This window comes from Rosa rugosa, chromosome 4 (assembly GCF_958449725.1).
Source record: "Rosa rugosa chromosome 4, drRosRugo1.1, whole genome shotgun sequence".
Classification (NCBI taxonomy): Eukaryota; Viridiplantae; Streptophyta; class Magnoliopsida; order Rosales; family Rosaceae; genus Rosa; species Rosa rugosa.
In genome coordinates, this window is record NC_084823.1 from 18,334,034 (window position 1) to 18,404,279 (window position 70,246).

General features: G+C 41.1%; 5 protein-coding genes and 3 long non-coding RNA genes across 9 annotated transcripts; 6 read left to right on the forward strand and 2 right to left on the reverse strand.

Annotated features, from left to right (window-relative positions):
• Window positions 1-1,903: 1,903 nt before the first annotated feature.
• On the reverse strand, window positions 1,904-3,437 carry LOC133746212 (uncharacterized). Its single transcript, XM_062174388.1, has 2 exons — window positions 3,199-3,437; window positions 1,904-2,598 (listed from the first exon to the last, which is right to left on the reverse strand). The coding sequence occupies exons 1-2, from the start codon at window positions 3,343-3,345 to the stop codon at window positions 2,164-2,166; spliced, it is 582 nt and encodes a 193-aa protein (XP_062030372.1). The 5' UTR covers window positions 3,346-3,437; the 3' UTR covers window positions 1,904-2,163.
• A 19,489-nt stretch (window positions 3,438-22,926) lies between these two features.
• On the forward strand, window positions 22,927-27,725 carry LOC133745352 (2-(3-amino-3-carboxypropyl)histidine synthase subunit 1). Of its 2 annotated transcripts, XR_009863554.1 has the most exons (3): window positions 22,927-24,354; window positions 25,079-25,196; window positions 27,146-27,725. XR_009863554.1 is itself a non-coding variant. In XM_062173410.1 (2 exons), exon 1 carries the CDS (start codon window positions 23,014-23,016, stop codon window positions 24,352-24,354), a length of 1,341 nt encoding a protein of 446 aa, XP_062029394.1. In that variant the 5' UTR covers window positions 22,928-23,013; the 3' UTR covers window positions 27,146-27,725. The 2 variants fall into 2 exon arrangements, 1 of the variants encoding a protein (XP_062029394.1); XM_062173410.1 differs by lacking the exon at window positions 25,079-25,196 and having other exon boundaries at window positions 22,928-24,354.
• Window positions 27,726-28,349: 624 nt separating this feature from the next.
• LOC133741968 (uncharacterized) lies at window positions 28,350-29,657 on the forward strand. The gene has a single exon (XM_062169669.1). It carries the CDS (start codon window positions 28,662-28,664, stop codon window positions 29,211-29,213), a length of 552 nt encoding a protein of 183 aa, XP_062025653.1. The 5' UTR covers window positions 28,350-28,661; the 3' UTR covers window positions 29,214-29,657.
• A 1,188-nt stretch (window positions 29,658-30,845) lies between these two features.
• LOC133707217 (uncharacterized) lies at window positions 30,846-32,837 on the forward strand. Its single transcript, XR_009845013.1, has 4 exons — window positions 30,846-31,118; window positions 31,207-31,259; window positions 31,725-31,785; window positions 32,672-32,837. It is a non-coding gene; the product is annotated as an uncharacterized LOC133707217 (long non-coding RNA).
• A 1,662-nt stretch (window positions 32,838-34,499) lies between these two features.
• LOC133707529 (uncharacterized) lies at window positions 34,500-36,492 on the forward strand. Its single transcript, XR_009845158.1, has 4 exons — window positions 34,500-34,773; window positions 34,862-34,914; window positions 35,380-35,440; window positions 36,327-36,492. It is a non-coding gene; the product is annotated as an uncharacterized LOC133707529 (long non-coding RNA).
• Window positions 36,493-36,720: 228 nt separating this feature from the next.
• On the forward strand, window positions 36,721-43,802 carry LOC133746324 (uncharacterized). The gene is made up of 7 exons (XR_009864065.1): window positions 36,721-38,428; window positions 38,517-38,569; window positions 39,035-39,095; window positions 39,982-42,083; window positions 42,172-42,224; window positions 42,690-42,750; window positions 43,637-43,802. It is a non-coding gene; the product is annotated as an uncharacterized LOC133746324 (long non-coding RNA).
• A 12,553-nt stretch (window positions 43,803-56,355) lies between these two features.
• Window positions 56,356-58,430, reverse strand: LOC133742355 (putative B3 domain-containing protein Os03g0621600). The gene is made up of 4 exons (XM_062170021.1): window positions 58,295-58,430; window positions 57,309-57,714; window positions 57,087-57,217; window positions 56,356-56,743 (listed from the first exon to the last, which is right to left on the reverse strand). The coding sequence occupies exons 1-4, from the start codon at window positions 58,376-58,378 to the stop codon at window positions 56,420-56,422; spliced, it is 945 nt and encodes a 314-aa protein (XP_062026005.1). The 5' UTR covers window positions 58,379-58,430; the 3' UTR covers window positions 56,356-56,419.
• Window positions 58,431-62,572: 4,142 nt separating this feature from the next.
• Window positions 62,573-66,863, forward strand: LOC133746518 (Golgi apparatus membrane protein-like protein ECHIDNA). The gene is made up of 6 exons (XM_062174689.1): window positions 62,573-62,794; window positions 63,433-63,489; window positions 63,613-63,816; window positions 63,944-64,003; window positions 66,047-66,173; window positions 66,573-66,863. Exons 1-6 carry the CDS (start codon window positions 62,780-62,782, stop codon window positions 66,659-66,661), a joined length of 552 nt encoding a protein of 183 aa, XP_062030673.1. The 5' UTR covers window positions 62,573-62,779; the 3' UTR covers window positions 66,662-66,863.
• Window positions 66,864-70,246: the final 3,383 nt, after the last annotated feature.

A 70,246-nucleotide genomic window follows, 5' to 3' on the forward strand; every position in this document is an offset into this window, starting at 1 on the left:
AACTTTCGTGAAGGAAGTTCTCATAGAATCTAAACGTATAAAAAGTCAACCTTCGTAACCCCCCTAAATCGTGTACTTCGAATAATTAGTCGTCCGAAAATAATTCCACTCCACCCTCGAGCCACGAAATCGTACAAACGAACACCTTATTAATCCCAGGAAACATTTAGGAATTAATAACAAATTTTCGAGGTCTTACACGATTTCTTTAACATCTAATGCCACCTCTCTGACTTTTCCTTATTTCTTTTATATTTTTAGTAGAGATGGCACAAGATGTTATAGGTCTTGATTTTTAGTTTAGGGGGGTGTATTGTATTTGGATTTGTGCAGACTTTTTTTAAATGACAGACTTTTTGAAAAGTCCACAGACTCTTTAAAAAGTCCACAGACTCTTTAAAAAGTCCACAGACTCTTTAAAAAGTTGTAGACTGTTATAGATTTTTTAAAACCATTGATTTTAGCAACAGACTTTTATTGATTCATGAAAATCTATATACTTTATTATGAATGACTTCTACAGATTTCCTAGCAAGTACAAAATATAAAAACAAAAAACAAAAAAACAAAACAAATGCAGCCCAAACACAAAACAAATGCAGCCCAAACACAAAACAAGATAATAACTCATTGTCTCTTCAATGCTCAAGTATCTTCTAATAGAAATGGACTCAAATGAATGATCGTTAGTCTATCTAGCGAGTTTGTTCTCATTCCTAATCTCCCAACAACATAAATATGCAATATAGATCACTTGATAATTAATTCTCATCAATTTTGTTTTCGCTGATTAACATGTATTGTAGCAAATATTGGTCAATGTCTTGATCTAAAATCAATCAATTGAAATTCAATTGTTCAACCTTTCTTTGAACCATAATATAAATTCAAATTAATGAGAATAATTAATTAATAAGATAAAATTTAGTATGTCATAGCAACACTATTCAAGGTCTTAGGGGTAGACCACAATATTTGGGTTTTAGGGTTTCATAAATCATTTTTATTGCTATTAGGTTTCGAAGTATCACAATTGAAAAAAAAAAAAAAATCACATTCAAGAACTACAATTAACATGTTGGGTATAAAAAAAACGTTGATATCATAAAAGATTAGAGAAAAAACAAAAAATTAAGAAAGAGAGATGATGAAGGACCAACTTCTTCGTGCATAGAGAGAAGAACTTTGATAGACCTTTTTTTTTTTTTTAAGAGGAAACTTTGATAGACTTTTTCAAATATTTGGTCTGGAGGCTGGAAAATTATTGGAGTTTGGTATGTATAGTTAACACTAGAAAGTCCATGATTATCCATGATTTTCTAATTTCGTAAGTATGAATGATATTTTGAATATATCTCTGTACTTTTATTCATTTTTAAAAGTCCTAATTGAATACCCCTAGATTTTGGTGGAATTCATGAAGTCTTTAAAAATCCTAATTGAATACCTCAAGACTTTCATGGACTGTTAAAAGTCTATATTGAATACACCCAGACTTTTAAATTCCATAGATTTCTTTAAAAGTTCCACTAATTCCATATACAATACACCCCCCTTAATCTATTCCATCATCTATACCTTTTGTTTTGCCTCATGCCATCACAATTGAATGGGTCAAATTACTTAGGTAGAGGTTCTTTCTGATATATGCCACTATAGATGAGTTGCCCTCATATATATTTTCACTTCAAACGCCTTCAGCTAATAAAAACTAAAACTAACAAAATTCAAATGAGGAATGAAATTCATACTCTCCATTTTACAGTTCACACTCCATTTTCCTTTTTTAGTAACTTAAAATTTTTGTCTTTAGTAACTTAGTTTTCCCTTTTTTAAGAATTTCAATTAAAAAAAAAAGAATGAGTGTGGATTTGATATCACTCCCCAGGCCAACCCAAATATATAGATTTCACAACCAACACATGCATTAATTTTCCCTTCAAAAAAAAAAAAAAATCACAAACACTTATATATGTTCTGGTAGAATTCAATTACAAACCAACAGGGACATCCTTAATTATTTTAATTATCAGGCTTTTCATATATTTGCTCATTCTTTCCTGGTTTTTCGATCTCTATACCACTTTCTTTGGGTTTCTTTATCTCATTGATCTCTTCAGGTTTCTTTATCTCGTTGATCTCTTCAGTTTTCTTGATCTCGTATTACTGTTCGAGTTTCTTAATCTCATTTATCTCTTCTGCTGGTTTCTTGATATCGTGAATCTTTTCTGCTGGTTTCTTAATATCGTCAATCTCTTCTGCTGGTTTCTTGATATCGTCGATCACTTCTGCCGGTTTCTTGATATCGACGCTTTCTTTTGCTGGTTTCTTGATCTCGTTGATATCTTCTATTAGTTTCTTCTCCTCATCAAATTTCTTATCTTCTTGGGTAACTGTATCTGCTAGTACCGATACTATTTCTGCTTCAGGTGCTTTCACTTGCTCGGCATCTATTTCCTCTTTCTTCTCGGTCGTAGTTTTAGGCTTTTCTTCTTCTTTTTCTTCTTTCTGCTCAGCCACTACCTTCGTCTCTTTTGGCTCAACTACCACCTCTGTTTCTTTTGGCTTTGAAAGAACTGGGGTTGCCTTTTCTTCTTCCTGTTATTACAATGCATGGATTGTCATTTAAGCACACAAAATTAGTTGTGGTAGTGAAAACACATATGCGTGTGTATAATATATAATTCGAAATAAAGTATCTTCTTAGATTCGAAGAAATATATTCAATAACTAAAGAGATACACATATACAATGAAGATTAATGTGACTCTAACTAATTACTAGTATCCTCAACTTTCTATATAATGGAATCAATATAATGCAAAACAAATCTAAATCGGAAATAAATGTTTGTTACAAAACAAGTAAAATCGCACAAGAAGTTTGACCAAACTGGTTGAGTAAAACCCTAAAGTTAGATTCATGATGTTAATTGTTCATATAATCTTATAAATTAACTTGGTCACTTTTTTTTTTTTTTAAATGAAAAATGCTCTTTGTTGGATTAGGTAGGCTCCTAAGACTATCTTGCTTGTTCTCTTTGATGATGTTCATTCAATTTTTCTTCATTGTATTCTCATGTTTCTAAGAAAATTACGTACTTAATGACCTAGACTTTATTTGACCAAAAACAAAAATGACCTAGACTTTCTTTCGGAAAAATGGAAAGGAAATTGATTAAAATCATTATATTCATACCTCCATAAGCAAGGCCCCAAGAGAAGGTTGCTTATCTTCATTACCCAACCCCGTGTTCACTAGTTCATCACGTTCTTCCTCCTTCTTGAGCACGGGTGCTGGTGATGCAAAATCATCGGTCTTTGGTTCACTCGCGCAATTACCCATATTGTGCTAGCTAGAATGTGTACGTTTCAAAAAACGGTCTTCTTTCTTTCTCTACTTTTTTAGTGAGAGAAAGGTTGAAGAAGACCAACAAGATTTTGAGAGATCACCTTATTTAGTGTGTAGATTTATAGTAAAGGGCAGACATTCTTCTTGTGGTGTAGAATATTTTTAGGAAATCCAGTGGTTGACGATGATAATACAAAGTTGTAGGAAATCCAGTGATTGGTCATTTGAATACAAAGTATATTTAGCATGCAAATATGCATCAAGCTTAGCTAGCATTCAACAGCTCTAAATTCATTCACCAATCATTTACTTTGAGCAGTCTCTCTTAGTTTAGTATTCACAGATGTGTGCCTATGTATAGACATTGCAGCAAGGACGAGAAAAAAAAAACGGTAGAGAAGCTTGTTTGTCCCAGATGTTGGCATTAGTGGTGCTAGACCAGCAGTCCCTAGCCCTAAGAACTAGACAAATGCTTGAACTAATGGAAACTTGCGAGGACCAAAACTTGGGATCAAACTCTAACAATGTTGTTCAGTTATAAAGTGTCTTAGTTGGAACTGCCAGGGGAGTTCCTGGCCCGGCTTTCTAGCCCAAGTCCAGTACTATATTACTGGTTTGGGTCTAGATCTTTTGTTTCTTTTGGATACTAGGGTCTCTGACCCTAGTCAATTAAATAAAACCGTTTCTCGTTTTGCCTTTTATTTTGATAAAGCTGATTATATGCTTTCTTCTGGACGGATCCGGCTCTTCTAAAGTGAGGAGAGTGTGAATTTACTTCAATTTCATAAAATTTGGGCTCTCTATCTAATCTAAGGGTCCTGAAAATTGACACATCACTCTTCCACCAATTTTTTTTATTTTTTGTCTAAAACTCCAGTTAACTTCCCGTTAACTTGAAAAAAAAAAAAAAAAAAAAGGCTAGGGATTTCAGACGAATCCTCAAGTTGCTTCTTTGTGCTTCCTTTTCTATTTCTCTTTGCTTCCATGGCCGCACAATAACCATAGAATGACTTCTTGCACTTTTGTGTGTTAGTAAGTTCATCAAGAAAATTAATCCAATGCTTTTCGTTCTATCTTTATAGTACAAATCGGATGCTATTCTATCTGGTGACTGCTCAGGTAAAACTGGGGCAAAATATGCAGTTCTGTATGTTTCAGACCCCATGCCATTAAATCAATGATTCAGACTAATTTGTCAAGTTTTGGGAATGTGGGCTCCTAATAATCCTCTTCATCATAACAAACAATATGAAGCAATCCACTTGGATTATGCTTCATGTGGACTAAAATTAAATTAATTTAGATTATGGATTTTTAGGTTTAAGAAACAGGTAGCGTTAAGAGATGCCCTTCTGAATATAAGGAGATTTATAATCAGTTCCAGGCCTAGGGCTCTTGTAGTGGCTTTCAAGTCTGTATATTCAGCTAATGTGGATTAGAGTCTTCCGTATACAGCAACATCTTCTGCAAGTTCTAATGACCTTACTGGGCTCTACCATTAGGGTTTCTCTCTGTGAGAATGAAGTTATGCATCAGCTAATTCGACAGCCTGTGATGAAGTTTGTCAGATCAAATCATCACTTAGAGAGACTTTTAGTTCTAATTCTGTCATTTGTTTTTCCTCTTTTGATTATTCTGTGAGTGAGTTTCCAAGGAAGAGCAAAGAAATAGCAAGCAGCAAGTGAATTTGGGGTTGAGATTACGCATAGGAGAGAGATAATACCTGATGTGGTTTAACTCTTTTTTTTTTTTGCTGTTGTTGGAGTTAGCGATAGTTAACGGCAAGTTAAGTGAAATTAGATAAAAAAAAATAAAAAATTGGTGGAAGAGTGATGTGTCAATAGTAAGGACCTTTAGATTAGATAGAGAGTTCAGATTTTATGAAATTGAAATAAATTCACACCATCCTCACTTCAGAGGAGCCTAATCCCTTCTGGACAATCTGGTGGTTTATTATGTTTATAGAATTTTAATACTGTAAAGTTAGATGTCATTGATAGACACAGTAGATTTTTACATTGCAAAATATTTGATCCAAGTAGAAATACTTGCTGTTACTTAACCTGCTTATTTGTTTAGATCATCCTGATTTTTTAAAACTTACTAATATTGTCTGGTCCTGTAATGTAGACCCTAACCCCATTAAAATTTTTGTGGCAATTACAGGTGCTTTCTCTCACCGTGTCTCCTATTGGAGCAAGGAAATCTATGGAAATCTGTTCAGGAACCTGGCCAATCTGCAAAATGACCTTAGCTCCGGGACCGGTTACAATAAATGAGATTCAGGGTGCTATCAACTCTATTGGGGGCCTTAAAGCTCCGGGACCTGATGGCATCCATGCCGTCTTCTACCAAAAGTATTGGGAAGTGGTCAAGGACAATATAAGTATTGTTGTTTCTGACTTTTTTACAAATACTGCCTCCTTAAAGCTTTTAAACCATACAAACATTTCTCTGATCCCAAAAGTAGATAATCCTGAGATTGTTAGCCATTTCCGGCCCATTAGTCTATGCAACGTTTCGTACAAAATTATCTCTAAAATTCTTGTTGCTAGACTTAAACCGTTGTTGGCAAAATGCATTTCTGGAAACCAGGGAGCCTTTGCTCCTGGGAAGTCTATTATTGACAACATTTTAATAGCTTCTGAAGTTTTTCTCTACTTTCAACTGGAAAAAAGCTAACTCTAGGTCAATGGCTATCAAGCTTGACCTAGAGAAAGCCTATGATTACTTAGACTGGAACTGTATTAGAATCTGTTTGACTAGGTTTGAGTTCTTTGATAATTGGATCTCTCTGGTACGTTATGATTAATTACTTTCCACATTTCTTCGATCACTTTTTCAATACTGATTAATGGTAAGGAGGAATGCTCTTTTGCCTTGACAAGAGGCATTAATCAAGGAGATCCTTTATCTCCTTATATTTTCATTATGTGCATGGAACCTTTCATCAGGAATCTGAATGCTTTAGCTGATAAGTCAATGCAAGAATCATATTAGTCTATTATCATCCCTTAAAGGATATAGAATATCTAATCTTGTGTTTGCTGATGATTGTTTGATTTTTGCTGGGGCTTCCAACAAAGCTGTAGGTAATCTAAGTCGATTTCTTTGCAAGTTTGCTGAGGCCTCTGGTCAGAAGATTAATTTATATAAGTCCTCTGTCTTCTTCTCAAATGGAATTTCAAATTTGTGCAAAACAGATATTACAAATAGACTTGGTATTCAACATAGAAATACAATAGGCAAGTATCTTGGTATTCACAATATTGTCTTTTGGAAAGACCCCCTAAATGCTAAGGAGCTGCTGTTGAAGATTTCAAATAAGTTAAATGGCTGGAAGAGGAATACTCTTTATAGAGCTGGCAAGATGACTCTTATAAAATCTAGTCTTTCTGGTTTACCGAACCATACTTTGTCCTGTTTTAAGTGCCATAGTAGGATTACTAATCTCATAGGGCATAGATATAGTCTCGGGATTTCTTTTGGGGTAAAGATTGCCATAACCCCCCACCCGGTTGCCTAGAAACAGGTTTGTTTACCTAAATCAGTTGGTGCTTTGGGTATACGGCTTGCAGCTCATTTCAATCGAGCTGCTTTGGCTAAGTTTGGTTGGAAGATCATTACTGATCAAGATAATTGGTGGGTGGACATTGTCCAAAGAAAGTATCTTAGAAAACATTCTTCCTTCGATACTAAGGCTCATAGTCATCATTCTATGGCCTGGAAAGGGATCCTCCAAAGTAGGGATATCCTGCTTCAAGGCATGAGATGGATTGTAGGTGATGGGAAACACATCAAATTCTGGACGTTTAACTGGGCCTTTCAGTTTCCGATCTGAAAGCTTATTTCCATGAGCAGAACAAGTGATAGTTATTGACGAAAATGTGTGTGATTATTTGATAAATGGTTGCTAGAACTAGGATAAACTTTCTCAAAAACTAGAATATGATATTGTGAAGGTAATTTTAAGCATCCCTATTCCTACTTTTCATACTGCTGATGAATTTATTTGGGGTCCTTCCCCCAATGGTATTTTTTTCGTTAAATCTGCTACTTGGATTCATACCGACTCTTTTCAACCCCATGTCAGGAGTAATATCCTGAATGAAATTTGGAAGTTAAGCATCCCACCTAAGGCCAAGATCTTTGCTTGGTTATTAACTAGAGGAAGATTAAAAACCAAGATAAGAATTGCCAGATTTTGTTCAAATAATGATACTCTTTGTCAACTTTGTGGTCAAGGGGATGAAGACTTAAACCATCTCTTCTTCTCTTGTCCCTTTGCCACCAGAGTCTGGAATGCTGCAAGTGTCAACCTGTATCACTTTGATACTTTTGATAATTGGTTTCTTTCCTAGTTCAGGAAGGGCTATGTTAAGCCGAAAACAGAAAACCTTGTCATGCTTTGCTGGAAGATTTGGGAAGCTCGGAATAACTTTATTTTTCGACAGACAACATGATACGTCCCGTATCTCGATTTACCGGTTTATTAGTCATTTGGACGGTACGTAAACGACAGTTAGTTGGGTAAAGCTATGGTATGTTAACATTTCTCATACATCAACTATTTTTACCACTTTAAGGACTCATGTTACCACTTTGAGGACTAATATTACTATTTTGAGGACTCATATGGTAAACTAAGAAAATTTACCACTTTAAGGACTCATGTTACCACTTTGAGGACTCATGTTACCACTTTGAGGACTAATATTACTATTTTGAGGACTCATGTGGTAACTAAGAAAATTTACCACTTTAAGGACTCATGTTACCACTTTGAGGACTAATATTACTATTTTAAGGACTCATTTTACCACTTTTAAGGCAATTGTATGCATGTCATACGTTAACACATTGTAGAATTTTCCCAGTTACTTTAACTTCATTTTGAAACTTTTAGGGGCACTAAAAACTTGTCTTTTTGTTTTGTTCATTATTTGAGAAAATTTCCTTTATCAAAGTTTTAGAGGACGTTAAACCGAGTCCATGGACACGTGGCACACTTAAATTGGAGTTCGTATGTGAAAGTTATGATCAGAAAACTAAAGTTACTGTTTATGATAATTTTTCTATAAAAGGAGGAGTTACTGTGGTAAGTTTCCATTTTCGGAAACTTACCCCCACTGATTCTCTCTCTCTCTCTCTCTCTCTCTCTCTCTCTCTCTCTCTCTCTCTCTCTCTCTCTCTCTCTCTCTCTCTCTCTCTCTCTCTCTCTCTCTCTCTCTCTCTCTCTCTCTCTCTCTCTCTCTCTCTCTCCCCCTCTCCCTCTCCCTCTCCCCCCCCACCCCCGTTATCTTCTTCTGGTGATTTCTCTTCCATTCAGAGACGGATTTTGACGCCACATGTACCGTTGGAAAGCTCTCGCCGTCCTCTTGAATTCTAGGTGGCTTGGTGGCTAGTTTGAATCGTGGAAGGTGTAGTAAGGAGAAGAAGAACACAACATCGTCGTTTTTCGGGTTTTGTTCGGAACTTGAGTTTCCAACCACCTCCGGCAGAATTTCTTGTTGGGTCTTGGAGCTCTTGGAATGTACATCAATCTATCAAAGTCTCTTGGTCCAATTTGAAGTGTGCAGCATGAATCGAAAGATTGAAGATCTAGGGTTTCAAATTTCCTATTTGGTTTCGTGGTAAATTCCGGACTTTCGGCTTCAAATTGGACTTTGTTGAAGTTATGAAAGTTGTTGGGCTTGATGAGAGGAAGATTTTGGCATAGGTGTTGATACCTGGTTCGCGGGTTAGCCGCTGACGCGCTGCCACTGTTGGTGGCGCCTGGTGGCACGTAGGGACCGATTATGGCCTCCTAAATTTGCTGGTTGCATTCCTTGTAACTTGTGGAGGTTTGCTATTGATTGTGATTTTCCGAAGTGTGGAGTTTGGGTTGTCGATTTATGGGGATCCGACCGTTGGATCGACCCCATGTTTCGATCGGTTGTTATAATGAAGTTTGAGCCATTCTGACATGATTTCGAGCTTCTGATGAATTATAGATTTTAGGGTTTCGATTTTGTTATCGTCAATTTAATTTTGATTATTGAGAAACAGTTACTTATAATATCATGTATAGATCGAGTTCGAGGAAGAAATCATTGGACGGCGTTGTAGTCGCAAATCTATGCGTGGACATTTTCTTTTAAATTAATTGTGCATGCAGTATTTATTTTATTTTATTATTTTTCAATTAATATTATGAGTTTATTATATCCGAGATCATATGATATATATGATTTATCGGCAATGAATATATTTTGAGTTGTGGAGGATTTACAGAGTTTTGCTAATATATGGTTTTATTGGTTTATTGTTGATTTCTATCGAGATTTTGAATACGGAGTCATTGAGAAGAAAAATGGAGATCTAAATAGTATGAGTATGATCGATTTCTTGAGATTTCACGAATTATGCTTTCGACGATTTACTAATGAGTTTGAGTTCAGAGTATTTAATTGAGGAGGTAAATATGATAGCGCATGCATGCATTACCTGGTCGGCAATCCCCTCTAGGTAATAGTCTGGTCAGCAGTACCCTCCAGAATATTTTGGTCGGCAGTCCCCTCCAGATGGCATGAGATAGTTAGTCGGCAGTACCCTCTAACTATCTATGGTTAATTGGCAATACCCTCTAACCATAAACTCCTCGTACGGTCAGCAGTACCCTCCAGGTGGCTTGAAATGACTAGTCAACAGTTCCCTCTAGCCATCGCATATTTTGAGACATGAGTAAATTTTAATGAGATTTCTGAGACTTATAAAGTGATTTGAGATATTTCTTTATAAGAGGTTTCGAAAGGATCTTGAGATGAGATTTACATAATGATTTTGAGGTACATATGATATGATATTTATAAGAAATTTCGAGATGGTTTACGAGATATTTTACAATACGTGATTGAGAACGCCTCCGCCAGTACTTTCAGGCCCACACAATTCTTGTCTTAACAAACCAACCGCTGAGGCAGGTAATGCAGAACCCTGAGCACTCTGGGTGCCTCAGCAAGTGGGCCATCGAGCTCAGCGAGTTCCACATCGACTACAAACCAAGAACTGCCATGAAGGGCCAGGCGGTGGCGGACTTCATCGCTGAGCTCACCGAGCGTCAGGTGGAACCCAACATAGGGGCAGAGCCTAGCACGGAAGTGATAACTGCTGAAGAACCAGCACCCCAGCAATCAGAATGGAACCTACACGTGGACGGCTCCGCTTGTGCCAAGGCTACCGGCGCCGAAGTCATCTTGACAGGGCCAGGGGGACTGAACGTGGAATACGCTTTAAAGTTCAATTTCAAAGCCTCAAACAATATGGCGGAGTATGAAGCGCTCATTGCCGGCTTACTCCTCGCCATCGACTCAGGAGCTGACAGTGTCAACATATTCAGGGACTCCCAGCTTGTCGTTAACCAGGTCAATGACAGTTTTCAGGCCAAGGACCAGCAGTTGGCGGCATACTTGGGGTACGTCAAGGCGCTCCTAAAAAAAATTCAAGTTTCACACCATCACTCAGATCCCCAGGGAAAAGAACGCCAAGGCTGATTCACTAGCAAGGCTAGCAACAACCCAGACACACCAAAGCCCAGCGGACACAAGGGTGGAGTGTCTTGACAAGCCAAGCATCACAAAAACCCTAGCGGAGATCTTCAACATTGAGGTTAACCCTAGTTGGATGGACGAAATCATCGAATACAAGCGCAATGGGACACTGCCAGAGGACAAAGTCGAAGCGCGATAGCTCAAGCGGAGAGTAACCCGCTACAACATCCATAATGGCAAGCTTTACCGCCAGGGATTCACCCACCCCAACCTTCGGTGTCTAACCCCAGAGGAGGGAAAAGTCGTTCTGGCAATGATACACGGCGGGGAATGTGGAAACCACTCGGGCGCCAGATCCTTGGCCAATCGCACAATGCGGCAAGGCTACTTTTGGCCTACGCTCGGTGACGATGCCAGGAGGGTATCCAAAAATGTCAACAATATGCTGATCTCCCTCACGCTCCGGCGGAACCACTGTCGATCATCATTGGCCATGGATTCACTCAACTTGGGGCCTGGACCTGATGGGAAAATTCCAAACCACCAAAAGCCAGTTCAAGTACATCATTGTTGCCATCGACTACAACAGCAAATGGATAGAGGCGGAGCCACTGACGGCAATAACTACCGCCAAGGGAAGTCACTTCCTATGGAAGAACATTTATTGCCGCTATGGTGTTCCCCACACAATCATCACGAACAACGGCACACAGTTCAACAATAAGGAACTCATATCCTTCACCGCTAACCTGGGCACCAAGATGAGTTTTGCATCTGTCGGTCACCCCCAAACCAACGGCCAAGTCGAAGCAGCAAACAAGATAATCAAGAAGCTGCTAAAAAAGAAGCTGCTAAAAAAGAAGCTCGACGACCCCAAGGGTTTATAGGCGGAGAAGCTTCCGGAACTTCTTTGGGCCATCAGGACTACCCCAACTTCCGCCACTGGTGAAACACCATTTTACATGATGTTCGGAACTGAAGCCGTCCTACCCATTGAGGTAACTCAACCTACCGCTAGGGTGGAAGGCTACTGCCCTGAGACCAACGGCGAGGGCGTCAACCTCGACAGGGACCTCCTAGAGGAGAAACGACACAATGCCCATTTGCACAATTTGCAAAACAAGCAACGGGTATCACGTTTCTACAACGCCAGGGTCAAGGCCCGGAACCTCCAACTGGGGGACTGGGTAATGAAGGAAGTCATTCCACCGCCAACGACACTCCACCCAACTTGGGAAGGTCCATACAAAATTGTGGAAGTCGTTAGCCCCGGCACCTTCTACTTAATGGACAAGGATGGCGTCATAACGACCCACCCTTGGAATACTGAGCACCTTCGGTATTACTACAAATAGCCATACCGCTACCCTAGAGCATCTTGGCTTAGCTAAATTTTTGACTCAATATTTAGCTAAGGGAAGCTACCCAACGGGTACAACCCCGCTTTTTGTAAACGCTGACATATCAACTATCAATGAAACGAGGAATTATTCAAACCATTGTCGCCAAGTCCAAGCACAAGAATCAACTGGCAACGCCAATAATATTTGGCGGATTACGTCCGCTACATCGTGCACTTGGAACAATTTTAATCCCTTTAATGTTTCATTGAGTCACAAAACAGCAGTCAAAACTCTAGCGGTTCATAAATATTCAAACAATGCAATCAGCAAACGCATCCACACTTGGAAAAATTTCACAAACAAAATACCAATTATATTATATTGGGGGTTGGGAATCCCCGCCCAAGGATCGTCACAGTACAAAAAGCCCTAGCGGCACTAACAAAAAAAAAATGGCGTCAACGGCACTACATAAGGCCATGAAGATCTTCACGGATTCTGAGCAGCGGCGACATCCTCGCCCTTCGGTGGCTGTTGCTCGGCCAGGCGGCTCGTCTGATCGGACCCACGAGCGGTAGGGCTTGGCGTTATAATTGTACCATCCGCTCGAGTGTGGGCGGCAAGGAAGTCAGCACGAGAAGCCTCAGACTGAGTAGGAGGTGGGGTCCGCTGAGAGTCATCCGCTGGACGCACACCGCTCTCTCCTCTACCTGAGTGGGCGCCCTCAGCCTGAACGGGAACCGCACCCTTCGCGGGCGGTGCGTTCTGACCTGATGGCCCGGCGGGCTGGGACGCCTTCACCCAATCGATAGCGCCCTTTTGGTTCAGCGGTTCCACGTAGGCAACGGCACCGGCCTTCGCCGCCTCTGTCAGCGCTTTCTTATACTCCGCCGACTGCTTGAACGCCTCCACGGAGGCGGCGGCCGCACGATCTCCCTCAGCTCCCAGACGAGCAACCTCGCCCTCCAACCTCTTCACCTCAGTGGACCTGGCAGTAAACTCCCGCTGAAGGATCTCAACTTTCTTATCCTTAGCCACCACTCGATCCTGCAGTAAGGATATGTCCTGCTCTAGCTTGGAGACGTGGTTATTCCGCTCCAGGTCCCACTCAATGGCGACGGCCAGCTTGCCGCGGGCATCGGCAGCATCACAATCTGCCTTGGTCAGGCGCCGCTCCACATCCGCCAACCTGTCTTTGGCCTCCCCCAGCTCCCTCTGGAGACCCTTGATCTCCTCCCTAAGCTGCCGCTCAACCCGGGGTTGTTTCGACGCCGCCATGAACATCTCGTGCAGCCCAACAGAAAGATGCCCAAAGGCTGAGCTGAAGGGCGATTGGTCAACGGAGGCTGAGCGCACAATCCCCTCTAGGCTGCCAAACCCGAGCCTCTCACAGAGGTGGTAAAGAAATTCCCGCTCATGTTCAGTCAGGAACTCTGCGTACGCGGCAAACGAGTCCAGGTCGCTCGCTGGCACCTCCTTGTCGGCAACCACGGGCACCTTGGGCGGAGCCTGTCTTGCCCTCTTCTATTGGCGGGCCCCGATGGTCTCCACGTCATCCGCTTCCTCCTCTCCATCGGAGTCATTTTGGTGACACCTCCTTTGAAGCACCACCCGGGTGGATCCGGCGGGTGCAGCCCTCGATCCCTTCAGCGGCTCCAGCCCCGCAATAGTAATTGTTTCCGCCGGCGACACAGTTTTCTCCTTCTGCACCCCACGCCGGTTAGCGGATTGTCTATCTTTTTGCCGCATAGTGGCAGCAGAGGCCTTACTCCTGCCGACAGCCCCAGAACCCACGCCAGTTCCAGCCTGAACGACGGGCGACCCATCGGCGCCAAGGTTAGAGTGGTGTGGCATCGGTAGCACCACGGCAGCCTCAGACTGACTTAGCGCCAGTGTCTCGGGATCAAAGACGGTCTTCTGGGCCGCCAGCCCAGAGGCATACATGCTCTCTAGGAAGTTGTTGATCTCGGCGCGGTCCATGGCTTTCTCAAACGCCTCGCGGCTCGCTCTGTTTCCCGGCGGAAACTCTACAAAAAAAAATGAGTTAGCCTGACAAAAAAACAAACTAAGACACATCAGCGGAAGGTACTTACCAAGGGCTCGTGTCAACTGTTGATCGACCAACAGCTCCCACCCTGTCAGTAGGCGAAGATCTAGAAGGTTACGGTTCTGCCAACAGCCATAAATCCTTGCCACGCGGCACTCTTCTTCACGCGTTAAGTTATAGCGCAGCCCGCTACACAAAAAAAAAAAAGAGCCATTACAACAGAAGGAAATTATTATACAACAAAAAACCATGAGTAGCGGGGGCCAGCGACAACCTCGGATAGGTTGGAACTTCGACTTAATCCTAAATGTCGGCTCCCCCTCATTCGACCCCGCCTGATACTCCCATCCGGCGGTGGCAACACAGAAGGTCCCCCGCCAGGGTGACATGGAGTCCTTCAAATTCTCAATTAGCTTGGGCGCCCCCTGGCGGCGAGTCAGATTCCCTTGCCCACTGCATCCTTGGCGCTTCACGTAGACCAACTCGTAGAAGTGCAGCACCTCCTCCACGGTTGGACCCTCACAACCGGACAGGCGCCATAGCGAGTTGAGCGCCAACAGCAACCGCCACATGTTAGGACAAATTTGCCCAAAGGCGAGGCCAAACTCACAAACCAAAATCTGGAGGTTTGGCAGCAGCGGGAATGTCACTCCCTGGCAGAAGATCGCCTCGTGCACGGAGGCATGCCCCGCTGGCCGGAATGACGCTCTCTCATCTTTCAGCGGCGGTCGCAGCTTCACCACACCCGGCAAGCGGAACACCCGCTTCACACGGTTGACCGTAGCCACCGCCATCGGTCCCCCCGCCTCGTCAACCGCCATGCCATCGCCAAGAACCCACGCTGACTCAACCTCTTCCCCGCCAACCGCTCTCACCCTATCAGCGGAGCCGCTAGCGGCGCTATTACTTACCAGCCTCTCCTCCCGCCTTTTGCGAGCAGCGGCATCCTCTCTAGCCCTAGAGCTCTCAGGACGACCAGCACGACCCATGGCAACTTCCCAAGGTATGGTCTGTAGCGGCACGATGTCTAGCGGTTCGGACAGTGAGGTTCCTGCAAGGGCAGACGGACGCAACGAGTCAATAAACACCCTATCCGCCACGTCGAGCGACACGTCAGACCCGGAATCCTCACTGCTCGAGATCTCTACGACGCTAGCCATCCCAAACCCTAAAACCCAAACCAGTCAGTTCAGACAGGATCTAAACTATCCCTATGCCAGTTGCATCCAAGAACATCAAGAACAATTGCCCAGAAAATGCCAAAACAAGAACAAAACGCACCCATACACTCAACCCAGATTCGACCATCTAGCAAATCCCTAAGCCCCAACTCGCTATCAAACACCAAAACCCACCCCCAAAACTCAATTTACACCCTCAGAACATGCCGGAGAAGAACAGAGCACCCCAAATCAAAAACCCAGAAACTGACAGAAGCAAACACGCAGAAATCCAATAAAATAGGGATGAGATTCAGAATACCAACCTCAAAGATGAAAGCCTTGATACGATCGAGGGCGCTTGCCTTCACGGCAGGAGATCTTCGTGCTTCAAAGACCGATAACTTCACGGAATCGTAGCAATCTTCTTCTCGGAACGCAAGGAGAAGCTTGAAGACGACGATACTAGGTAAAAAGTACAAACTGTCAAACCCCCAGATTTCCCTCTCTTTTATGTCAACATCAAACTAATATAGGCCGTCCGCTGAGAAACGACATCACACCACAACAATACACGTGCCCCACAAACACACTTACTCTCCGGATTAACCGAGGCGACACCTCGGTTACAAAATCAATAATTACTCGCATTAATGGCGAGGTGACGGGCGTGCTGAAGAGACGTTATCACACACGCTAATCCAATACATGTTGGCCACGTGTCAAACACCGTCACACGAAGCGTCTGTGCAATGTAACCGTCGAAAAGGAAAATAGGCAATCATCGGGACGCTCAGCTAGACAGTCTCCGCTATGCGAAACTTCGCTAGCGGAACTTCTCCATTTCCATCTTGCAAGCAAGATAGTCTCCGCTAAGCGCAACTCCGCTAGCGGAACTTCTCCATTCCCATCTTGCAAGCGAGATAGTCTCCGCTACGTGCAACTCCGCTAGAGGAACTTCTCCCTTTCCATCTTGCAAGCGAGATACTCTCCGCTACGCGCAACTCCGCTAGCGGAATTTCTCCCTTTCCATCTTGCAAGCGAGATAGTCTCCGCAAAGCGCAACTCCGCTAGCGGAACTTCTCCCCTTCCATCTTGCAAGCGAGACAGTTGCCGCTACGTGCAACTCCGCTAGCAGAACTTCTCCCTTTCCATCTTGCAAGCAGATAGTCTCCGCTAAGCACAACTCCACTAGCGGAACTTCTCCCTTCCCATCTTGCAAGCTAGATAGTCTCCGCTACGCACAACTCCGCTAGCAGAACTTCTCCCTTTCCATCTTGCAAGCGAGATAGTCTTCGCAAAGCGCAACTCCGCTAGCGGAACTTCTCCCATTCTATCTTGCAAGCGAGATAGTCTCCGCTAAGCGAAACTCCACTGGCGGAAATTCTCCCTATAACTCGCAGATAAGGCCACCACCGCTAACCGTAACGCCATCCACCAGGCTACCGCCAACGGCGGGTCCTCACAACATTGCAAGTCACTTATCATCAGTGGAGGGACTTCCGCCAACGGCGATTCCCGAGGCAACGCCTCACTTTGACAACGACCGCAACGCGGCGTTGCAGTCAAAACATGGTCCTCCGGGACAGGTAGGGGGACGCATCAACAGAGTCTTCAACGGCCTTGATCAGGCATGTTGACCCCCGCCACTTGGGTATCAAAGATTGGGTTCGCTACCCAACACCCTCTGCTCAGCGCAGCTCCCCGCAACAAACAATACACCGGCCAAACGGAGGCCTATCTTAGCCGGGGAGTGGGGGACTCCCTGGGGGGCCTAGCAGGGGCCCACCCGAAAGGGTACAAAGCGTTCGTTCAGTAAGTCCATGGTTGACAACGCACTGACGCTAATTATGCTTTGCCAAGACTGGCGGAAGGAACGCTTCGAACCGCTAGGCAACTCCCCAACCAAGATTGCCCTCCTTGACTGGGGACTTGGGGGACTTGTACTTACATAGGCATTTGCAAGCATAATTAGCTATAATGAGCCACACTCATGCTACCTCCAGCGGTACCAACTCCCGCCAAAGGAGTGACCTACGGGTACACAGCCAAGCAGGCTACCGCCTGAGCCCCGGCTTACCCTCAGATCACCGCTGACGCGCCGCTCCAAGACAGCATCAGAAGCTCCAGAAGCTGGGGACTTAAGCATATCAGTCCCACATCGAAAACATGAAGAAGATCAGCTCCTTCTTCACCTATAAAAGGTTCTCTCTTCTCTCCTCATTAATTACGCATTCAATACTCACCTACTGTTACTTTGTCAACATAAATACATTGACTAACTTAGGCATTGGAGAAGAGAAGACCGCCCAACGCGGTCTCCCTCTGACACCCTCTGTATTTTACTTGACAGGTAGCGGAAGCCTTGAGAACACCACAAGTATCGGTCCGCCCATCGGACCAGCGTTAGCAAAGGTTTAGCTACCGCTGAACTTTAAACATTAACAACTGCATACTTGGTTTTTAAGAGAATAAATTGGGGAAGCATTAAGTTTTATTTATTTCTTTTGAATTACTTATTTCTTGTCCACTCACTCTAACGGTTTTCAATGCTTTTCCCTGGGCCCTTCGGTTTCAAATGCCTAGTTTGCACGCTAGATTAGTTGAGGTCGTGCGTACTTAGAGTTGAGGCATAACTGTCACTGCTTCCGTATTGTAGTATTTATCGATCCTTTACCTTTCTATTTTATTTTCTTATATACCTTGTATATTAGATTGCTCTGATAACCTAGTGGCTAAATGTTCTTAAGTTGAGACTTGTGTTTTGGTGGAGTTTGTTGTGAATCGGGAAGCAGGGTGGCTCAAGGAGAATAAGAATGGATTATTTAGAAGTGCAATTGTCTTTCTACAGGTTTTGGGTAGTCCATTTTTAGGGGAAGTTTCACCAAATTTTTTGTAGAATTTCTTCTAAGGTGGACCCCGCAAGGCCACTTCGGACGGGTCTTGTGTTAGTATAGAGTTGGCATTCTTTCTTTAACGAAACTCTACTCATTAAGAAGACCAAGTTTGAAGAAGCCCAAGTCATGAGTTTATTAAGCCCAAGTGTGATGAAGCCAAATCCCAAGACAAGATGAAGCCAAATCCCAAGACCATAATCACTTGTGGTTGTCTTGTTGTCGAAGACCAAGACCATGTTTGAAGATTAGTTTAATTGCAACTTGCTACCTCATCGTACCTTGCTGTCTTACTTCCCCATCTGAGCTTGCTGTCATGTCGAAACACCATACTTGAAGATAGAAGAAGTCTAAGCTCATGCATTGCATCCCCTTCACAAAGTCATGGGTTTTTCATGGGTTCCCTTCTTATGTCAGCCTTGATTAAGGAATTTAGGAGTTGGCTTCTAAATTTGGTTTTCCAAATTGAAATTTGGGGAATGGGTTTACATGTGCAATATGAAATTAAGGGTATGGCTTTACCTACTCCAATTGAGCTTAAGGGTTTGTTGTGTGAACTGATTTTCTTCCTCCTATATATATTTGGATACTCTGTTCATTCTCGGGTATTGAAAATACTTTTGGTTTTCAGTCCCTTTGTTTATCAAGAGTTTATCTCTTTGGTTTTCTACTTTTCAAAGTGTCTTGTTCCATGTTGAAAACAATTAGAGAAAACACAAAATGATTCACGCATTCACTTTCATCTCTTGCATCCCATGAGGTCATTTGGGTAGTGCAAGCTTCAAAGGTGAAATCTCCAAGAAGAACTTGCTGCGTTCATAGCTGAAATTTCTGAGTTGTTCACTTGTGTAAACAATTAGCAAGAAGTGATTACAACAGTCTAGTGGTTAGTCTAGAAGGGTTGCCGCAGTCAGTGCAATTTAAGTGTTGTAAACTTGTAATTTGTTTTTTCATAGTGATTTGGTTTTGGTTTTGGTCTTTCAAGAGTTAAAGGCCACACGGATGTTTTCCCTCGATAGGGTGTTTACTGCATTAACAAAAACTTGTGTTCTTTAATGATTTAGTTGGTTTGGTTGTTGTTACTTTCATTCTGTTCAATACCAGTATCAAGATTGAAACTCTATTTGCAATCCCTGAGAAATTAAACCTTGAACGGAAAAATTAGTTGTGAGCCTATTCACCCCTCCCTCTAGGCTCCTTCTAGGATCTTCATCTTGTCACAACAACTTCCCCAAAAATGGTTGTTCATGCTGCTGCCACTTTGGAAATTGAGTACAGATCCCACAATCCTGCAAATTGTCATAAAGCCCCAGTTCAGTATGGAACGATCAGATGGAGCCCCCCGCCACTAGGGATTGTCAAAATAAATTTCGATGGCTCAGTTCTGGACAACAAAAAGGCTACCGCTGGTTTTGTATTTAGAGATCACAACACAAATCCCATTTTTGCTGGCTCCAGATCGATTGGTCTCTCTTCTGTCCTCAATTCCAAGAAAATCATTGTTGAAGGGGACTCAAAGTTGATCGTGGATGCTATCAACAACAAATGCACCACTCCTTGGCGTCTCAGGAAGGACATCAGATTCCTAGCCAACCAATTTGAAGAAGTCTCTTTCATTCACATCCCCCGTGAAGGCAACTTTGTCGCAGATGCAATTGCTAATTATAGCCATTCCACATCAAACCCGACGACTTGGAAGAAGAAGCTCCCGCTTTTAGCTCTCGCAGCGTTTAATTTTGATTATTTTAGGTCTAATTGTATTAGAGGTTTCGTTTTGTAATTTTCTTTTTGCTCCTGAAAAAAAAAAAAATTAATCTTGCACTATGGCACTTTTCCTTAAGTTAATTATTACCATAGCAAGAGATTAAAGTTCCAATCATTTTGGGTTTGATAACTCATTATCTTAAATCCATGTACTACAACTTGACTGTGGCACTTAGGATGTCCCTTATGAGAAATATAGTATCGATAGAATTATAGTGTGATGCTGTCATTTATCAACTTGTCCCTTAAAGTTGTCCCTTATATACGTGAGCAACAAGACTGTATATTCTGTTTGATTTGTACCGAACAATAGCAAAGTAGTGAATGTACAGTCTTGCTCAAGTAACGGTCGACAACTTTAAGTGACTGTAAGGAACTAATGCATCTCAACTGCATGTATTGAATTTAAAAGTTGAAATTGTAACAAGTCAAAACTGTGCATTTGTTTTCAACCGTTAGATTCACTTGTTCCTCACAGTCTCTTAAACACTTTCCCTTAAGTGAGCATGTCTCGCTGAATATAGTTAATATTGTGATTTAAGAAGAATTACATTGATAATAGATTTATTTTTTGTTATAGGACTAATTTTATATGATATTAATAATTTCATAGTAACAAAAACTTTTTTCTTTCAAAATATAACGTGTAGCTAATAATGCAAAAATAAACAAAAAGGTAGTAAAGGGTAAAATTCAACCACGGTCAACCTTAGTGATGCTTGCAGCAGTTGGAGGAGTGAGAGTTGGCTTTATACTGAGGTGAATTGGATCTTGGACTTGAAGAAACTAAATTTGGATAGTGTTGTGTCTAAAGAAGGAGTATGCTTGAGATTGAGAGAGGCTTGAGCTCCATGTCGACAAGTTAGGGCTTGAGAGAACCTCAAGAATATGATGAAGTGGTTCTCGGAGTTGGAAAATAATTGCCTCGAGCAATTTGCAGAGAAGCAATAGCAAGCCAACAAAGAAACAGAATACTCAAATTCAAATTGAATTAAAAAGTTCAAAAACTATAAGCTACTCAATTCAATCAATCGTTTTAAACATAAATCATATACATCAACAATCATAAAAAAAAAAAGCGGAACAATTGGATTACATGTCGAAAACAACTTTAAGAGATGAAATCAAACCTCGATGATGAAATTCAAATTTCAAACTCAGAGAAACGAACTTCAACAATCTAGAAAATCATCGATGGAAGAAATAAAATTGGGAAGCTAGCTAAGTTAGGGTAAAATAGAGAGAGAGAGAGAGAGAGAGAGAGAGAGAGAGAGAGAGAGAGAGAGAGAGAGAGAGAGAGAGAGAGAGAGAGAGAGAGAGAGAGAGAGAGAGAGAGAGAGAGAGAGAGAGAGAGAGAGAGAGAGAGAGAGAGAGAGCGCGGCCATCAAATTTGAATATAAAGCAGTATCAACTTCACTTCACTAAAAAGAGCAAAATTGTCACCTCTGAGAAAATGAATATCAGAATCGAACGAGTTTTGAGTCTAAAATGGCCTTACGAGCACAAAAAAATAACGCGGTTTAATGAATAATTAAAACCTTAGAATAACACTTGCGCATAATTTTCTATAAATAATACTTCAGCAATTTTGCTGTTAGACAGTAAATAGTAATTCTCTTATTAATATATTTATTTAAAAATAGGAGGCCTCCGAATTTCTTGGAGAGACCTCGGTTTACGAAACCTAGGTTTCGTGTTGCTGGCGGTGGTGAAGCTTCGCTTCCCAGACCAGGCAAGGCTGCGGCGCGCTCTCGGGTGCGACGACGGTGTGGCAGAGGTGCAGAGTTTTGGTCTGGATCTTGTCTGGTTCAGCGGCGGCGGCTTGGTTCCTGGCTTGCTCCAATCGGGTCTCTGGGTTGGTGTAGATCCGGATCTGAGCAGTCGATCGTGGTGTCTTCCGGTATAGGGCTCGTCGGATTCTGGGCATAACACAACGGCGGAGCTTTGTCTTTGCAGGCTCTATTGTATCTAGCAGCTGTGTTGCTTGGACGGGTTCGGGTCCTGCAAGAACAGTGGTTTTGACGTTGATTCTCGTCGGTGGATCCGGATCGTGAGCCGATCGTTCTGCAAGTCGAGCAGTCCTGGTTTTCCGGCTTGGGTTTGAAGCTTGAGGTCACCATGACCAGGCTCCGTCGCGGTCGACCGCCGGAGGGTTGGACGGCGGTAGGGGTGGGTTGGCTACTGGGGCTAGGGCTGCTGTCTTGGCTGCTCGGGTTTGGGCTTGGGCCATTGGGCCTGGGCTCAAACTTGGGTTGCTGGGCTATACCTAGGCCAACATTATGGGCTTAGGGTTTTTTTTTAAATGCCAGTCCTAATTCAGATCATGGTTCTTCGGAATTGGTAATTATCTTGCATTTGGACTGGAGGAAGCGGCTTATGGATGAGGAACTGACTCCTATTTGTTTGCTGGGAAGTGGCTCTCTGTTGGTACCGCAATTGCGCGCCTGGCTAATGGGGATGCTAGTCAATGATTTTGCCCTCGAAGACACGGAGTTGTTCTTTGTTTATGGGTCCGCTTCCAAAGCGGGCTCAAAATCGACTTGTAATGCGTTTACATTGCTTAGATAGGAGCGTGGTAGTTACCCCGCCATTTTTCTGTCTTTAAGTGTATGTTAGACTCTGGCTTTTTAGCTGGTCATCTAATGAAATGAACGTTTGTTTCAAAAAAAAAAAAAGTAATTCTCTTATTAGATTGTTTCTTTTGAAAAACAAAAGAATTGGCCTCATTTGTAATAAAAAAGTAATTCTCTTATTAGATTGTTTCTTTTGAAAAACAAAAGAATTGGCCTCATTTGTAATTTTCCTCCTTCGTTTGGTCTATTATGAAACTGAAGCAGCTTCAAATGTATATATGATGTTTGGACCCTGCCGCTGCTCTGAAGTTTAACCAAGAGACCCAGTTTTCCGACGACCACCTCGTCGCCGATGGAGGAGGCGCAAAAACCTAGTCTCGCGCTTCTCGGCGACTCAGAACAGCGAAAGCCACAAGCGCCGAAGCGGTTCGTCCGGAGCCAAATCCCGGACTCAATACTCCACGACCCGGCTCTCAACGCCGCCATAAGCCTCCTCCCCTCCAACTACCACTTCGAAGTCCACAAATGCGTCTGGCGCGTCCGCTCCACGAACGCCTCGCGCGTCGCTCTCCAGCTGCCGGAGGGCCTCCTGATGTACTCCCTCGTCCTCTCCGATATTCTCTCCACCTTCGGAGGCGCCTCCCAGTGCTTCGTTCTCGGCGACGCCACTTACGGCGCGTGCTGCGTCGACGACCTCGCCGCCAAGGCCCTCAACGCCGACCTCCTCATTCACTTCGGCCACAGCTGCCTCGTCCCCCTCCACGTCACCTCCATCCCCTGCCTCTACGTCTTCGTCGAAATCTCCATCGACGTCGGCCGGTTAATCCAGACCGTCCATCTCAACCTCCAAAACCCTCTCCCTAAAACCCTAGTCCTCGCCGGAACAATCCAGTTCGCTTCGGCGATTCGAGCGGCCAAACCCGAGCTTGAAGCCCGGGGTTTCAAGGTCTTGGTCCCACAGTCTAAGCCCTTGTCCGCCGGCGAGGTTTTGGGGTGTACAGCCCCGAAAATCTCACGAAACCACGGCGGTGAGGACGGTGGTGACACTGTACTGGTGTTCGTGGCCGACGGCCGGTTTCATCTGGAAGCTTTTATGATAGCAAATCCAGGGGTTAAGGCGTTTCGGTACGATCCTTATATGGGGAAGCTGTTTTTGGAGGAATATGATCACAAAGGGATGAGGGAGTCGAGAAAAAGCGCAGTGTTGAGAGCCAAAGAGGCCTCCAATTGGGGCATTGTGCTTGGGACTTTAGGAAGGCAAGGGAATCCGAGGATTCTACAGAGATTGGAGAAGAAGATGAGGGAGAAGGGGTTTGATTATACTGTGGTGTTAATGTCGGAGATTAGTCCGGCGAGAATTGCTTTGTTTGAGGACTCTGTGGATGCTTGGATACAGATTGCTTGTCCTCGACTGTCCATTGATTGGGGGGATGCATTTACAAAGCCCCTTTTGAATCCTTTCGAGACTGACATTGCTCTCGGCTTCATTCCTGGTTGGTGGGAGAGGAATAAGAAAAGTGATTCGGGGTGCTGTGCTTGTGGTAATGGCAATGGGACTGCTGAAGACCTTGTAGGGGACTATCCCATGGATTACTATGCTGCGGATGGAGGGGAGTGGAACTCCTCTTATGTCAACAAGCCGACACGCCCTGTTCGCAGGGATTCCGCATTGGCAACTGCCAACATTGAATAGGTTAGCTTTGCTACACACACACACACACACTAGATAGTTAGTCTAGTTTTCAATCTCCATTGGTCAATTCCCTGTTACAAATTTAAATACAGCTTGTTTGAAGTTGCTAAAGTTTATTGTTTTACTCTTAATGTTTAGTGCTTTACGTAGACTCTATTGTTTGTTTGACCTAGAATTGATCACATATGAGCTTTGTTTTTTGAATTTTTTTTTCACTGCATTCAACAGTAATTATAGGGAAGCATAAAACTAAGAACTCTCAAACTTCAAATTTAACTTGGTGCGGTTTTCATTTTGTTTGCATTTAGTCTGATATCCAACCTTGCCTTCAGCAACAGGCTTTTCCTTGGTGTTAGCCTGTAGTTCCTTGCACGTCTGGATAGATATTGTGAATGCAAGTCTGGCAGGAAGGCCTTAGGCCTGTATTTAGTTGATAAAAGGAAAGAATTAGGAGCACATGCGTACCTATTTCTCATGTGTTTATCAACATTAGGCTTGGGGATATATAAACTTGTAAAAATGAGAAATGCGGCAATTCATTGTTCCATGAGTTAGCCTGAAAGAAAGTTACTAGTAGTTATAAGATTTCAGAAACTGCTAACTGGTCTCCTAGGAAAATTTAGGCTTTGAAGGTAACAGGGTAGATCATAGTAGTTCGTTGATTATGTGGGAGTGTCTCCTTGGAATGGGTGTGGTTGTGCTAATGGCAATGAGACTGCTGAAGACCTTGTAGGTGATTATCCCTTACTACGCTCTGGATGGGGAGAAATGGAACTCCTGTTATGCCAGCAAACCAACATGCTCTCTTCGAATGTATTCAGGATACTGCCACCACAGATTAGGTATGATTTGCATCTTGGAGAGAAAGTTAGTTTTGTATTCCATCTCTGTTGGTTCCCTCCTTGAGTTAGAAACTCACAGTCAATTTGAAGTTGTTAAATTTCATTATTTATTGTGCTTTTACCTAGAATTGAGAGCAAGTGAACTTTGTTTATGAAAAAGTTAAGTGCATCACAACATTAATTGATCAATCTCATACTTGCGAAGCATAAGCCTAAGCAACTCCTGAACTTCTAACTATAGTTCTTGTTTACTTTGCAGTTAGCCTGCCTGATATAATTCACATCCTATACTTGGACAACTGAAACAGTTAAAGTGCTGTCCTTTGGTATTTATCTGTAGCTGTCGCCCTTCTCAGGATAGAGAAGTTATTGTGAAAATATCAACTCTCGTAGGAAGGTCTTAGGTTGTATTTAGTTGACAAACTAAAAGAAGAAAGGGATCATGCTTCTTTGATGCCCATGTGATTTCCAATATGCTTCATTGACATTTAAACTTGTAGACGCTTAATTGTAGAAACAAGACATGTGACATGTCATGGTTTCTTGAGTTAGCATGAAAGCGCCAATTCAGGTTTCTTGAGTTAGCATAAAAGTGCCAATTCATTGTTCTTTGAGTTAGCATGAGAGTCGGTGATATCCTGATCCTGTAAGAGTTTTAGGAGTCCAGCAAAGCTAACTGGTCTCTGGGGAAAGTTTGGGTATTAAAGGTAATAGGGTAGATGATAACCATAGAACATATTGGTCTGTGGGAGCCAGAGATTGACTATATGATTTGAGAATGTGGGAGTGCTTCCTTGTAGTGTATGAAATTGATAGTCTGGGATAAATTAAACTTTAATGAAATGAATGAAGTGCAGCTACAAGGATTTTGGTGGAAACTACAAACCAATCTAAACATTGTGAAATAAAGAAGGGAGATAGCAGTGTCTCTGGTAGCAAATAAGAGAAGGAGAAAATAGCTCACATGCACCTCGACATATATTTTTTTTGCTGTATTGGTGTTGGTCAATAAATATAATATATGTACAGCTTCTTATGTTTACACGAACACTTTTTTTGGTATTTTTGATGTTATCAATTTTTATCCACTAAGAGGGTGCTACAGTGCATACTTTATAGCTTCTTAAGTTTAACATGATGGTGTTTCCATAAACTCAAGCTTCGTTAGCACAAGCTTCCAGTCAATTATTTTCATCACTTAGGACTTAGGGATGGGACTTGTATTTTATGACTACACCACAGTCTAGTGGTGACAGTAATGATTTGGAACAGTTACGTTGGTCACCTTGTTCCATTGATTAACACAACTTGGTTATTAAACTTGCATGTGCCTTGTGTCATGTTATCCGTATCATACTGAATGGCACCCCTAGTTTGCATAACCTGAGGACAAGGCCACCCATATAATTAGTTTATCGAATTCAACTACACCGGATGCATTGACACTTTAGAAAAGGAACCATCAAATACATTGACATTTTGAAATCAGACTTTTATCATCAATTTCTTAGCACTTGAAATCAGACTTTTATCATCAATTTCTTAGCACCCCTTATTTAAAATGGAACAGGTGTTAAACTAGTTGACACAAGTCACACAACACCTTATTTGTATGTTTCGAAATACAGAGATTTCTGTGCATTGCTGTAGCTACTTTATATTTCTTACTTTTGGAATGTACTCCATTAACAATCTTCTATGTGAAATTGGTAGGATGAGCCTATTACTAGTTGAAACTTGTATAAGATGTTACCTTGAAATACCTTCTTCCACAGCGTATGATGGTTATTTTGTTTGTCATTACATTAATGCTAAGCCTGTGCAGATGTATTTGTAATATTCATACATCTGTGTTCAAGTTTTAGTTCCGGCTTTTATGGATGTTAGCACCTATTCATCTTTTAGCATTACTAGGAAACTGATTATGTATTTTGTGCACTTTCCAACAGAATAGTGTGAGCTGATTCTGCCAAGCTTATCCAGTCAGGGACTAAGTTTCTTGGACTCGTTATAGCTATTTAAGATGACCAGAAACAATTTTCCAACTGCAGAGAAAAGTTAAGCCTGATATCTGCCTTGATTTCTTGAATATCAGTTTCCAGATAATTACCAAAACTTCAAGGACTGTTTTTCATTTTTTGGTAATTATAGTGCAAATAGTTCAGAGAGATATGAGGTTCCAATAGGCCCAAGATAGTTAAAATCGGTTTGTTTCCATTTTCTACAAGCAATGCCACAAATGACACCAAAAAGTTTTGCTCTCAGTTTTGTATAACCGGCGCATCACATGGCTATTCTGATGTGATGAGTTGAACCAATGTAATATCTCATGACATGTATTTGTAGCAAATCTTTTCTCTTTGCAATTGCCATCTCCACCAGCAACTTATTAAATTCCTCACACTGTTCCACTGTTCCAGATGGTGAGCTTGAGAAAGATGTAATGTGAAGTTGAAGAAAATTGCTTGACAGTCATCTTCCTTTCCTGCTTGGAAATTGTTGTTTATATCAATTCTATTTTTCTGGTAATCGTCTCTGTTGTCATATTTACCCAGTTACGGTTTTGCTTGATTCTCATTTATATCTCGCTTGGGACATACTGAAAGAGTTGCCATCTTAAGCAACTCTATTCGAGTATACTCTATTTTCAGTTAGCAAGGTCAATAATTCAAGATTCAAGATTCAAAACCAAGAGTAGAAATGTTCTAGGAGGCCAAAAGGTACCATCTACGGAAAGACCCGTAATCGTTTGAAAAACATAAGAACACAAGTTGAACCTCCAAAAGCTCAAATACAAGTTAGATAACTATGTTGAGTAGGAATGTGAAGATATTTCCACAATTGCGCATGGTTTTTTTTTGGCTAGAAACAAATTAATAAAAACCAACAGAACAAGAATGCAAAAGTAACTAACCCCATCTAAACCAACAGGAACAAGCTTCTTTTTTTTTTTTTTTGGCAGAGGAACAGGAACAAGCTTCTGGAACATGTAAAGAATTTGATTCCATGATAAGAGATGAGAGATTAAGAGAAGTTGCCACTTGGTTGGATTCCAAGGTTCACTGTTGGTAGTGGAGCAGCTGTAAAGACTAAAGAGTGCAAAGAAGAACAATATATATGGATTTTTTGCACTCATCAATATCTAGTCATAATGAACGAGACTCATCAAAGTCAAACAATGAATCAAAGAAAGCACAGTGGTACCTCTTCCAGCCGTCGTTACCTTCTAGATCACGAGGTAGGTCATCGTCAATTGATGGCAGACTACTTCAATCCTGGTTGTTTGTATCCCCTAGAAAAGTTTCGTAGAAAATTCCGAATGAGACGCTCTCTCTTTGATTGCATTCTCGAAGAGGTAACTAGTGCTAACAATTACTTTCAACAACTCCTCATCAAAAGGTTACCGTAGAAATGAGGATGTTGGTGTATGGCAATGCTATTGACACGCTTGATGAATACCTTTGAATGGGAGAGAGCACTTCAAGGGAGTGTTTGAAGAAATTCTGTGTCATGCGCATCTACGAAGCAGGATTTCTTAGAAAACCAACACAAGAGGACATTGACAGGCTCCTACAAAAAGGTGAGTCTCGTGGCTTTCCTGGTATGCTTGGTTCATTAGATTGTATGCATTGGGAATGGAAAAATTGTCCTAGTGGTTGGCAAGGACAATTTGTTGGCCATTACCACCATCCAACTATTGTCCTCGAGGCAGTAGCCTCATATGACACTTGGATTTGGCATGCATTCTTTGGAATACCTGGTTCCCACAATGATATATCTGTCCTGGATTGCTCTCATTTGTTTGATGAACTTGCTGAAGGTCATGGTCCTACTGTTAACTATTTTCTTAATCAAAAGCCACATACAATCAGATATTATCTTACAGATGGTATACATCCCTCATGGGGTACAATTGTGAAATCAATATCTCGGCCTCAAATTAGAAAGCTCAAGTACTTTGCTACTAAACAAGAAAAATATCGCAAGGATGTGGAGAGAGCTTTTGGGGTTCTCTAAGCTCAATTTGCTATTATAAAGGGGCTGCTCGAACTTGGCAGTTAGATTTTCTTGGCAAGATAATGAAGACGCAACATGATTGTTGAAGATGAACATTCATCAGAGGAAGTATCATTACGTGATATGCCCGAAAATAGTACGAGAAGGAATGAAGAAGATGAGTACAAATCTCTACCCGATGCTAAAGATATACATCGACTTCCAGCGGACTTAGATGTTTTCTTGGCTCGTTGCACGAGATTAGGAGTAGCCGACACCATGACGAACTCAAACAAGATCTTATTGATCATTTATGGAATCTTAGGGGCAGTCGGCCTTAAGCAGTTCTCATTTTTTTAAGTGTGTTATTGTTTCTATTGTCTTAGTTGTGTTATGTTTCTTTAAATAAAATAGGCGCCAGGACGGCCTCCTAGCTTCGAGCGGGTTTCGGTCCTCATTTTAATTATATTGTAATGAATAAATTTTAATGAATTCCATGTTTAATATTTGATGATTAACTTTTTATTTATACTAATTTGTTAGGCATTTTTCTATCTTAATTTAAGAGATATATATATATATATATATATATATATATATATATATATATATATATATATATATATATATATATTATTTGTGGGTTAACTGTTCATCGGCTTAGTAACAGTGCCGGCTCAAGCCGAGCCGGTGCTATTAAATGACTATTTTACTCTTCGTTTATTGCCTTAATTACGATGTGATCAAAAGGGTGCTGAACTGATAGAGCTGGTATTTTTTCTCTCTTCGTTCTCTGCTGAGGTCTACGCATCCGGAGGTAGTGCAATTGCTCATTCTTAGTCATTGAGCACAGTCTTCAATATAGGGGAGCTTCAGATTGCTGGGAGCTTCGATATTCTGCCGACTTTTTTCCCTTTCTTTTTGTAAGTTGCGTGAGTGCAGTGAAGGCAAGAGTTTGTGACTCATGAACAATAAACATGCAAACATTTCTGTTAGTTAGGTATTCGCTTATATTAATGGAATGTGAAAAGAATTCGATTGTTGCAAACAACAAATGGTAGAAGAATTCAATGTTCCATTAATGTGTATCATGCCAAGGAGACATGAGTGTAAAGCTCAAAAATGCTGGGAAGGCGTGAGCATAAAACTTGGGGTGCCAGGAAGGCAAGAGCGTGAAGCTCGGGGGTGCCGGGAAGGCAAGAGCATTAAAACTCGGGGATGCCATGAGGCATTAACGGATAGCTCGAAGGTGATGCCATGAGGCATGAGCATAACCGTTGCTAATTATGCTAGGCCGTATGCACGACTCCCCGAAGCCCCCAGTCAAAGAGGGTTTTTGTAACGTCCCGAACCTGAATTTACCCGTTTACTAGTCATTTGGACGGTAATCGACCTTTACTTTCATTTTTATTGTCATTTCAGCACTTTTAGTGGCCCTAAAAGTTGACTTTTTATTCGGGTCAAAATTTGAGAAAATGTTCTTCATGAAAGTTGTAGAGGACGTTAAACCGAGCGCGTGCATATGTAGTACGTAAAAATCGGAGTTCGTATACGAAAGTTATGGCCAAAATACTAAAGTTACTGTTTATGTGGTAAGCTTCTATAAATAGCCGAGTTACTATGGTAAGTTTCCATTTTCGGAAACTTACCGGACTGTCTCTCTTCTCTCTCCCCGATTCTCTCTTCCTCTCCGACCTCTTCACCTTCTTCCGGCCATAACTCCTCCATCCGGCGACGGATTTTGACGTATAAGATGTCGTTGGAAAGCTCTCTTCCTTCTCTTCATTTCTGGGTTCGTTTCGTAGCTTAATATGAACTGTGGAAGGTGAAGCAACGAGAAGAAGAGGACGGTCACTGTAGTAGTTTGTTATTTCCGGCGATATCTTCCGATTCCGGCCGTCTCCGGCCACCAAATTGGCGTCGAAGGTTCGGTTTTTGACATAGATCATTTCCCCTAAGGTCTTTCATTTCAATTTGCAGTGTAGAGGTCGAATTAACGATTTGCAATTTCTAGGGTTCTTGGAGTTTTCTGGAAATTTTTCACCGGCCAAATTGGAGCCCTTCAAGGTAAAATTGGAACTTGTTGTAGTTGTGAAACATGTTGGGTCTGTTGAGTAGGTGGTGCTGCCAAAATTTGGTGGCCATCGGAGGTGGTGGCCGCCGGCGCGTGGGGCCCACGCGCTGCCACTGTTGGTGGCGCGTGGAGGCATATAGGGCAGTGTTTTAATTTCAGTTTTTAGCCCATTAAATTGTATATATGTTGTAGAGCTTGTATGTGAAGTTTGGTGAATTATGGAGGAGTTTGGAATTATTTGTGAATTTCCGAAGTTTGAAGTTTTGTGATGGAATTGTGGGAATCCGGCCGTCGGATTTCCCTAGTTTTCATTGTGGAATATGTAAATTGAGGAATTGGTGTTGTGAAAGAGATTTGGGTGGAATTTGAGAAGTAACGGAGATAGGGATTTTTGGGTTTCGTTTAGGTTCGTATTTATTTATTCGAATTGTCGTTTACGGAAGTGTACTTGTGTACAGGACGATATATCGAGTTACCGCTTGACGAAGGAACTCGTTTTCGTGGTCGCCAACCAGTATTGTGAGTGGACTTTTGATTTTAACTTTTTAAGTGATGCATGCAATATTGTTTCGTAATTAATTATTACGTTTATTTATTGAGAATATAAATTGATTTATCTCGGTTATAATTTCATAATGATTTTGGCTCTAAGTTTTAAAAGGATATTGCGGATTTTGAAATAAAGTATGATATGCGATTTGTTAATGATTTTCGACGAATTATTTTCCGAGGTGATTTCCGGAAATTTATAATACATTTCTTTTCGTCGATATTGAGAATTTTGAATATTTTTCGAAAATGGGATTTTCGATGGAATTATATTTATCGATTATTTCTCGCCTAATGGTTTATGATTTCGAGAATATGTCGGCGTGCGGGGCCACGTCGTTGGATTATGTACTTTGTCTTGAGATATTGGGGAAGCCTTACTGATTTTCGAGTTTTCGTGTGGTTTTAAACCACCATACCTGGGTCGTCATATTTATTGCTAGCTAGCCTATTAGTACTCCTCCCTGCTTACTATGTGTTTGTGGGTGAGTAAGAGCAGAGCATGGGATGCTCCAGAGTGTGGGACACTCCGACCCGAGCCTGGGAGGCTCCCTTATTTGTATGGTGAGAACTTCTTCCCCATATTTGATTGATACCTTTAGCTAGCGGGGCTAGCTCGATTTCTTTTGACCAGCGGGGCTGGAATGTTTTCACGAATTTTCGTGTTGCGAGAAATATGTTTTATCCAGAAATATGTTTTATCCACGTTGCATGCATCAAGGTTTTTAAAAGATGAACATGTGGGAAAGTATTAAAGCTTCACTTTTATTCGAATATCTTATTTATTTATTTTTGTCCACTCACGCTAATGTTTTTCGTCTACTTTCCCCTGGGCCCTTCGGTTTCAAATGCCCAGTTTGCAGGCTAGATTAGTTGAGGTCGGGCGTACGTGGAGTCGAGGCATAGTCAACAGCATTGCTTCCGCGTACTCATTCTATTTCTATTTTCTTTGTTATCTAGTGGATTAGTATTGCTCTGATAACCTGTGGGAATAATATTATTTTATTTTATTTTTGGGTTGAGACTGGTATTTGTGAAATTGGAGTTGTGATTTGGGGAGCAGGTGGCTCCAGGAGTTTAAAGATGGTTTGTTTAGAAGTGTAATGTGTGTTGTACAGGTTTGGGTAGTCCACTTTTAGGGGTGACTCTGCTGAATTTTCGGTAGAGTTATTCTTAAGGTGGGCCCCACAGGGCCACCTCGGATTTCAGGGTGAAATCCGGGGCGGGTCCTGTCAATTTGGTATCAGAGCATTAGGTTGTTAGGTTCTGTAGACTCGTTTCTATTCTGTTACCTTATATGCTTGGTGTTGCCCAGTACCTCTCGAGTGATGGCCCGACTGCAGCGGTTCCCCATCGTGTACTCTTCGGTGCTGTGGTATTCATCAAGTGTGTAAGGTACAAAGCTAGTTGGTTTTCTTCTGGTGCTATGCCTCTTGTACGCCGACCTCTTAGGGTTTTCTTTGCGTATTTGTTTGGTTAATTGTTTTGCGCCTATCTCTGGTGATGGTAGAGTAAAACTACTTTAGAGTTTCGAGTTGTGCTACGAAATGTGATTCGAGGAAAATGTTGTGGTTGTCTTTTCCTCGATGCCAACAATTTTGTTGGGGCATGGATTAAGGTGTGAAAATCGGAGTTCGAGGTTTTGTTTGAGTGTCTGAGACGAGTGACAATAGCTTTGGGCTGCCTCTGGATGATAAAATTGTTTCGGAATCTGGATTATTGTTGAATTGAGACTAGTAGTAATTGTGGTTCTGATTTTGAACCGAGTTTCGGTAGATGTGTCATGTGATGTGATCGGTTGTTAAGTAACATTTGAAATATTATTGGGAGTTTTTGGTGATTCCTGGGGAATCTCAGTGTTGGAAACCATTTATAGAGGGAAATTGAATAAATATTCTGATTTTTCTGGCTAGATGCTGTGTTTCCTAGTGACTCTGGTCACTGATAAAGGTGAAGTATTTAAGTGGTGATTAATTCGAGAAATTGGATCGTTATGTGGTGGGACCACTTTCGGATCCGAGTGTTGTGGTGTTTGATACAAGATATTGGACGAGTGCAATTTGTTCTCCATCATGGATACCGTTTATAGAAGACTTGGTGAATGGTGTTTTGTCGTTCGGGAAAACTGGTTGTTGTTTGAGTGTAATACGTGTAGAGGATTGCTTTGGAGGAATTGAGTGGTCTTACTATCTTGGTGCCGTTACTGGTGGTAATGGTTAAGCTATTGAGATATTTGTTCTGACGATGAACCGAGTCTCAAAAGATGTGTTACACGATGTGATCGGCTACGTAAGTGACATTTGGGGACGTGTATAGTTGTTACTTGTCCGTGTTAATTTCGAGGGCGAAATTTTATAAGGAGGGGAGATTGTAACGTCCCGAACCTGAATTTACCCGTTTACTAGTCATTTGGACGGTAATCGACCTTTACTTTCATTTTTATTGTCATTTCAGCACTTTTAGTGGCCCTAAAAGTTGACTTTTTATTCGGGTCAAAATTTGAGAAAATGTTCTTCATGAAAGTTGTAGAGGACGTTAAACCGAGCGCGTGCATATGTAGTACGTAAAAATCGGAGTTCGTATACGAAAGTTATGGCCAAAATACTAAAGTTACTGTTTATGTGGTAAGCTTCTATAAATAGCCGAGTTACTATGGTAAGTTTCCATTTTCGGAAACTTACCGGGCTGTCTCTCTTCTCTCTCCCCGATTCTCTCTTCCTCTCCGACCTCTTCACCTTCTTCCGGCCATAACTCCTCCATCCGGCGACGGATTTTGACGTATAAGATGTCGTTGGAAAGCTCTCTTCCTTCTCTTCATTTCTGGGTTCGTTTCGTAGCTTAATATGAACTGTGGAAGGTGAAGCAACGAGAAGAAGAGGACGGTCACTGTAGTAGTTTGTTATTTCCGGCGATATCTTCCGATTCCGGCCGTCTCCGGCCACCAAATTGGCGTCGAAGGTTCGGTTTTTGACATAGATCATTTCCCCTAAGGTCTTTCATTTCAATTTGCAGTGTAGAGGTCGAATTAACGATTTGCAATTTCTAGGGTTCTTGGAGTTTTCTGGAAATTTTTCACCGGCCAAATTGGAGCCCTTCAAGGTAAAATTGGAACTTGTTGTAGTTGTGAAACATGTTGGGTCTGTTGAGTAGGTGGTGCTGCCAAAATTTGGTGGCCATCGGAGGTGGTGGCCGCCGGCGCGTGGGGCCCACGCGCTGCCACTGTTGGTGGCGCGTGGAGGCATATAGGGCAGTGTTTTAATTTCAGTTTTTAGCCCATTAAATTGTATATATGTTGTAGAGCTTGTATGTGAAGTTTGGTGAATTATGGAGGAGTTTGGAATTATTTGTGAATTTCCGAAGTTTGAAGTTTTGTGATGGAATTGTGGGAATCCGGCCGTCGGATTTCCCTAGTTTTCATTGTGGAATATGTAAATTGAGGAATTGGTGTTGTGAAAGAGATTTGGGTGGAATTTGAGAAGTAACGGAGATAGGGATTTTTGGGTTTCGTTTAGGTTCGTATTTATTTATTCGAATTGTCGTTTACGGAAGTGTACTTGTGTACAGGACGATATATCGAGTTACCGCTTGACGAAGGAACTCGTTTTCGTGGTCGCCAACCAGTATTGTGAGTGGACTTTTGATTTTAACTTTTTAAGTGATGCATGCAATATTGTTTCGTAATTAATTATTACGTTTATTTATTGAGAATATAAATTGATTTATCTCGGTTATAATTTCATAATGATTTTGGCTCTAAGTTTTAAAAGGATATTGCGGATTTTGAAATAAAGTATGATATGCGATTTGTTAATGATTTTCGACGAATTATTTTCCGAGGTGATTTCCGGAAATTTATAATACATTTCTTTTCGTCGATATTGAGAATTTTGAATATTTTTCGAAAATGGGATTTTCGATGGAATTATATTTATCGATTATTTCTCGCCTAATGGTTTATGATTTCGAGAATATGTCGGCGTGCGGGGCCACGTCGTTGGATTATGTACTTTGTCTTGAGATATTGGGGAAGCCTTACTGATTTTCGAGTTTTCGTGTGGTTTTAAACCACCATACCTGGGTCGTCATATTTATTGCTAGCTAGCCTATTAGTACTCCTCCCTGCTTACTATGTGTTTGTGGGTGAGTAAGAGCAGAGCATGGGATGCTCCAGAGTGTGGGACACTCCGACCCGAGCCTGGGAGGCTCCCTTATTTGTATGGTGAGAACTTCTTCCCCATATTTGATTGATACCTTTAGCTAGCGGGGCTAGCTCGATTTCTTTTGACCAGCGGGGCTGGAATGTTTTCACGAATTTTCGTGTTGCGAGAAATATGTTTTATCCAGAAATATGTTTTATCCACGTTGCATGCATCAAGGTTTTTAAAAGATGAACATGTGGGAAAGTATTAAAGCTTCACTTTTATTCGAATATCTTATTTATTTATTTTTGTCCACTCACGCTAATGTTTTTCGTCTACTTTCCCCTGGGCCCTTCGGTTTCAAATGCCCAGTTTGCAGGCTAGATTAGTTGAGGTCGGGCGTACGTGGAGTCGAGGCATAGTCAACAGCATTGCTTCCGCGTACTCATTCTATTTCTATTTTCTTTGTTATCTAGTGGATTAGTATTGCTCTGATAACCTGTGGGAATAATATTATTTTATTTTATTTTTGGGTTGAGACTGGTATTTGTGAAATTGGAGTTGTGATTTGGGGAGCAGGTGGCTCCAGGAGTTTAAAGATGGTTTGTTTAGAAGTGTAATGTGTGTTGTACAGGTTTGGGTAGTCCACTTTTAGGGGTGACTCTGCTAAATTTTCGGTAGAGTTATTCTTAAGGTGGGCCCCACAGGGCCACCTCGGATTTCAGGGTGAAATCCGGGGCGGGTCCTGTCAATTTGGTATCAGAGCATTAGGTTGTTAGGTTCTGTAGACTCGTTTCTATTCTGTTACCTTATATGCTTGGTGTTGCCCAGTACCTCTCGAGTGATGGCCCGACTGCAGCGGTTCCCCATCGTGTACTCTTCGGTGCTGTGGTATTCATCAAGTGTGTAAGGTACAAAGCTAGTTGGTTTTCTTCTGGTGCTATGCCTCTTGTACGCCGACCTCTTAGGGTTTTCTTTGCGTATTTGTTTGGTTAATTGTTTTGCGCCTATCTCTGGTGATGGTAGAGTAAAACTACTTTAGAGTTTCGAGTTGTGCTACGAAATGTGATTCGAGGAAAATGTTGTGGTTGTCTTTTCCTCGATGCCAACAATTTTGTTGGGGCATGGATTAAGGTGTGAAAATCGGAGTTCGAGGTTTTGTTTGAGTGTCTGAGACGAGTGACAATAGCTTTGGGCTGCCTCTGGATGATAAAATTGTTTCGGAATCTGGATTATTGTTGAATTGAGACTAGTAGTAATTGTGGTTCTGATTTTGAACCGAGTTTCGGTAGATGTGTCATGTGATGTGATCGGTTGTTAAGTAACATTTGAAATATTATTGGGAGTTTTTGGTGATTCCTGGGGAATCTCAGTGTTGGAAACCATTTATAGAGGGAAATTGAATAAATATTCTGATTTTTCTGGCTAGATGCTGTGTTTCCTAGTGACTCTGGTCACTGATAAAGGTGAAGTATTTAAGTGGTGATTAATTCGAGAAATTGGATCGTTATGTGGTGGGACCACTTTCGGATCCGAGTGTTGTGGTGTTTGATACAAGATATTGGACGAGTGCAATTTGTTCTCCATCATGGATACCGTTTATAGAAGACTTGGTGAATGGTGTTTTGTCGTTCGGGAAAACTGGTTGTTGTTTGAGTGTAATACGTGTAGAGGATTGCTTTGGAGGAATTGAGTGGTCTTACTATCTTGGTGCCGTTACTGGTGGTAATGGTTAAGCTATTGAGATATTTGTTCTGACGATGAACCGAGTCTCAAAAGATGTGTTACACGATGTGATCGGCTACGTAAGTGACATTTGGGGACGTGTATAGTTGTTACTTGTCCGTGTTAATTTCGAGGGCGAAATATTATAAGGAGGGGAGATTGTAACGTCCCGAACCTGAATTTACCCGTTTACTAGTCATTTGGACGGTAATCGACCTTTACTTTCATTTTTATTGTCATTTCAGCACTTTTAGTGGCCCTAAAAGTTGACTTTTTATTCGGGTCAAAATTTGAGAAAATGTTCTTCATGAAAGTTGTAGAGGACGTTAAACCGAGCGCGTGCATATGTAGTACGTAAAAATCGGAGTTCGTATACGAAAGTTATGGCCAAAATACTAAAGTTACTGTTTATGTGGTAAGCTTCTATAAATAGCCGAGTTACTATGGTAAGTTTCCATTTTCGGAAACTTACCGGGCTGTCTCTCTTCTCTCTCCCCGATTCTCTCTTCCTCTCCGACCTCTTCACCTTCTTCCGGCCATAACTCCTCCATCCGGCGACGGATTTTGACGTATAAGATGTCGTTGGAAAGCTCTCTTCCTTCTCTTCATTTCTGGGTTCGTTTCGTAGCTTAATATGAACTGTGGAAGGTGAAGCAACGAGAAGAAGAGGACGGTCACTGTAGTAGTTTGTTATTTCCGGCGATATCTTCCGATTCCGGCCGTCTCCGGCCACCAAATTGGCGTCGAAGGTTCGGTTTTTGACATAGATCATTTCCCCTAAGGTCTTTCATTTCAATTTGCAGTGTAGAGGTCGAATTAACGATTTGCAATTTCTAGGGTTCTTGGAGTTTTCTGGAAATTTTTCACCGGCCAAATTGGAGCCCTTCAAGGTAAAATTGGAACTTGTTGTAGTTGTGAAACATGTTGGGTCTGTTGAGTAGGTGGTGCTGCCAAAATTTGGTGGCCATCGGAGGTGGTGGCCGCCGGCGCGTGGGGCCCACGCGCTGCCACTGTTGGTGGCGCGTGGAGGCATATAGGGCAGTGTTTTAATTTCAGTTTTTAGCCCATTAAATTGTATATATGTTGTAGAGCTTGTATGTGAAGTTTGGTGAATTATGGAGGAGTTTGGAATTATTTGTGAATTTCCGAAGTTTGAAGTTTTGTGATGGAATTGTGGGAATCCGGCCGTCGGATTTCCCTAGTTTTCATTGTGGAATATGTAAATTGAGGAATTGGTGTTGTGAAAGAGATTTGGGTGGAATTTGAGAAGTAACGGAGATAGGGATTTTTGGGTTTCGTTTAGGTTCGTATTTATTTATTCGAATTGTCGTTTACGGAAGTGTACTTGTGTACAGGACGATATATCGAGTTACCGCTTGACGAAGGAACTCGTTTTCGTGGTCGCCAACCAGTATTGTGAGTGGACTTTTGATTTTAACTTTTTAAGTGATGCATGCAATATTGTTTCGTAATTAATTATTACGTTTATTTATTGAGAATATAAATTGATTTATCTCGGTTATAATTTCATAATGATTTTGGCTCTAAGTTTTAAAAGGATATTGCGGATTTTGAAATAAAGTATGATATGCGATTTGTTAATGATTTTCGACGAATTATTTTCCGAGGTGATTTCCGGAAATTTATAATACATTTCTTTTCGTCGATATTGAGAATTTTGAATATTTTTCGAAAATGGGATTTTCGATGGAATTATATTTATCGATTATTTCTCGCCTAATGGTTTATGATTTCGAGAATATGTCGGCGTGCGGGGCCACGTCGTTGGATTATGTACTTTGTCTTGAGATATTGGGGAAGCCTTACTGATTTTCGAGTTTTCGTGTGGTTTTAAACCACCATACCTGGGTCGTCATATTTATTGCTAGCTAGCCTATTAGTACTCCTCCCTGCTTACTATGTGTTTGTGGGTGAGTAAGAGCAGAGCATGGGATGCTCCAGAGTGTGGGACACTCCGACCCGAGCCTGGGAGGCTCCCTTATTTGTATGGTGAGAACTTCTTCCCCATATTTGATTGATACCTTTAGCTAGCGGGGCTAGCTCGATTTCTTTTGACCAGCGGGGCTGGAATGTTTTCACGAATTTTCGTGTTGCGAGAAATATGTTTTATCCAGAAATATGTTTTATCCACGTTGCATGCATCAAGGTTTTTAAAAGATGAACATGTGGGAAAGTATTAAAGCTTCACTTTTATTCGAATATCTTATTTATTTATTTTTGTCCACTCACGCTAATGTTTTTCGTCTACTTTCCCCTGGGCCCTTCGGTTTCAAATGCCCAGTTTGCAGGCTAGATTAGTTGAGGTCGGGCGTACGTGGAGTCGAGGCATAGTCAACAGCATTGCTTCCGCGTACTCATTCTATTTCTATTTTCTTTGTTATCTAGTGGATTAGTATTGCTCTGATAACCTGTGGGAATAATATTATTTTATTTTATTTTTGGGTTGAGACTGGTATTTGTGAAATTGGAGTTGTGATTTGGGGAGCAGGTGGCTCCAGGAGTTTAAAGATGGTTTGTTTAGAAGTGTAATGTGTGTTGTACAGGTTTGGGTAGTCCACTTTTAGGGGTGACTCTGCTGAATTTTCGGTAGAGTTATTCTTAAGGTGGGCCCCACAGGGCCACCTCGGATTTCAGGGTGAAATCCGGGGCGGGTCCTGTCAATTTGGTATCAGAGCATTAGGTTGTTAGGTTCTGTAGACTCGTTTCTATTCTGTTACCTTATATGCTTGGTGTTGCCCAGTACCTCTCGAGTGATGGCCCGACTGCAGCGGTTCCCCATCGTGTACTCTTCGGTGCTGTGGTATTCATCAAGTGTGTAAGGTACAAAGCTAGTTGGTTTTCTTCTGGTGCTATGCCTCTTGTACGCCGACCTCTTAGGGTTTTCTTTGCGTATTTGTTTGGTTAATTGTTTTGCGCCTATCTCTGGTGATGGTAGAGTAAAACTACTTTAGAGTTTCGAGTTGTGCTACGAAATGTGATTCGAGGAAAATGTTGTGGTTGTCTTTTCCTCGATGCCAACAATTTTGTTGGGGCATGGATTAAGGTGTGAAAATCGGAGTTCGAGGTTTTGTTTGAGTGTCTGAGACGAGTGACAATAGCTTTGGGCTGCCTCTGGATGATAAAATTGTTTCGGAATCTGGATTATTGTTGAATTGAGACTAGTAGTAATTGTGGTTCTGATTTTGAACCGAGTTTCGGTAGATGTGTCATGTGATGTGATCGGTTGTTAAGTAACATTTGAAATATTATTGGGAGTTTTTGGTGATTCCTGGGGAATCTCAGTGTTGGAAACCATTTATAGAGGGAAATTGAATAAATATTCTGATTTTTCTGGCTAGATGCTGTGTTTCCTAGTGACTCTGGTCACTGATAAAGGTGAAGTATTTAAGTGGTGATTAATTCGAGAAATTGGATCGTTATGTGGTGGGACCACTTTCGGATCCGAGTGTTGTGGTGTTTGATACAAGATATTGGACGAGTGCAATTTGTTCTCCATCATGGATACCGTTTATAGAAGACTTGGTGAATGGTGTTTTGTCGTTCGGGAAAACTGGTTGTTGTTTGAGTGTAATACGTGTAGAGGATTGCTTTGGAGGAATTGAGTGGTCTTACTATCTTGGTGCCGTTACTGGTGGTAATGGTTAAGCTATTGAGATATTTGTTCTGACGATGAACCGAGTCTCAAAAGATGTGTTACACGATGTGATCGGCTACGTAAGTGACATTTGGGGACGTGTATAGTTGTTACTTGTCCGTGTTAATTTCGAGGGCGAAATATTATAAGGAGGGGAGATTGTAACGTCCCGAACCTGAATTTACCCGTTTACTAGTCATTTGGACGGTAATCGACCTTTACTTTCATTTTTATTGTCATTTCAGCACTTTTAGTGGCCCTAAAAGTTGACTTTTTATTCGGGTCAAAATTTGAGAAAATGTTCTTCATGAAAGTTGTAGAGGACGTTAAACCGAGCGCGTGCATATGTAGTACGTAAAAATCGGAGTTCGTATACGAAAGTTATGGCCAAAATACTAAAGTTACTGTTTATGTGGTAAGCTTCTATAAATAGCCGAGTTACTATGGTAAGTTTCCATTTTCGGAAACTTACCGGGCTGTCTCTCTTCTCTCTCCCCGATTCTCTCTTCCTCTCCGACCTCTTCACCTTCTTCCGGCCATAACTCCTCCATCCGGCGACGGATTTTGACGTATAAGATGTCGTTGGAAAGCTCTCTTCCTTCTCTTCATTTCTGGGTTCGTTTCGTAGCTTAATATGAACTGTGGAAGGTGAAGCAACGAGAAGAAGAGGACGGTCACTGTAGTAGTTTGTTATTTCCGGCGATATCTTCCGATTCCGGCCGTCTCCGGCCACCAAATTGGCGTCGAAGGTTCGGTTTTTGACATAGATCATTTCCCCTAAGGTCTTTCATTTCAATTTGCAGTGTAGAGGTCGAATTAACGATTTGCAATTTCTAGGGTTCTTGGAGTTTTCTGGAAATTTTTCACCGGCCAAATTGGAGCCCTTCAAGGTAAAATTGGAACTTGTTGTAGTTGTGAAACATGTTGGGTCTGTTGAGTAGGTGGTGCTGCCAAAATTTGGTGGCCATCGGAGGTGGTGGCCGCCGGCGCGTGGGGCCCACGCGCTGCCACTGTTGGTGGCGCGTGGAGGCATATAGGGCAGTGTTTTAATTTCAGTTTTTAGCCCATTAAATTGTATATATGTTGTAGAGCTTGTATGTGAAGTTTGGTGAATTATGGAGGAGTTTGGAATTATTTGTGAATTTCCGAAGTTTGAAGTTTTGTGATGGAATTGTGGGAATCCGGCCGTCGGATTTCCCTAGTTTTCATTGTGGAATATGTAAATTGAGGAATTGGTGTTGTGAAAGAGATTTGGGTGGAATTTGAGAAGTAACGGAGATAGGGATTTTTGGGTTTCGTTTAGGTTCGTATTTATTTATTCGAATTGTCGTTTACGGAAGTGTACTTGTGTACAGGACGATATATCGAGTTACCGCTTGACGAAGGAACTCGTTTTCGTGGTCGCCAACCAGTATTGTGAGTGGACTTTTGATTTTAACTTTTTAAGTGATGCATGCAATATTGTTTCGTAATTAATTATTACGTTTATTTATTGAGAATATAAATTGATTTATCTCGGTTATAATTTCATAATGATTTTGGCTCTAAGTTTTAAAAGGATATTGCGGATTTTGAAATAAAGTATGATATGCGATTTGTTAATGATTTTCGACGAATTATTTTCCGAGGTGATTTCCGGAAATTTATAATACATTTCTTTTCGTCGATATTGAGAATTTTGAATATTTTTCGAAAATGGGATTTTCGATGGAATTATATTTATCGATTATTTCTCGCCTAATGGTTTATGATTTCGAGAATATGTCGGCGTGCGGGGCCACGTCGTTGGATTATGTACTTTGTCTTGAGATATTGGGGAAGCCTTACTGATTTTCGAGTTTTCGTGTGGTTTTAAACCACCATACCTGGGTCGTCATATTTATTGCTAGCTAGCCTATTAGTACTCCTCCCTGCTTACTATGTGTTTGTGGGTGAGTAAGAGCAGAGCATGGGATGCTCCAGAGTGTGGGACACTCCGACCCGAGCCTGGGAGGCTCCCTTATTTGTATGGTGAGAACTTCTTCCCCATATTTGATTGATACCTTTAGCTAGCGGGGCTAGCTCGATTTCTTTTGACCAGCGGGGCTGGAATGTTTTCACGAATTTTCGTGTTGCGAGAAATATGTTTTATCCAGAAATATGTTTTATCCACGTTGCATGCATCAAGGTTTTTAAAAGATGAACATGTGGGAAAGTATTAAAGCTTCACTTTTATTCGAATATCTTATTTATTTATTTTTGTCCACTCACGCTAATGTTTTTCGTCTACTTTCCCCTGGGCCCTTCGGTTTCAAATGCCCAGTTTGCAGGCTAGATTAGTTGAGGTCGGGCGTACGTGGAGTCGAGGCATAGTCAACAGCATTGCTTCCGCGTACTCATTCTATTTCTATTTTCTTTGTTATCTAGTGGATTAGTATTGCTCTGATAACCTGTGGGAATAATATTATTTTATTTTATTTTTGGGTTGAGACTGGTATTTGTGAAATTGGAGTTGTGATTTGGGGAGCAGGTGGCTCCAGGAGTTTAAAGATGGTTTGTTTAGAAGTGTAATGTGTGTTGTACAGGTTTGGGTAGTCCACTTTTAGGGGTGACTCTGCTGAATTTTCGGTAGAGTTATTCTTAAGGTGGGCCCCACAGGGCCACCTCGGATTTCAGGGTGAAATCCGGGGCGGGTCCTGTCAGTTTTCTTGCGGGGTTGATACCAAAGCGTGGTTTTGTGCCGTATAGCGAACATAAATAGTGCGAGTGCGTTGTCCACCTAGGATTTTGTTGGAGCGAACACTTTTGCCCTTTCGGGTGGGCCCCTGCTATGCCCTCCAGGGAATCCCCCGCTCCTGGCTATAGAACTCCTTATGGTTGGAAAATTATAGACCTCCGTATGGTCGGAAAATTGTTTGATGAGGGGAGCTGCGTTTAAGCAGTGGGCGTTAGGTAGCGAACCTAATCTTTGATACCCAAGCGTCAGGGGTTAACTGCCAGATCAATGGCTGCCGTGGGCTGCTTTAACCTGTCACTTTATTCTTTCTTGGTGGAGAAATGCGTGACTGCATTGACGCATAGCAATCATCGTCATTACGAGGCTTGATACAACATTGAACCACAAGAATTGTTTCTAGATCTGGGAAATATAATAAACCCTCTTATACAACATTTACTTTGGTCAACTTATAAAGCTCATCACCCTTATTGCAATAACCATCAATCAACTTGCACTTATACATCATGATACCTAGCTACCCACTGCCACATTGAACCACAAGAAAGAGACTTATCAAGGATATACTAAAATTAAGAAAAATATTTTGGATACAATTTTTACCATAAGGCGCATGAAACAACTTGAAGATGATATATTAAACGAATCTGCTATATATCGAATCTTATGATGTTGCCTTTTTTCATTGAAGGTCTGCTCCCACATGAAAAATTTGTCAAACTTTATCAAACGTATTAGCTTAGATAAATAAGTTTGAACGATTATATTTCAGATGATAAAAATGATTACAAGTTCTAAAAAGATTAAAACTAATTTACAAGAAGAACTTGACATAGAGAAGAACTTGACGCAGAGAGAAACGTTGACGAGAAATCCCCAATTTTTTTTTTCTGGAGCTAATAGGCATGTTAACTGGCCTAATCCCGTATTTATATAAAAAAATAATAAATAAATAAAATCGGAATTCAGACGAAAAATCAAAAATTAGTTTGAGTGAGGTGTCAATTGCCAAAATTAGACAAAAGCTATAATCATGTCATATCACTGTCGTTGAAGCTCTCGAACTGCTACACAATTGTCGTCTTCCTTCACTCTGCAAAAGTGCACAGTATTATCGAGTGGCTTTTGGGATTCTTTGTCCACCACAACCTAATTCTCCCTCTGTTAAAACCTAGTATTCCTTGTTTCCAGGTTAGAGTAAATGCGACTCATTCTTCTTCGTTGTCTCTTGCAGTGGATTCTGGAGCTCCGATTCTCTCTCAGGTGGCCTCACTCGTGCTCTTCTTACATGATCTCTGTTCTGATTAGTTGCTTGCATGTACATTTTTCACGTCATGCATTGCCGTTTTAGGATTTTGGAATTTGTCTGAGCTTCAAGTTTGGAGCTTCAACATGATTTTTGTGATTAGAGTTGTGTAATTTTTGTGAATTTTGGATTTTGTGGCTGGCTTGGATGGGTAATTTTGCTGGTTTGAATTAGACAATTCACATGTTTAAATTTGCGTTGTTTTGGATTTGTGTAGTTGTGTATTTAGATAAAGCAGAAAGAGGATATATTTAGTGTACATTTGATGGAAAAGCATATAGTTTTGAAATATGTTGAGAATTTATATAGTGTACATTTGTGGTAAATGATGAGAATTTATATGTTGAGATATTGTTAGTAATCTAGTAATTATTTACATATTTCCCAGTTATGGTACCAAAGAGTCGGATGAGTAGAAAAAAAAAAGATTGTTGGAAAGTTTTGATTGTGATGAGAAATTGAATGTGTTGCACAGATTTGCATCTTCATGATCAAAATTGTGCAAATATGTTGATGTTCCATCACATTCAAAACTTTCCAACAATCTTTTTTTTCCTACTCATCCGACTTTTGCACAGATTAATATCTGTAGTATATATTTAGTTGTATATTTGCACGATTCGGATTTGCATCTTCATGTTCAAAATTGTGCAAATCTGTTGAGAGAAGATGGAGAAGTAAATAGAGTCAAAAAATTGATGATGATAAGAATCTGTTAATGCTTTGATCCGTGGGGATCTAATTAACAATAAGTAAAAGAGAGAGAGAGAGTGACACAAGATGTATAGTGGTTCGCCTCCGCATGAGCGGGAGACTACGTCCACTTGAAGGCTATACTAGTGTGTCGAGCCTTGCGGCCTAACAAGATTACAAAGTATGTAATGAGGTGAATGAATGTGTTGAGTTGTGGGAGGAGGCATTCCTTTTATAGATGAAGGAATGCTCTTCCTTTACATGTTTTTCGATGTGGGATGAGATTATCACTATTCTAGTATAGAAAAGCCATGTTGTGAGGGCATGTTGGCAAGGGCGGGAACGTGGCTTCCCGGAGGCGGATTCGCGACTTCCGGATACCGTGGTGTAGCCTGAACATAGGGCAACACGATGCATGTCTCGGTTGGGCCTTGCCATGTCTCGTGGGTGTCCCAAAGTAGGAGTTACTTATGCTTGGTGAGATAGCAAATACTCCATATTATTGGAGGTATGTACAAGTCCCCGAAGTCCCCAAGTAAGAGGAGCTTCTTGGTTGGGGAGTTCAAATCATGAAGTCATCAAGCATAAGTAACCGGGCGGTACGGAGCCCCTACAAGTCCCCGAACTCCGTAAGCAAGAAGGGACTCGTTAACCTGTACAATCAAAGACAAGAAGACAGGCATATGTAGAATGCTCGTTGCATTGGGCAACAAATGTGAGTTGCATCGATATGGGTTGGCATAAACGTATGGGGTGCGTGATACATGTTGATGTATACACGCGAATGGCGCTGAGTACGATCGATTATGACGTACAAACTCGAGAGCGCGTATGGCCGTGTGAGCATATGGATTGCATATGATAAATGTAAGTTGTATGAGTGCTGCGAAGGTAAGCGTTTGTAACGTGTAAATGAGGAGTACGTGAACGCTTGTGTTGGTTTGGTTGTCGCTCGTATTAATGGAACGCGAAAAGAATTCAATTTGTCGCAAATGACAAATCGTAGAAGAATTCAATGTTCCATTAACGTGTGGTGTGTCGAGTAGACATGAATGTGAAGATTGGGAATGTCGGGAAGGAGTGAGCGGGAAGCTCGAGGATTGCCGGGAAGGCATGAGCGGAAGCTCAATGGGTTGCCGGGAAGGCATGAGCGGAAGCTCAAGGGGGATGAGCGGAAGCTCAATGGGGTGCCGGGAAGGCATGAGCGGAAGCTCAATGGGGTGCCGGGAAGGCATGAGCGGAAGCTCAATGGGGTGCCGGGAAGGCATGAGCGGAAGCTCAATGGGATGCCGGGAAGGCATGAGCGGAAGCTCAATGGGATGCCGGGAAGGCATGAGCGGGAAGCTCGAGGAGATGCCGGGAAGGCATGAGCGGAAGCTCAATGGGATGCCGGGAAGGCATGAGCGGGAAGCTCAATGGGTGGGCCCCTGCTAGGCCCGCTAGAGACTCCCCAGACATGACGGACCTCCGGATGGTCGGTAATTTGTTTGTTTGAGTGGGAGCTGCACGGAGCAGAGGGTGTTGGGTAGCGATCCCAATCTTTGGTACCCAAGCGTCGGGGTTAACTGCCGGATCAATGGCTGCCGTAGGCTATTATGAGGCGTTGCTTGACCGCTTGGCGGTTTGGTCGTAGACCGTGGACTCGTAAAGTATGTATCTGCATGAAAAAATGACGCACATAGAGCAAGCATGTACAAGTAGTAAAGTGGCCAAGAACATGTCGTAGGCACAAGATGCCGATTTGGGGCAAGTTGTTAATGCGAGAGCGTTACTTATGCTTAGCCAAGAACATGTACAAGTAGTAAAGGATGCTCTAACTGCGAGAGCGTGAGAGATAAGAAATAGTGACTTATCTGATGCCGATTTGGGGCAAGTTGGAGTTGAAATCACCGTATGTGCCCAAATCATGTGGGAGCGGGAGGTGTCCAAACACTACGCTCCATAATAGAAGACTCGTTAATTGAAGCGGGTGTTGGTGCATGTGTCTCCTGAACTATGCAAAGCTCAAAACTGAGATTTGATCTGCATGGTGCCATGAACAGGCATATGTAGAAAGCCAAATATATAGGCATATGTAGGCATGTAATAGGCATATACCCATGGAGAGTGATTGGCGAACTACCGGCATGTAAGCCAAATATATCATGTGTATGACAAAACCCATGTGCCTAGGTAATTAATAGATGCAGCAGACACTTGTGTAAACACAAGCACGTTGTCATGTGTTTTAAAAAGGCACTGAGGACAAGTACATGTTGTGCATGCATGCGGTAAGTAGTACATGGGACAACACAAAAGGAGCATCTCCGTAAAAGAAGACACCTGCCGCACTAACAGAAGGCATGCGTACCGGACGTGTATGAGGCATATAAAGCATGCATCTGGTTTATATGAGTGAAGCGAAAAAAAAAACTCATCTGGTTGTTAGTGAAGGGCACCCCGCTATTGCAAAGACGTGACCGGAAGATTGAAGCTCTGCCAATCCTCAAGATTGAAGCCCGGAACTTGCTCATGACAGATGAAGATTGCAACGCTGGTGCCGCCCGTAGTAGGGTGTTTCGAGCCCGGCGGAGCGGAGGTTCCGAGCTCGATCGGAAGAGAGTTGGGCGAAGCAGTTCGGCGGTGCGTTGGAGTTTGTGTTTAGGCGGAGCTAGCGGAGCAGAGCTGGCAGTCTGCGCCCAGGCAGGTGAAGTGCAGCGCTTGGAAGTCGGGTTTGGCTAGCGGAGCTGCAGCAGGGACATGCAGACTATACAGCGGAGGGAGAGCTGCGGAGCTGGTTCGCAGTGACGGACCGGAGCCCAGCGGTGACCGGAGCTGCGGAGCTCGGAAGTTTCCCAGGGGACCCGCGGATCTAGACTAGCGGAGCTGCAAAGCGTAGCGGAGGCTCAGGGCTCTCGTTCAGGAGTTGATGGAGTCCAGCGAAGCGGAGTTCGATTTGGTCGGCGGAGCTTGTCCGCTAAGCTTTGGTCAGCGGTTGTGGCCGGCGGAGCTTGTTTCCCGCAGATGAAGTTTGGCGGTTCTGAGTTCGGCGGAGGCTTCGTGCTCAGAGGAGGCCGCCTAGCGGAGATAGGTGGAGGAGTGGCTAGAGCGCTCGACGCAACTGTGCCTGGCGGATCGATCTTTGATCGACACCTGCTGCCTGAGATAGCTTCCGGCGGAGCCGAGCTGGTGGCTGGCTGGGAGTGCGCTCAGCGGAGGAAGGTTGCCGGTGAGTTGGGCGGTGGTGTGCCGCTGGTGATTCCTAGCGGAGTGCAGCGGAGCGGAGTGGACCGGTGGGCTGCAGCCTCGAGTTTGGCGGAGCGGAGCAGTCCGGTGGGCGCAGCGGGGACTGCATACTGGTGCTGCCAGAGGAGTTTGGCGGAGAGTGAAGATGGAGGTCGGCGGAAGCTGGTGTCCGGCGGAAGCTGGAGCTGGCGGGAGCTCTGGGCAATGGCAGTGGTTGCTGCAGCTGGTGGGAACTGGCGGAAAAATTTGAAAAAAGGAGATGGGTGCCCAGAGAAGTGTTGCCGCCAAATTTTTTTTTTTTTTTTTTTTTTTTTGGAAGTTCAGCGTTGACTTTTTTTGAGTTGGGCGTTGACTTGCCCCTGACTGGCGTTGACTGTCTCCGCCGGGCGTTGACCAAGCATTGAACGGCCCCTGATGTTGGTGTTTTGAGCAGTTTCTGCAGGTTTGACCACTCCATGGGCGTTGACCAAGTGTTGACCAGTGATGACCGGCCCTCAAAGTGCAAATTTCTGCACATTTCTGCTCTAGTTGAGTAGTTGTACCGCTGGAGTGATGTTTGATCATGCCTTGGCAAAAGTTGCCGCCAAGAAACATAAATTCAAACATGCATTCACTGGGAGCCAATGACGACTCAAGAATGACCAAAGGGAAATGGGTGACCAATGAATTTGAAGTAGCTCAAAGGAGGGAAAATTTTCTTTGAGTTCCGCTAAGCAGACTTAGCTCACGGTAGGTGACGAAGCCATTGTGTTGGCTTCCCACAGACGGCGCCAATGTTAATGCTTTGATCCGTGGGGATCTAATTAACGATAAGTAAAAGAGAGAGAGAGAGTGACACAAGATATATAGTGGTTCGCCTCCGTATGAGCAGGAGACTACGTCCACTTGAAGGCTATACTAGTGTGTCGAGCCTTGCGGCCTAACAAGATTACAAAGTATGTAATGGGGTGAATGAATGTGTTGAGTTGTGGGAGGAGGCATTCCTTTTATAGATGAAGGAATGCTCTTCCTTTACATGTTTTTCGATGTGGGATGAGATTATCACTATTCTAGTATAGAAAAGCCATGTTGTGAGGGCATGTTGGCAAGGGCGGGAACGTGGCTTCCCGGAGGCGGATTCGCGACTTCCGGATACCGTGGTGTAGCCTGAACATAGGGCAACACGATGCATGTCTCGGTTGGGCCTTGCCATGTCTCGTGGGTGTCCCAAAGTAGGAGTTACTTATGCTTGGTGAGATAGCAAATACTCCATATTATTGGAGGTATGTACAGAATCTTTAGGAGGGTTAGGAGAGGCTTTCAACAAAAAAAGAAAAAAAAATCTTAGTAACCAGTCCTATTTTTTTATTTTTTTGATTGATTAAAAATAAAAATAAAATAAAAAAATGAAAAATGAATGAAGGACAGAAGAGGAAGTTTAAGGAAGATGATGGAAAAAAAAATTATGGGTATGTATCTAGTATGGGTTCTTTCTCTATATAGTCATCGATTTCAATTGTTTAATTGAAATTTTTGATACTAAGATTTAACAAAGGCCCATATATTCTGTGACCAGCAAAGCCCAAGTTTGGTTTGTCCTTACTGTTCATAAAGTGCGATCATTCCCGCTATCGCTTCCATTACTCACTAAAATCAAAAGAGGTTCTCTTCAACCTACCAGGCGACTGTGCAGAACGTACTATTCATAAACTTTGTCATTCCCGCTATCTCTTGAACGCTTCCATTACTAGCTGAAATCAAACTTCAAGATACCGGGCGACTGGCAGACTTCCTTTTTTTCCCTAAAATCCATCTTAGTCCCTTCACTCGATCGGTCTCTCTTTGTTGCAATTCAAGTATGTTTTACCGATCATGATATTTTCTATTATTATTTTTTATTACAATGATTTATTTTCTTGGTGTTAAAGAGTCAATTTATTGTGCTGGGAAATTGGGTTTGTTCATAAACTGATGATTTATAGCTGATTATTTGAATTTGAGTGAGATGTTGCTGAGAGTTGGGTTTCATTACGGGGGTTTTCATGATTCTACTGTTGTGCTTTTTGGCTCGTTGATACAATCTGGAAAGATAGGATTCATAAGATTAATCGTAGTTGTATATTTGCACAATTCAGATTTGCATCTTCATGTTCCATCACATGCAAATCTGTTGATGTTCCATCCTAGTTTTGAAATATGTTGAGAATTTATATAGTGTACATTTGTGGTAAATGATGAGAATTTATATGTTGAGATATTGTTAGCGATCTAGTAATTATTTACATATTTTCCAGTTATGGCACCAAAAAGTCGGATGAGTAGGAAAAAAAAGATTGTTGGAAAGTTTTAAATGTGATGAGTATTTGAATGTGTTTGCACAATTCTGAATAGGCCTGGGATCGGGTCGGTTTCAGTTAAAAAACTGTGAAACCGAAATAGAAAACTAACTCCTATAAACGGTTCGGTTATGATGTCAAAAAGTTTGGAACCGTTTTGGAACCGAACCGACTCTAAACGGTTCGGTTCTTGCTTTTTTCGGTTTCTTTGCATTCTTTGGAGACCCGCCTGATACTTCACTTCCACTTCCACTTGCAGGGAAATATTTCTAGAATCCATGTCGGCCGTACCAATGAGTGAAGGACAGAGACAAGAATAATATAATTGAAAGCATGATTCTTAAAGAGTCAAAAGCAAACATGATCTGTAGTACTGCTTTGTGTGTTCTAGTCCATCATGATTCATGACCACTGACCACAAACTGACAAATTCAAAGCAAAAATCTTTCAAAAATCCCACTGAGGATACAATTCTCAATTATGGGTATTTTTAAAAGAATGGTTTCTTACCATTTCTGGGTTCCACTCGAACTCACGAAGTGCTCAGACTTGTGCAATTTCCTCTCCTTCTCTGGTGCGCAAGCCTTTTTGATCTGACCCAAGCTCAGAAGACATCGTCGTTCTCCTCCAATGGCGGTGGCCGTGCGAGGAAGCAGAGCAGGATCTGATTTCGGCAGGTTTAGCCTCCAGAGCTTCTTCTCGTATTGGATCTTCGGGTGCTCAGACTGGTACAAATCCCTCTTCTTCTTCTTCAATGGTTTCAAAAGAATTCCCTCTTCGAGATGTGATCCCCAATTTTTCAATTTGAGAGATGAGTTCCAATTTTTCCTGGTTTGATCAAAGGGAAATGGAAATAAGAAAATTTATGTTTCACGTTTTGGCTATAAACGTCCATGATCTCATGCAGACTAGTTTATTTTAGCCATATAAGCTTGGAAAAACAACCAATTATATAATGACACATGTACTTCGGTTCTTCCAAGTTTAAAAAGACTCGCACCGAAACCGAATCGTAAACGCAGCTTCAAGAACCGAACCGTAACAAATGTAAGTTAACATTTTGAAGAACCGAACCGAACCGGATTTTTCGGTGCGGGTCGGTACGGTTTTCCCGGTTCTACGGTTCTAAGTCTCAGCCCTAATTCTGAACATGAAGATGCAAATCTGTGCAACACATTCAGATTCTCATCACATTTAAAACTTTCCAACAATTTTTTTTTTTTCCTACTCATCCGACTTTTTGGTGCCATAACTGGAAAATATGTAAATAATTACTAGATCACTAACAATATCTCAACATATAAATTCTCATCATTTACCATAAATGTACACTATATAAATTCTCAACATATTTCAAAACTATATGCTTTTCTATTAAATGTACACTAAATATATCCTCTTTCTGCTTTATCTAATACACAACTACACAAATCCAAAAAACGCAAATTTAAACATGTGAATTGTCTAATTCAAACCAGCAAAATTACCCATCCAAGCCAGCCACAAAATCCAAAATTCACAAAAATTACACAACTCTAATCACAAAAATCACGCTGAAGCTCCAACTTTATTTATGTATTATTTTTTTATATAAATACGGGATTAGGCCACATAACTTGTCTATTAGCTCCAGAAAAAAAAAATATTGGTGATTTCTCGTCAACGTTTCTCTCTGCGTCAAGTTCTTCTCTGTGTCAAGTTCTTGTTGCAAATCAGTTTTAATCTTTTTAGAACTTATAATCATTTTTATCATCTGAAACATAATCGTTCAAACTTATTTATCTAAGTTAATACGATTGATAAAGTTTGACAAATTTTTCATGTGGGAGCGGACCTTCAATGCATAAAGCCAACATCATAAGATTCGATATATAGCATATTCGTTTGATATATCATCTTCAAGTTGTTTCATGCGCCTTATGGTAAAAATTGTGTCCACAATATTTTTCTTAATTTTAGTATATCCTTGATAAGTCTCTTTCTTGTGGTTCAATGTGGCAGTGGGTAGCTAGGTATCATGATGTATAAGAGTGCTAGTTGATTGATGGTTATTACAATAAGGGTGATGAGCCTTATAAGTTGACCACAGTAAATGTTATATAAGAGGGTTTATTATATTGCCCAGATCCAGAAACAATTCTTGTGGTTCAATGTTGTATCAAGCCTCGTAATGACTATGATTGCTATGCGACAATGCAGTCAAGCATTTCTCCACCAAGAAAGAATAAAGTGACAGGTTAACGCAGCCCACGGCAACCATTGATCTGGCAGTTAACCCCTGACGCTTGGGTATCAAAGATTATGTTCGCTACCTAACGCCCACTGCTTAAACGCAGCTGCCCTCATCAAACAATTTTCCGACCATACGGAGGTCTATAATTTTCCAACCGTAAAGAGGTCTATAGCCAGGAGCGGGGCCACGCTTTGTTATCAACCCCCCGCAAGAAAACCCTCTTTGACTGGGGACTTCGGGAGTCGTGCATACAGCCCAGCATAATTAGCAATGGTTATGCTCATGCCTCATGGCCACGCTTTGTGATGAATTCTTCTACCATTTGTTGTTTGCAACAATCGAATTCTTTTCACGTTCCATTAATACAAGTGAATACCTAGCTAACACAAACGTTTGCATGTTCATTGTTGATGAGTCACAAACTCTTACCTTCACGGCACTCATGCAACTTAAGCCTCACGGGGGTAACATCGTCAATTTGACCTTGTTCATTTTCTTGCGCACAGCATTCATTTATGCATCATATGCACTTCATATGCTCATTCTTAATATGCTCACACAACCATGTGCATTCTCGCGCTTATACGTCATAACCAATCACACTCGGCGCCATTCACATATATCCATCATGATGTATCATGCACCTCATACATTCGTACATGATATATCGGAGCAACTCACATACATTGCCCAATACAACAAGCATTCTACACACGCATGCTTCTATCTTTGTTTTGGAGGTTAAAAAGTCCCTTCTTGCTTACGGAGTTCGGAGGCTTGTAGGGGGTAAGCGCCGCTCGGATGTCACTTTTGTTTGATGACATCATGTGTATAACTCCCCAACCAAGAAGCTCCTCTTACTTGGGGACATCGGGGACTTGTAAATACCTCCCACTAGCATGACTAGTTTGCTATCTCACTAAGCATAAGTAACACACTAGCCTCTTAGGGGTCTCACAAGCAATGGTGGGGCTCAACCGCGACATGCATTCCGTAGTTTGACATTCAACCTACCCCGTGGTAGTTGGAAGTGGCCAAGACCTCATCGGGAAGCAACCTTCTCGGCCTTGCCAATAAGCTTCACAATGAAGCTTTCTACACTAGAATAGGCATTTTGTGTCCCACATAGAAGAAAATGTAAAGGAAGGAGTCTCCCTTCCCTAGAAAAGGAGACTCCATCCCACTTACTCAACATCTCATTATATACTTTATAATCCATTTGGGCCATATATAAGGCCCAATCTCATATAGTGCAACACTTCAAGTGGACGTAGTCTCCCGCTAATTAGGGCGGGAGACAAACCACTATAAATCGTCTCTCTCTCTCTCTCTCTCTCTCTCTCTCTCTCTCTCTCTCTCTCTCTCTCTCTCTCTCTCTCTCTCTCTCTCTCTCTCTCTCTCTCTCAAAAGCAAACAAGAGCCTTCGGTTCTAACTTTAACAATATGGAACTCACTAACTATTTTGTTGCTTCCGCTACTCCATTCCCCATCTCCCTCTTCTCCATCACTACCATTGTCTTCACCGAAATCAGAGATGCCTTCTCAAGAGCTGAGATGAAGGTGTCATATGATAAAATGCCTATGACTTATACATACAACAGCTCCAGACGATGCATGAGAATCATGTTATAATATAAAGTTGAAGAAAATTGTTTGACAGTCTTTTACCTTCCCTGCTGCTTGAAAATCATTGTTTACATCAATTCTAATATATGTGTGTATGTGTTCTTTTTTTTTTTTTTTTTTTCTGTAAATGTCTCTGTTATGTAATTTTCCCAGCAACTATTTTGCTTCATTCTATTTCTCATTTATGTCACTTGGGAGTTGGGATGTAAACTGCTTTTAAAGTTGCTGAATAGTGAAGATCTTGTTCTGATAATAACCCAAGTTACTTCGTCTATTATCACTATGGCAGATTTTGTGTTTCACCTGTATCTTGACCAACACCCAAATTAGCCAAACTTTGTGATGGCATGAGCAACCTTGTTATCTTACACAAGACCTTCGATCACTGACCAGCGCATTAGGAGCATTGATCAGCTGGACAGCTTCAGATGAATCCACTTGAATAATGATGGGAGAGAAGGCTCGTAGTTCAACTTCAAGGGGGGATCCACGACCAAAGCCAACTGTTTGACAGAATACCTATCAATTGCTTTAAGTGGTTTTGGAAAACAACACCAATGCCTCTGCACCCACCAGCTCCATCAACAGTAGCATCCGAGTTTAGCTTCAACGTCAACTCGAGGGGTCATTTAATGGACTCTCCGGGTAAAGCATTTGGAACACAAAGAGGTATAAAACTCTTTCCAATATTTCTTCCGGTTTACCAACATGAGCCCCATAGAAGCAATTGTTTCTTTCCTTCCACAGCAGCCAGCAAATGTAAACAAATTTTGCAAAATCTTCAGGTACTTTTCGTGTTTTTTTTTTTCCCACTTAAACTCTCAAGTGAGATAAATAACGAAGTAGTTTGAACATAAATCCATACAAAGAGTATCTGGCGAATGAAACATAACATAGTGAAGTTCAAGGAGATCCTGATTTACCAGAAAGGCTTTGATGTCTGAAAATTACAGCACAGTTTAGTCAACTAACTAGATTGAACTTTTGACATTAGGAGCAACTAGTCTAACAGCACATCCTTTGCCTCTCAATCTCCCTACTCTGATAATATAAATTTTCATCACTCTCTGCTTGACAAGCTCAAAAATAATGGTATCCCCAAGTGAAATCTTGTTCGCTTCACAAATTTGTGACCAACCTGATGTCAAGTCTAAACGGTCATATAATCTGCCATCTTTTTTGTAAAATTTAGAAGCACGCAGACTAACAGGCCAAGATCTCCCAGTTGGATCTTCAAGCTTCATGGTCTTCTCATTCATAAGACCTTTAGCTACACCGAGTTCTTTTGGAAACCCCTGCAAGAAAAGGGAAATCATTCAGAAAAATTCCAAGTGCTGACTGGCTGACTTCTGACCAAAACCATAATTTGCTACTAGCTAGAAACTAGTAATTCAAGTACTTGCTTGATTGATTCTTAAATGCTATGGTCAAAAGTCTAGGATATATAAACCTAATAAATTCGGTTCACTCCTAACAATCAACTTTCAAGATTTCTTGATGATGTTATTACATTACTCAGATACTGCAGCTCTCTTGCATTTAACCTTGCATGTAATAGTTAACAAAAATGCTCAGCCACTTGTGTCACATAATTCAAAAACATAATTGGCTTAAGAGTTGTGATCAAAGTATACTCACAATGTGATATTTTGAATGCTTCGTCAAAATTCTTTGAAAACATGAATTCTCCGATTTGAACAAGATGGATCCATCTGTTGTTTCTTCCAAGTAACCATTAGCAGGTCTCTTTCCCGACATGACATCATTGCCTGTACAAAGCAAAATTGAGACATTGTTTTCAGGAAAAAAAAAGAGTAAACAATTAAGGTGTAGAGAAGTAGAGAAAAACAACTTTACAACCTTTTTCACCAGCAACGACTGTTTCGCCTTTACTGTCTATATTCTTGTTGTTTTCAGTTACAAGGTCAAGAACTTCATCTTTTACTCGAGCTTGATTTCCGTTATTCCTCAAACAAACAGAACAGTTCATCCTCCTCTTGGCTACTTTTACATCTTTCTCACAGGCACTTCTATCATAGATTATGACATTAAACTTTGATTCACCATCATATCTGAAGATCAAAAAATCCCCAAGTTCTAAATGGTGATCCTTCACAAAACACTGCCATCCATTCTGGAAGAACAAGCCATTTTCAGTTCTTTCCAATTCCACAGCCCAACATAGTCCACTAGGACCTCTAAGAGCACATTCGTGAGGTGATCTCCCATTCCAAATGAAGTTCTTGGTAAGCTCTGGGGGTATAAGCTACAAATCAAATTTAACAAGTTCTTAAAGAAAAGGCATAGTGTATGCTTAAAACAAAAGTAAGCCTAGATTATATATACTGTCATCACATCTTAAACAACAGTTTCGTCTCTGAGATCAACAGGAGGGCCCTAGCGAAAAATATTGAAAAGAATTTCCATGACACCAGAGTATATAGTAACAGAGAGATAGAAATCAAATACTTCAACATAACATCTCTTCGGATCATTAGCCTTTCCACTCATCAAACATTTGCCTTGTTTCTTAAACTTGCCATTACTTCCTCACCCATGTAAACAATTACTCAACCTATCCATGATATAGGACGCACAATTTTCACAAGTACAGTTAATAAGATCAACCGATCAGAATTATAAGTGAAGCACTGATCAAACATGAACCATGAACAGAGTATTAACCCCAAGTCCAAATCCAAAACCCAAATGAACCAAGACAAAAGCAAAGAGAAAATCATGCATTCTTGATGTAGTGATGAGTTTTCTTTTTGGTCCTGGCACATATATGACTGTGTTCTTTGGTTTTAAAATGACTGACAATGAAGGCAGGATTAGGGTTATACCAGACGCTTAGAGAAGTCACCAAACAGCACCTTGAAAAATGATGGTTTATTTGGCGTACACTTGTTAATTGGCTTCCTGGCCATTTGAAGCTGCACCCTAATTTTCTTGTATGCTTCGCTTCGAAGCTTACAAGGTTTATTTTCTGCTCTGTCTATTAGGGGAAGCAAAACGACGGTGTTTCATATGCTACATTTTTTTCTTTTTTAGTCCAAGAATCATAACATAATATGAGTTATGACCGTAAAAATGAAAATTAAAAAGAGAAAAAAGAAAATGGTGGTCTAGGTGTCATTTATACAAAAAAAAAAAAAACACAAAAATACTTAACTGTTGTTAAATTACATATATATTAGTTCTTTTGCCATACGAAGATATCGGGTATTATGTTAATTCATTGATGTATATCGAGGTAAAGGCTGATCGGTTAATTCAAAGGAAAACAAATTTATGACATGTAACTTGCAAATAAATGTGTATAAAAATTTTCTATACAATTTTTATTTGTAAATCGTTTTTGGTTATTTAAATGAAAGTAAAAATTTGGGTGATAATTCAAATGATAGGTTTACTATCAAGTTATTTGATGACTATACCCAGCTAAGTGACTGTTGGAAATACTTATGGAACTATGGAATATCAGAGTGAAGACTTATAAACTCTAAGGGCAAACTTATCTCTGATGTTAAAAGGTTGAAGAGAAGACTGGGTATGTTGCCACTTTCTGTTTGTGTCAACTCCTTCTGTCCTTCATTTGTTTAAAGGGTAATTTGGGAGTGGAGTAACTTGGAAGCTAAGATTGCGAATATTGCCATGCATTTAAACTAGGAGGGTTGGACCGTTGATAATACTTCTTGCCATTCTAAATGTTACAGTAATCCAGAATGGAGCTCTATATTTATGTTAACCTGTTGGTACACAATAAAATGGAGAATAGGCTTATATTTGAAAACTCACTTGTCGAAGATATCTCTTATCTTTGTCTTAGACTATACAATAAAATGTCATACAATTAGGTATCCTGAGTTCTAAAATTCTAATTTCGGATTCCAGGTCCTATAGGCTGTGCTATCATTAATAGAGTTTGTAATGTTGTTTATGGGTCATTTTATAACTTTCTTTTTATTACATTAGAGTGAGATCACACATCTCTACTTGTCACGCCCCGAATTTTGAATAACCAATTCAAATCCGAAACATGAATAAATAATTAATACAAATAACGTTCTGAATTTTTTTCTCAGAAACAAACACACCACTCGCCACTCAACATAAAAACTCGAAAACCTCGAGTTAATTATTACAATTCACTCTTACAAAGTAAAATTGTAAAGCTCTAAATGAGCATAACAAACCTCACAATATAATGCTGTAATTCACATAACACTACTCTAAGCAGCCCGATCACCGTCCTGGTTCTCCTGACCTGCAGGGTTATCCGCTACACCGTTTGAATAGTGTACCGGGATTGCAACAACACAAAACCCGGTAAGCTTTTGACAGCCCGTATGAGTAAAAAGAAATGAACGGTTGCTTTATTATTACACAATACTTTTAACTCAGTAACAACCAACAATCTCAACATCTGCAAGGAAACATCAAACAACACACGGAAATCCACAACGAATGCATTTCCACAATCCTCTAACCACAATATCACCACTTTGGTCCTACAATCACTCAACCCCTTATATCACCACTTTGGTCCATCCCAACAACACGTTAGAGCTCTAACTACATCGCTACCTGTCGCCTTGGCCTAGGTTCAAGTAGTACGACATATTACCAGGTTAACTTAATAACCCTCGATCTTTGGGCTCCCAGCCCTCAGAACTATATACTTCGGTTAATAATAAACCGTCAATCTTCGGACATCCCCGTCCTTAGAACACAAACACTCCGGTTATCCTTAACCGTCGATCTTCGGACACCCCTGTCCTCAGAACCCTACATTCTCCACCTCTATACATCCCACAATGTCAACCATGAATATCAACATGAACTCATCAATCATGATCATCACATATAAATATGGTAAGTCACATCTCAAACCATAATAATTAAATCATCACAATACCACTCTCTTCAATGTCACACCATTCCACATATAATCACGTAAATATATATATACGTAATCACTCACTCAGGAATGACCACTAATACCAACTATAGTCCACACAAGAAAATCGTGAAATTCATTTTGTATAATTAAAATCGTTTTACTTACCTATGGACCGTAGTTGATCAAGTCCATATGATTTTAAAATAAATATTTATTCCATAAATATTTTCACACAATTACGACAAAATAAAGTAATTAAAATTATTCGGTTCGTAATATGAACCACGTGAGGTTTACTCACCTCTAAATTCCCGCTGCGTCTTCTTAACAGCTCAAAATACAATTTCACGAATCGTCCGCCAAATCAAACAGTCGATCACCTAATCAAACATGACCTTAACTTAGCCAATAACTCAAAAACATAATCAAACGACAATCCAACGGTCGGATCGAAATTAAATGATGATCCAACGGTCGGATCCTCACGGATCGCCTTTAGGATCATCCTCCAAAAATCATCACGAAGATCCAACGGTCGGATCTCCCTGAATCGTCCTTACTAACATTTTCACCAATTTATACGAAAATCCGACGGACGGATTCTCACGAATCGCCTCCCTAATCACTGTTTAACAATTATACGAAGATCCAACGGTCGGATCTTCGCCCATGAACACACAAAGCCACTGGGACAGTCATAAGATCAACATATCAAAACTACAAGTCCATCGGACGGTCCGACCTTCACAGATCACAAATCGAACGATCGAAATCGTAAAATTCATAACTTAATCATACGATATCCAAAAATTGCATATAATATGTCGAAATGGTCGTATTGAAATATAGAATCTAAAAATGTACAGAAACTATATTTTTGACCCCCGGAGGTGGCCGGAAATGGCCGCCGGAGTTAGTGGCAGAGCCGCCGCCGACCACCACCAATGGTGTCGGGGTCGGGCTGCTCCTCTTCATCTCAACAAGCTTAACAACTTTCCTAACTAGCATGTAAGCTGGAAATGACCGGAAGGGGTCGAAATTACCTAGTACAGTAGAGGTGGCCGGAATTTTTCCAGAAACCGGCGAGTGCTCCGATCCACGTAAAAAATTCGACAACTCGCTTCGATCCCTTCTGGAGATTTGTTCAGTAACTCAAGGCGAGCTCACCAGTTCAAGAATCACAAGAAATGGTGGTCTGTAACTCGAGATATCCGGATTAAAAGGTGATTTTCGATCTAAATCGGGGTTGACTTGCAGCCACTGCTACGGGTCGCACCGCCGTGTAAGGCTGCTTCTGGGAGCTTCAGGAAGTTGAGGCGAGCTCGAGGATGAAGTTTGGTGAGTATTGGTGACCGGAAGCACTAGTTATCAAGCTTGGAACTAAAACGGGTTTTTAAAACAAACCGGCTTCCGCCGTCGTTTCCGGTTGTTCTGCAGAGAAAGGCTGCCACCTGCAGCTGCGCAAGATCGATTTGAAGCTGTGGGAGGTGGTTTGGTACTGATTGGTGGCCGGTGGAGCGAGAGAGAGAATTGAGAGCTTTTGCTCTGTTTTTCGGACGTGAAACAGAGGAAATGAGGGAGAGTTGTCCGTTTGCTAGCTATTGATCTGTTCTTCAATCATGCACAATCATGAAAGAGATAAAGCACCGGTTTCTACTGCCTAAAACAAGGAAAGGTGTCTGCCACAATTTCACACAATCATGAAAGATAAAGCCTTAAAACATGGAAAGTAAAGCAATGCCATAATTATGTTTTTGCTTTGATTAAAGAAACAACCGGGTATTACACTACTACTATAAATGGAGGCCTTCTTTTGGTGTCAAAGGCTTCACCAAATTTTGAAGTGACTATAATACCCTTCAATGACATAATTATCAAATTAATTTAATAAAATATAAATAGATAAAAGTGTAAATTGAAAAAATAGGCAAACCACCATTATTTTATGTCCAAAAAATAAATAACCATTATTCTTTTTAGTTGATCTATTTTCCATTAACATCACAATATCACCCGTGAGAAACGCGGGCACGTTGCTAGTCTATTATAATCCTAACTCAATTCTCAACCCTCATTCACCACTTGTTCTAACGGGGTGATTTTAATAAATAAAAATAAAAATTTGACTTCATTAGTTGAGAAAAAAAGAAATAGAATGACCAAAATGGCCTTGAATTTAACAAAAATAAATAAATAAATAAATAAAAAGCTCATCAAAGAAACGTGATAGTGTAACAGGAAAAAAAGGGAGCTCTCAGAAAGTTTTGGTGATACAGAGAGAGAGAGAGAGAGAGAGAGAGATCTGTTAACCTGTGCGGGCATGTTCGTTACCGCGAAGGCATAAAGCTATAGTTGAATTGACTCCAACGCCCCTCCAGATTCTCCAATCAACCCAACCCAATCTTCATAGTAGTGTTCAACAGATATGGATCTGAGCCAGGTGAGTTGATCTTTGCTGCTTGCTTATATATCACATGGGCTGGAGCTGCACTTATATATATATATTTTCAAGTCCTATGTGTCATGGGTTTAGGGATTTGGGATCTGGGTTGGTGTTTCTGAGAGGTTTTCAAGTTTGTGAGAAAATGAGAATCTGCTCTGCTAATTTGTATTATGGATTTGGTATGCAGATATGTATGTTTTTGTTCCGGGTTTCGATGAATGTTAGATCTGGGTTTTCATGTTCTCTTTAGGTGAATGTTGTTGTTCTGCAATTGACTAAATTATTCGAGACTCTCGAAGACTCATAATGATTAATATTGTCTTTAGATGTCTGGAATTGGGGTGGGTGTTTAGTTTCGATTCAATCCCTGATCATATCATATGAAGAGAAACAAGGAAATGTGTAGATAGTTTTGGGTTCTCGAGGCTCCAGAAGAAAAGAGTTCAACTCACTTCTGGATTCTTCAGTTCTTGTGAAAGGTTTTGCATCATATCATTGAGAAGGAGAAATGGTCTTGTTATATTGCAGCTGACTAACAGCAATGATTCCTTTCGAGCGAACTCATATATGAGTTGTGGCTGCAAGTTTGACTTATTTTTACCTCTAAACCAAATTTACTCTACTTTCATGTGCAGCCACAGGGAGAAAACTATGCCAACCCAAAGACGTGTTTCTTTCATGTTCTTTTCAAGGTCTAATATCTACAACTTTGTTATCCAATGTTCCTATATAGGAAAAAGAAGAAGAATTAAAGATTGTTATGTACAAACATCATACATTCTTATATGTTACTTTATGTTCCTTCTCTTCCACAGGCTGCAGCATTGGCTTTTTACATACTCTCAGCCCTGTTCTTTGATAACTTTGTTATCATTTTTGTTGTGACTGTTCTTCTCGCTGCTTTTGATTTCTGGGTGGTGAAGAATGTGAGTGGACGCATTTTAGTTGGTCTGAGGTGGTGGAATGAAATAAATGATCTTGGGGAGAGTGTGTGGAAATTTGAGTGCCTTGACCAAGAGGTTCGTACTTATTATAAAAGCTATCCGAATAAGCTTCTCTCCACTATCACCTTGTTTACTATGCTCAATTGGCTCCATTAGTCCATTATCACTGGATTCTAATCCAATGATCTTCGTTTTGCTTTAGTCATTGGCCAGGATGAACAAAAAGGATTCATGGCTATTCTGGTGGACACTTTATCTCACGGTAAGCATATATGAAAACATGTTGGGAACCACTAATCTTTAATTCATTATTCATAAAGATCTAGCACACATAAACAAGCTGGATGAATACACTTGATTTTATTATATATTTGTTATTTATGAAGATCTATAACACAAAATTAATGAAATATAAATATGTGGAAAATAGATCCCAGAGGTATTATGTTTGCTGAAATGTGTTATAAAAAGCTATGTGGGTACACTTGGGAGCTAAAGATGATACTGATATGCTTAATACTCTGGCATTGCAAACATAGTTCATGGATTCAAAAATTAATCCAGTGGTCTGGTTGTTTATATTTTCTCTGTGGAAGTGAGATACTTCCGTAACTCTTTCCACTGCAATCTGTTTTCTTTCTTTCTTGTATGTAAAGCCCTCTTTGGAATAGAAAGAATTAAAAAAAATTACAGGTTCACCAAGTTCATAAAATTATATCTTCTCCAAAAAAAAAAAAAAAAAACAAAGAAGAGAGAGAAGAAAGAACGGGTGCATATTATTGGACCATTAGCTTTACAGCCCATTAGTGACTACAATAAAGTAGATTAGGGTGGGTGCGTATTATAGTACCATTAGCTTTAAAACCCATTAGTGACTGCATTAAGGAGATTAGGAGATCCTAAAGTTCTTGAGTGGTTGAGATCTGAAGGAGGGTGTTGGATAAGGTAGTGACAGATTTAGCAATAAAAGCTCAAAATCACGTGCTCATCTCCGTGGCTTTGCCGGCATTGATGTGATGAGCTCATCGAAGTTGTTGAATTGGATTGGATCTCCCATGCAGCCTTAAAGTGCATAAAAAAAAATTAAAAAAGAAAAAAAACAATTGATAATAATGGTTGTGTATTGTAGACCATTAGCTTTACAACCCATTAGAGGACATTTAAGAGATTAGGAGATCCTGAAGTTCTTCAGTGTTGGGCTTCAAGAGGGAGTTGGTATGGCTATATCCATGCCAAATTTAGGCGATAAAATCTCAAAATCTTGTTCTCATCTTTGTGACTTTCCCAGCTTTGCTGTGATGAGCGCATTGAAGCTGTTGGATAGGAGTGGATTTAGGTGGTTGGTAAAGATTATAGTTCACAATAGGTGGTGGTATGGCTCTTAGAATTTTATCAGGTGTACAATCTGAATTTTTCAGTAAAGGGTTTCTTATTGCTGCGAGAATTGCAGCTCTGGCAGTGAGAAAAGTACGAGTTTTAGTCCTCTATGGTCCAGAGCTGGTTGACCGTTCTTTATTTTTCTGTATCTCTTGTCCTTTGGTTTTTGCTGTAATATTTTTTATTAGTCCTCTATGGTCCAGAGCTAGTTAACTCTTCTTTATTTTTATGTATCTCTTTTCATTTGGTTTTTGCTGTACTATTTTTTATGGTTGGTGTTTAGAGAAAATTGGTTGAATCATATTAGTTGGATCATGTACTGAACTCTCATGGAAATGGTCACATAGAGTTTGCTTGCTTGTAGTTGTGTTTGAAATGGTGGACTAAATGGGGATTGGATTTCTTGCATTAAAGAAGGCAGAAGCATATGATGATGAAAAGTGAAATGCAGATGAAGATTTTCATTTTTTTTTTCCATTAAGATGAGAGATGAGTTTGACATTTTATAAACAAAAAAACCATGTTAAAGGAAGATTTTGAAAACCTTAGGATTTAAAATTTACTTGTTGCAGGTGGTTGCTCGTTTTCTGAACATTGTTCAAGCTCTTAGCATCCCTGATGTGTCTTTTCATTTGGATGTCTCGCCCTTTACTGTGTGAGACAAATATTGTTTTCTTAGCATTGCTTAGGGCAAGAAATGCACATTTATTGTTGCAAATTTGATTTAGATCTCAAACTTGAAACTAAGTGAGATTTGGGCTGGGAGGGAAGTAAATTAAGTGAGAATCTGGAGCCTGTGCTCTTTACTTATTACGACACTCTGTCTGGTTTCATCTTTCATGTACATATCTGAATATCTGTATGTATGTATGTGTTGTGAAATTTCAAACTGTTTTAAGTTCTCTCACCTGTCTTATTTTCTTTGTAGGCTGGCTTGTGGATTGTGCTTGGAATATTTTCTCTGATTCGGTTTCAAGCTGATTATCTGCTCGTTATTGGAGTTTGTTTGACTCTCAGCATTGCAAATATAGTTGGATTCACCAAATGCCGTAAAGGTATGGAAGTAGTTCACAAATACGAAGTTATTCATTTTACTTTATCTATATATTGTTATCACTGAATGGTTGCTTCTCCGCTTTAAAAGTCAGCACATCTAGGGGTTCTGTCATTGTATTATGTCAGATATTTCAGTCAAGATTCTTATTTGAAGTTGTGTTTCTAAAATCTACTTTTGATGGATTACACTAAAGTAGATTTAAAGGGTATATGGAGCCGAGGTAATGCTAGATGTGAATCATGAAGCCACATCGTTTACTATTTTAAAATGTTGCCGTTGGTAATACAGTGCATTTATGAATGCACTGGACAGCCAGTGGTCTTTGTCTCCTTGTAGTATTTCATTGGTATATATGTTTTCATATGTAATGAGATAATACTCCTGATCTTGCTTTCAGATGCAAAAAAGCAAATCCAGCAATTTGCCTCCCAAACCATTGCATCCCGGATGTCATCCACGATCCAATCAGCATTCAGTGTCGTCTGAATCATTCTTGCAGGAAATTTGAAATAGTTTGGATAAAGAAAACTTTTGTAAGAGCGTGTACATGATCACCATATTGTCCAGCATTTGTCTGGCTTCTTGTTGAGCTTTGGTAGGGTTATAAAGAAAGTTTTTGTATGGATTCGTTTCGATTAATACTGGTATGTATGATAAACGCAGTGATATTCCAAGTACATTACAATCATCTCATGTTAGAACCCAAGTGTAATTTTTGCACTTCAAAAACATTGCTCTTGTTAAATAGACTAGATGGTGTAGCAGTTATATAGGAAAGTAAAAAAATAACATGCCATTTGTTTTTGTGATTTATGATGGCAACAGGTTTCGAAGGGCATGGATTTCTAAACAATAATTAGCATGCCTTAAATGTCGCTATATGTATTTGGCGAGAGAGTATTCAATGTACCGATGTGCAGTCGCTAAATGTATATGGATTTCTAAACAATAAGAATGAACGGTTGGATGACATTCAGTACATTTTTTTGTTATTAAAATAAATATCAATGGTTGACATCTGTTGGATTTGATGGTTTACTTACAGTCTTACACTCCCCGTACATAGAAGAATTTTCAGTACTTGGCCATGATATTTTTTGAAAGAAGGACGTCAGACTTTATTATAGCACTCAAAGGTCGTGTTTGTTAGGGGGGATTGTGTTACCTAGGCTTAATTTCTTATTGAGTCCTGCACTCCTCAAGCTAGACTTATGCTATATAGTGCCTTGACCCACGTTTGGTGCCAGCGGGATTAAGTATAGAACTGAAACCTTCAACACCACCAACCTGCAAAACCAACGAAGCTCCAAACGGTGATCTGATCAAAGCTCTGCTATCAGGCACCTCTGGCCGGCGCACCGGTTGGGTTCGATCTATCTTCTGGTCGCCGACGTGCCTCTAGCCTCAGTTGGTCTAATTGGTGGGTGTGGAGAGAGAATTGAATGCCGAGGTCTCCGGCGGTTTCTCTACAAATTCCTGCGGCTCCGGCGATGTTTTGAGGTGCATGAGGTATGAAAGTTGATCTACTCTTCGTGTTCTACATGCTAGTTTACATGATTTTCGAATTTGATTATGTTTTGGAAGAATTGGTTTCTGGGTGTTTCAGCCATCGTTGGGTACACCGTATGTGGTGGTGGTTTCGGGTTTCTTTAGGCTAATTTTGATTCAATTATGAATGTTGGGGCTAGGAATGAGGTTTTTGTGCTGAATTTCAAAACGGGTGAAGATTGTGGAGAAGGCGAGCAGAATTAATTGATTCAATTTCTGGGTTGTTCATCAAGGTCAGTCAAACGATGAGAAGAAATTGATAAGAAATAACGAATTGATGACAAGGAATTGAAAACAAAAACGATGTAGACAGAGCTGAATTGCAGGTAAGGAGGTGAGAAGACGAGGTGAGGCTGAAGTGAAGAACGGAGCTTCCACAGTCCGATGAAATTTGGGGAGACTATGTAAGAAGGTGTTGAGGTTGATTCGGGGACTACATAGTCTCATTTAATGGAGTCCTGAGTGATGCCAAACACGGGATTAGTCTGTTTATATGAGATAAGCCAGTCCAATCCCATCCAATCCTCCCTAACAAACGCGACCAAAGGAGATTAACGAGTACAATGCATGGCCACGCATTCCCTAACAGCCAGAGGAATGGTACCTACCCAAGAAACATCTAACCTAGAATATAAAGCTAATTTAGCAAGTTTATCTGCTGCAACATTTGATTCCCTATAAATGTGGGTAAAGTAAGCCCCTGGCAGAGAGTGCAAAGGAGTCTACAATATCATCCACCAGACGACCAAGAAGTGACAGATTGCCACTCTGATCTTTGGTAGCCTGAACCAAAGTCAAGCAATCGGATTCGAAGATAATCGGAGTCAACTGATGGGTAACAGCCAATTGACCTGTGCTGTTTGAAGAAAGACAAGTGGGTGAACCCGTGGGGCCCTCAAATGGCCAGATTTATGACTCTCCAAGCCGACGGCTTGGCTCTAGCCAAGAACTCAGCTCCAGCCGACAACCTGACAAGCAAAAGATGGCAGATGTACAACGCCAACATGTGCAGCCCCAAAGTGGCCATAACTTGTCAAATATCACGCCCCAGGAAACTGATTCGCAACTTAAGGGTGATAATGATGAATTAATGCATTCTGAAAATTATGGAACATCACAGACGAAAGAATTATTCATTGAAAAGCCCAACTGTGATGCACCTAGTAAACAGAATATTAAGAGCCCTCATCTATCAGAGTTTTCCCCCTCTCTACATCGTCGACTGAAGAATCCGCTGCGAGTGTTCCTTCTCAGGTACCTTTAATTTCAAATAAATCATCTGGGGTAGGTAATAGTGAGTCTAGGAAATCACAGAGGGCTACCAAGGGTATTCCTAAGAAGCAATATGAACCAAACATCAAAACCAAAGCTAAGTATCCTATAGCTAATTATATGTCTAACCATAGGTTGTCTGGGTCACATGCACTTGTTGTTGATCAATTATCCACTGTATCTATCCCTAGTAGTGTACAGGATGCTTTGGCGGATCTCAAGTGGACACAAGCGATGAATGAAGAACTAGAGGCATTGCAGAAAAACTTGACCTGGGATATTGTGACTATGCCTGCTGGAAAGAAGACTGTTGGATGTCGATGGGTGTTTACAGTAAAACTTAAAGCTGATGGGAGCATTGATAGGTACAAAGCCAGATTAGTTGCCAAAGGTTACACTCAGCGCTATGGAATTGATTATGAAGAGACGTTTGCCCCTGTAGCAAAGATCAATACCGTTCGAATCTTGATTTCACTTACAGCAACTAAAGATTGGCCTCTACATCAGTATGATGTTAAGAATGCGTTCCTCAATGGTAACTTGGAGGAAGAAGTGTATATGGACATGCCACCAAGAGTTAAAAATTTGCCTTATGACACTGGCAAGGTTTGTAAGTTGAAAAAGTCTCTTTATGGGTTGAAGCAGTCTCCAAGAGCTTGGTTTGGAAGATTCTCCAAATCCATGAGGGCGTTTGGTTATAAACAAAGCAACTCGGATCACACTTTGTTCATCAAGCGTAGTCAGGGTAAAATTACCGCTCTGATTGTATATGTTGATGATATGATTGTCACAGGGGATGACTTAAAAGAGATGGAGGCTCTACAGAAGTATCTTTCTAAGGAGTTCGAGATGAAGGATCTTGGGCAATTAAAGTACTTTCTGGGAATTGAGGTTGCGAGGTCTAAGAAGGGGATTTCACTGTCCCAACGTAAGTATGTGCTTGATTTGTTAGCTAAAACCGGGATGCTTGACTGTGATCCTATTGAGACACCGATCGAGATGAACCACAACCTTGCCATCTATCCGGATCAAGTTCCAACTGATAAAGGAAGGTATCAACATCTGGTAGGAAGGCTTATTTATCTCTCTCATACTAGGCCTGATATTGCTTATGCTGTGAGTGTGGTTAGTCAGTTTATGCATTGTCCCAGTGAAGAGCATATGAATGCAGTATATCGTATTTTGAGATACCTTAAGATGGCACCTGGAAAAGGTTTGTTGTTTGAAAAAAAGGGTGAGTTGGAAGTTGTG

Coding starts and splice junctions, on each gene's coding strand:
- LOC133746518 (XM_062174689.1), top strand. Junction 63,817..63,943: donor TTGAGTGCCTTGACCAAGAG/GTTCGTACTTAT, acceptor GTTTTGCTTTAG/TCATTGGCCAGGATGAACAA. Junction 66,174..66,572: donor ATTCACCAAATGCCGTAAAG/GTATGGAAGTAG, acceptor TCTTGCTTTCAG/ATGCAAAAAAGCAAATCCAG.
- LOC133742355 (XM_062170021.1), bottom strand. CDS start 58,378: ATGGCCAGGAAGCCAATTAACAAGTGTACGCCAAATAAACCATCATTT. Junction 57,218..57,308: donor AGTCGTTGCTGGTGAAAAAG/GTTGTAAAGTTG, acceptor TGCTTTGTACAG/GCAATGATGTCATGTCGGGA. Junction 56,744..57,086: donor AGCATTCAAAATATCACATT/GTGAGTATACTT, acceptor CTTTTCTTGCAG/GGGTTTCCAAAAGAACTCGG.
- LOC133745352 (XM_062173410.1), top strand. CDS start 23,014: ATGGAGGAGGCGCAAAAACCTAGTCTCGCGCTTCTCGGCGACTCAGAA.
- LOC133741968 (XM_062169669.1), top strand. CDS start 28,662: ATGGGAGAGAGCACTTCAAGGGAGTGTTTGAAGAAATTCTGTGTCATG.
- LOC133746212 (XM_062174388.1), bottom strand. CDS start 3,345: ATGGGTAATTGCGCGAGTGAACCAAAGACCGATGATTTTGCATCACCA. Junction 2,599..3,198: donor TTGGGGCCTTGCTTATGGAG/GTATGAATATAA, acceptor TTGTAATAACAG/GAAGAAGAAAAGGCAACCCC.